This window comes from Alosa pseudoharengus, unplaced genomic scaffold (assembly GCF_046254945.1).
Source record: "Alosa pseudoharengus isolate Yale_2024_CS ecotype anadromous, Long Island Sound unplaced genomic scaffold, YU_APseudo_1.1 YU_APseudo_1.1_scf_6, whole genome shotgun sequence".
Classification (NCBI taxonomy): Eukaryota; Metazoa; Chordata; class Actinopteri; order Clupeiformes; family Clupeidae; genus Alosa; species Alosa pseudoharengus.
In genome coordinates, this window is record NW_027468848.1 from 11,097,173 (window position 1) to 11,169,261 (window position 72,089).

Genomic DNA, 72,089 nt, shown 5'->3' on the forward strand with positions numbered 1-72,089 from the left:
CATTCAGCATTGGTTCATCACCAGGAGCAATACAGGTTTGTCTATAATTTCACACTACAGAACCTGTTGTTCAGTTAGTCATGTTTTGGCCAGACCCCTGTGTGGAGGTCACACAATGACCCTCTGTGTGGGGGATCAGAAGTGGATATCAGGCAGGTGCCTTTCCTTGCAGGTACATAATGAAAAGTGATTATTACTATACATGTATACATTACCAATATTGGGATCGTCTTCATGCACATAAGTACACATACGTAATTGGCATTTTACTGTAATGTACTGTGTCAGTTATGAAACTTGCTATCCATGAGTCAGGACATGTTCCAGTGACATCAAATAACCTACATTTTTTTAACCATTTATTCAAATTTCTTTCATATGGAATAATGAAAGGTGGGGCTGGAGACGTAGTAGACCACAGGGTCCAGTGTGCTGATGAGGTAGGTGAGGGTCCAGTTGCTGTTGAGGTAGGTGAGGGTCCAGTTGATGTTGAGGTAGGTGAGGGTCCAGTGTGCTGTTGAGGTAGGTGAGGGTTCAGTGTGCTGTTGAGGTAGGTGAGGGTCCAGTGTGATGTTGAGGTAGGTGAGGGTCCAGCGTGCTGTTGAGGTAGGTGAGGGTCAGTGTTGTTGAGGCAGGTGAGGGTCAGCGTGTTGTTGAAGACTGCGCTTACCACCTCCACGGCTTTGCTCATCCTGTGTGACCACACCCTAACCCAGATCAGTACTTGGGCCACATAGCTGGGAGGGAAGCAGGTGACCAATACCACCACCACCACCATAGCCAGGGAGGTGAGGGTCCTCTCTAGTGCCACTGTGGTGATCTAGAACAGGGGTTCCCAAACTACCTTTCAGCCCGTGACCCCCAAAATAACAGTGCCAGTGACTTGTGAACCCAACTATCCCCTGAGGTGATAGAAGTATACAAATGTTGGACGCTAATGTTGTTAATCTGTCGTAATCACAGGAGGTCAGGAGGGGCAAAGAAATGAAATGTGCTACTATTATTATTTTATGTTTTGTGACAATTATGGCTAAAATACAGTATTCTATACTGTATGCTGTATACTGTATGCTATTTCTAATAGTTTAAATATATATATACATTTCTGAAAATTATTTAACAACCCCTGCTTGCTGTCTCACAAAGTCCACTTTGGGAACCCCTTAGCCAAGTAGCCAGCACAGAATGATAGCACTACCACCACACTGAGGAGGAAGGAAGTCAGCCAGGGCCAGGTGGAAGAGGAGAACATGGATCTGCTCTCTCAGGGCCTCATGTGCCAGCAGAAGACCCAGAGGGCCAGGCAGTTAGATTTAAATTTAACACCACACGATATCTCCACTAGATGGCACTATTACTCTTCATATAGTCATTTAACTAATGGTGTGTAGTGTCCAGACATTTTGAATGAGGATATTCTGAATTGGTTGCCTCCTTCAACAGCATTTACGATTGCGAAATTGAATTGAATACACTGACAGTTTTGACATTTCTCAGTGAACTTTATGATGCATGTAGATTGTTTTTTTCCTCATGAACAGTAAACGAGGTTGTTTTACTCTTAGTTGGAACAATGAACCCAGTTGTAACCTGGCATAATAGCAATAGTCCAGATTAATTGGTCATATTAGCCATGCAGAATTACCTGCCAATCTTTGTCAATTACAAATGTGATCTGCGTTGCATTGACACACCCCTAAATGCGGAATTTCCCAACTGTAGCGCTAGTCTACACTGAGTTCAGAGGAAACAAAACTGAAAGTAGATGGTGGCTTCAGAGGTTCCTGAAGTGTTTGTCGTGCTCAGGAAGAATGGCAGAGGCTACTTCGATTAACCAGGACATTTTTATGTGTCCGATTTGTTTTTTGATCTACTGAAGGATCCAGTGACTCTTAACTGTGGACACAATTACTGCACGGGCTGCATTAAGGGCTGCTGGGATCAGGAAGATCAGAAGGGAGTTTACAGCTGCCCACAATGCAGACAGACGTTCACTCCAAGACCTGTTTTAAACAAAAATAACTTTGTTACTGAGCTTGTGGAACAGTTCAGGAAGACCAGAATTCAAGATGCTGCTGCTGCTTCCGAGTGTTTTGCTGGCCCTGGAGATGTGGAGTGTGACAGCTGCACCGGGAGAAAACTAAAAGCGGTCAAGTCCTGTCTGATGTGTTTGTTGTCGTACTGTGAGACTCATCTCCAGCGCCATTATGAACTCTCAGGGAAAAGACACAACGTGGTTGATGTCACAGGTCAGCTACAAGACAATATCTGCACTCAACACCAGAGGCTCCTGGAGGTATTTTGTCGCACAGATCAGAGTTGCATCTGTTTGCGATGTCTGGTAGATGAACACAAAGGCCATGACACTGTCTCAGCTGCAGCTGAGAGATCGGAGAAACAGGTAAACACCGAGGGGAGTTCAGGTGCGGATATTTTTTAGTGCGACTGCTTAACCACCATGGAGAATGTATCCCTTACAAAATACCATATAGTAGCCTAATAAATCATTCCTGCAATGCCAAATTCACAAGAGTCAGAGGGACCCAGCACTGATAATTATGTTTATGTTATATTATAATCAAATGTGTGAATGATTGTAAATGTGTGCAGTATATAGGCTACCATTGTACATGGGTATATGTCATATCGGTACTAGCCTATATAATACCACTTTAGGCTAATTGACTGGCTTTATTTCTACCCTCAGTCTAGGAGTCTGGGAGAGCATTTGATGTGTCAACCTGCTGTTGGTTGATGTTTTTTTATGATTCATGTCTTTTTTTGTTGGCAAGGTGCTGGGTTGCATATTTTGGGGCATTGTAAAGAATGCTGCACTACTTTTCACCACAATCCAAGTTTTCCAGCCCACAAGTGGTTATTATTATAAGGAGCTCCAGGGGTTCATATTGTGCTTTTTGAGAGGAAAACCTTTCTAATCATTAGGCTAACAACAATGTTTTACATCAGACATACAATGAAAAATATTATTATTCCTACAGATGTTTATTCGTACAACTAGTCATATTGCCTGAAATTATATTACTTATTAAATGTTTTTCAGAAGCAGAGCTACACAGAATAATGTGCTGAACTCCCAGATATTACTGATCCCATCTGCAAACTTTGTGCCAATTAAAGATTAACACAGTCAGGGTCATGACTGAATACGTGGTATCTCTCCTCATAAAGACACTGCTTGCTCAGTGGTTTCCACAGATCCTGCAAAGAAACAGGCTTCTTAATGACTACATTTATGAATAAAAATTTCATGTGAGGATTAAATTACTGACTATACAGTGTAAGCACTATGTAGTAATGTGTAGTCTGGTATTGTAACTGTGTAATTTAGAAGGAGATGGAGGAGACCAAGAGGAAACTCCAGCAGAGACTCCAGGAGAGAGAGAAGGAGCTGCTGGAGCTGAGGAAGGCTGTGGAGACTCTCAAGGTGAGTACTGAGAAAACTATAGACCCTTTCAACTGCATAAACAAACAGGTGCTCTCCTTAGGCATTCCCTGTGGCACAGTTAACATTGAGCTGATGGTAACATGGGGACAAACAAGAATGTTGTACTGACCAGAGGAGAGGACAGCAGCTGGCTGCCATGGCAGAGCTAATGGTAGCCAGTTGGTGCGTAGCTGTGCAGTGTGTAAACCTTCCTCCCAACACCTTAAGAGACACGCTAGCAAGAGATGCTAGAGCCTATGGGTTTTAGCTCACTTGTTAGTGTGTTCGAATCCCATTCTGAGATGCTGCGAGTTGTGGGTTCAAGTCAGTAAGAGCAGGGGCATCATGCAAGCCCAAATTTAAGGGAGCACAATCAGTGACGTTGGAAGTATTTTCTGAGAGGGGGTGTGGATCATATATTTGAAATTCTGACTGCTAACCTGGTTGACAGCAGACCCTTCTCAATGTAATGGAGAGTGGGTCTGGGAATGGTTCATTCACCAACGGACGCCGATCAAAATGCGTCTGAACGCAATTGGATAGATCAAAAACCAATCAGAGCAACAAAAGAGTTGGCCTATGCAGAGCGACAGGAAGACATCACAACAGTTGACTCTCTATTGTTGTAGGTTAGGGGAGAAACGGGAAGAAGGCACTTTTAAATGTAATTTACAAAGTCAACACCACACAGTTTACACTCAGTCAGGGCTCTCACCCAGTCAGCCAAAGAGGAGTCTGCAATACTGAGTCACTTTCCAGTTCCTCTGGTCCACACTGTGGGTTACAGGCTGTGTGGAAGAGCTGAGTGAGGGCTGCTTTAGATGGACCCTCCTCTTTGTGTGTCTCCAAACAGAGCTCTGCACAGACAGCAGTGGAGGACAGTGAGAGGATCTTCACAGAGATGATCCGCTCCATTGAGAGAAGGCGCTCTGAGGTGACAGAGCTGATCAGAGCTCAGGAGAAGGCTGAGGTGAGTTGGTCTGAAGGACTCCTGAAGCAACTGGAGCAGGAGATTGCTGAGCTGAAGAGGAGAGATGCTGAGCTGGAGCAGCTTTCACACACAGACGATCACATCCATTTTCTCAAGGTAACTGTAGTGTAAATAGATTATTAGCAGACAAAGTATTTAATATCCAATATCATACAATCCTTGTTGGAACATACTAATTAAATTGACATTCAACATAATTAAAGTGTCTATTTTCAGTTGAATATCCTTGCATTCAGTGCCAAAGCTCTGCAATATTCTATTCAGTGTCATAGGTCTGCAATATATAACCTCAGATGTGCATTAGATCAGACGTCTTCAACATTTCTCAGACCAAGAACACCTTGCTTGATAGAAACATAAGGGAGGGACCCTCTTGTATTACATCAAATTATGTTTCTTACTATATCCGACCAACTATATTATATAGGACAACTTATTTTACATGAGACAGCAATGGTGTATACGATGCTAATCCATTAAAATAACAATTTTGCCAAGAGATCATATATCTATAGATCAGATTTAATTGTTTCTATCCAGTCATCTCTCTCTCTCTCTCATTTGAAGAATTTTCGGTCAGTCAGCCCTCAACCTCAGTCTGAAGACTCATTCAGCACCTCTGTCAGCCAAAGCTGGTCTTTTGAGGCTGTGAAGAAATCTGTCTCCACACTGTTGGGGCAGCTGGAGGATTTCTTCAAGCAGGAAGTCATAAAGATCTCTGTAGCAGGTCAGTTATATTCATTAGAAAAGGAGAAAAGGTAACATAATATGATGAAGTTTATGCCAAGTGCAGCCTTTTCTCACGGCCTCTTAGAAGTTATAAGTTGTTACAGGTCTATGAGTTGTTCGGTCCAGCACTCTAAGAAACTAATGCATATTTGTACCCAGATAGTTTTGGTAGTTCAATGTGTAATATACCAACTTAATGACCCATTTGCTCTGCATTTAGTTGGATTGAGGAATTGATTCAAATGGTTCCATTGCATTCAAATCATAGACTGTATATATACTATATATTCAGTATATGATTCAAATGAATTAATAAGCTGACACTCTTATCCAGAGAGACTCACAGTGAACTAACCACAGGAAATACTGAAGCAACTTGGGGTTAGGTGCCCTGCTCAGAGGCACAATGGTGGCAGCCCCTGGGATCAAACTCACAACCTGGTCAGGGGTCTCAAACTCCCGGCCCGCGTCCGGCCCGCGACCTACAGTATGTCAAAATAATAATGTAATCCGGCCCTTGAGGGTATTTTTAATTGCGACAAACAACGATACTGATTAAAATAGATGATCCAAGTACGGTGACAAATCTCATTTGAACTCTCCTCCACTATTTGCTAGACATCCAAAGCTTGATTCAAACCCAAAATCGCTGCACAAAGTTTTCAGGAAATACTTGTATTACACGCAATAAACACGAAGACGTGCATTTGTAATGACGCGGAAGCGATGCAGGCCATAGTTTTGCACAAATTGCAGCAAAAATAAGCCTACACAAAACGTTCACGTGTGATAAAGTCTTGGGTAGGCTGGGTATTCACCTATTCTGATTCTGAAGGAGAATATCCTTTTGGAGATTATGTTCGATCGTCTATTGACAGTGATAGTCACGGTGCGTCTGTGAATGGAGGTGCGTCTTTGCGTGTAAATGACGGTGTCCACTAAGCATACCATGCTTATTTCGACCCTCTGCCCAACATAGCTTGGAGGTTGCAGTGGTAATCGTGATGATAGTGTCCGTAATGGACGTGTTACAGACAGCAGGGGTAGTAGAAATAGGGCTCTGAAGAACTACAAAGTCACCCGCGATAGGAACTGATTTGACCAGGATACTTAATTGTAGGCCTTGTGGTTATAGGCTAGTAATAGTTTACTATTGTTGGTAAAACTTGGGTGTTTTCCTGTTAATTTGTTATGTGGGTAATATGACAAAAAAGAAAGTAAACCTGCTCAAATATGTTCATCCAGTATTTACTGAAAGGTGCATCATTTGAGGTGCTTGCCATCCAGTGGCAAATTAGACGGGTAAATGTACCCCCTTCATAAACTTTTGTTTATACTCAAAAATGTTTACATTTACAGTAGGACTTTATCTCTGACCACTTTTAAATTTTTATATACAAATCCAATGGTGTTGCTTTCTAACCCTGATGCCTAGTTTGCCAGGTTTAAAATAGTTATGAGAGGAAAATATTTTTATTTGGTGTGAAACACACACATAGGCCTACCTGTTTTTATGCTTTTTTGTTTGTTTTTATAATTTGTATTAATATTTATTTTATCATTATTTTATTTATAAGCTAAGGTTGCTAGCACAGGTGTCTAAAAATAGATAAAAAGACTTGCACTTTCTGTTTGTAGGTTTGTGTTTGAAAATACAGTATTTGAGAAAAACATTGCATTTTAGGAAATAGCCGTTCTTTTTTGTATTATTCTTTAACACTGACGTGGCCCTCCAATCAGATGACATTGGCGGAAGTGGCCCCCAGCTCATTTGAGTTTGAGACCCCTGCTTTAGGTGTTCCATTTGGAAGCCCAGATTCCAAACCACTAGACCAGCAGCCCCCACATCTGAAGGTGTTATGAACCTGCTCTTCCCATCCTAATGAAGATCAGTGATGCTTGAATGAGTGCATCTCCATCTCCACTTTGGTTCAAGTTTGGTTAGTTATAATGCATTTCTTCTTCCTCAGTGTCTGATGTCCAGGCTGTTTTTACTGAGCCAGTAACCAGAGAGGAGTTCTTAAAGTGTAAGTTGGTCTGGTCTACAAACACTGAGACAAACATGTACACACACAGTCATTCATTCATTCAAGTATTTGTGCATCACACACAGACACACCCCCCCCCCCCCCTCCACACACACACACTCACACACACATAAACTCACATACATAACACAACACACACTTTTAATCTTTTTGAAAGCAGACACTCTCACATGTACACTTGAGAACATATCCATTATACAAAAGAATGTACACACTTGAACATATCTATACACACACACACACACACACACACACACACACACACACAGTAGTCTAAGTGTGTCCTGTTTTCTCTTCTCCTCCATCAGACTCCTGTCACTTCACGCTGGATCCAAACACAGCACACAGACGCCTCCATCTGTCTGAGGGTAACAGGAGGGTGGAGTGGAGTGATGAGCTCCAGTCATATCCTGATCATCCAGAGAGATTTGATGGGAGCGTTCAGGTGCTGTGTAGAGAGGGTGTGTCTGGACGCTGCTACTGGGAGGTGGAGTGGAGTGGAAAGGATGAGGTTGCTATAGCCATCTCATATAAAAGCATCAGCAGGAAAGGAACGCTTATTGATTGTGGGTTTGGTAATCAAGTTCAGTCCTGGAGTCTGTACACCTTCAACTCCTCTTTCAGGCACAATTCTAAAAATACTAACCTCCCTCTAGTGGCCAGCTCCAGAATAGGAGTGTATGTGGATCACAGGGCAGGAACTCTGGCCTTCTACAGCATCTCTAACAACACAATGACCCTTCTGCACAGAGTCCAGACCACATTCACTCACACACTCTACCCTGGCTTTTATACAAATCCTAAATCATCAGTGAAGCTGTTTTGATGTATACAGCAGGACAGAAATGTAAAGACCCCAGACACATAGATAGATGCTGTTATCACATCCACACACACACCCGTGAACACACCCCATCTCATCAGCACACATATAAGCCACCACTCACATGTAAGGATCTGGCAGCTGCCTCTCAGCTGCCTGAGATTCTCTGTTCTTCTGGAGCAGTGAGGGGTTAGGTGCCTTGCTCAAGGGCACTTCAGCCTTGCCTATACTGAGAGAAAGTAGAATAGAGCATTATGTCCAATATTCCAATATATGGTTTAATGTTCTGCATTATGTCCAATATTCCAATATGTGGTTTAATGTTCTGCATTTCTCATAAGTGGGTCACTTTGATACTAAAAGTATGATTATGTCATGACTGTATGATATCTGTACTGTCCCTATGTATATCTGTGTGTGACTGTATTTAGAGATAAGCGGGAATATTATGACTTTGCAGTGTTTCACTTTTCTGCATGGCTGCATCAGTAGCTATCTGCTCCGGATTGCCAGGTTGCCACTAATCAGAGTCTGATTCAGTGTAGTCCACGTGAGATGGGATGACCAACGCCATCTCCCGTCAGCCTGGAAGGATACTTAAACCCTAACTATTTCCTTGTCTAGTTAGAGCAGCTGATGGATCTTTAGGTGAAGTCATGCTGTCTCTCCCTTGATGCGCATCATTGTAAATAAACTCTGTTCTTGATTTTTCATACTATTGGTCTGACTGGGTCTCTATTAAATCTATGGTATCAAAATTACCATCACTACTGATCAGGGTTCGAACCGGCAACCCTCCAGTTACAGGTCCGAAGTGCTAACCAGTAGGCCACAGCTGCCCCAAGAAAAGGTGGGTTTTTAAACTAGACTTAAAACTGGAGATTTGGCAAGATTTGACATGGGGAGGGAGGCTATTCCAAAGTTATGGGGCATAACTGAGGAAGCCCTATCACCTTTGGTTTTAAGACGTGTGTGTGGGACTGTGAGAAGTTGCTGAGAGGATGACCTGAGTGACCTTGGGGCAGAGTAGGGAGTTAAAAGCTCAGTGATGTAAGAAGGGGCTAATCCATTAAGAGCTTTAAAAACAAAAAGTAAGATTTTAAAATCAATTCTGTATTTGACAGGAAGCCAATGCAGGTGAGCCAGGACAGGTGTGATGTGCTCCCAGTTTAGATTAGATTAGATTCAACTTTATTGTCACTTAGCCACGAGTACCACCGGAATGAACCATCAGGTTAAAAGTCTAGCTGCAGCATTTTGGACCAGTTGAAGCTTTGAAATGTTTGGCTGGGTCAGACCAGTGTATAGGGCGTTACAGTAATCAAGGCGGGATGTGATAAAAGCATGAATAATGGTTTCCAGTTCATTGTGAGATAAAAAAAGGTTTACGCTTAGCTATAGTTCTTAGATGATAAAAGCTGCCCTTCACCACACTGCTCACTTGTTTATTTCAGAAAATTCAGAGAACTATCAATTTCAGGTCACCAAGGACATCAAGATTTTTAACTACAGTGTGCAGATTTGCAGACAGCAAAAAAATCAGTTTTACTGTCATTGAGTTGGAGAAAATTGCTTGCCATCCAAGATTTGATATCAGTTTAACAAGTGAGTGATTGAGCAAGGACTACCTGGTGTTAATGGCATGTAAAGCTGAGTGTCATCTGCATAGCAGTGGTAGTAAATATTGTATTTTTGAAAAATTGAGCGGAGAGGAACCATGTACAAAGAAAATAAAAGGGGGCCTAAAATTGAACCCTGGGGAACACGACAATTGATGGGAGCAGAGGTTGAACAGCAGTTTTCTTAAAACAACTGAGAACGTTCTATCTACTAGGTAAGTATATGTATTTTATACAGTCTGGTAATGTACTGTACCTTACCGTCTCTATATAATGTCGTCAAACAGAACAATCCATCTGATTCTGAACCCAAATCATCTGTCTTCTGTGAGAGAGCAAACTCACCCTGAGTGGCTGCATGTCCCTGAGTTGCCTACCTCACATCCATAAGAAGTTTCATTTTGGGATGCATCAGACGTATTCATACAACAAAATATAAATAATCAAATGCGTCTCACCTGGGCAAGTAGTTTGAGTAACTGAATCTCAATGTGTCTTGGTCCTTTGCGGCCGTGGTGGAGAAGTGGCAACATCCACCGATTGACAATCGGCCAACCCAGGTCTGATTCCCCAACCCGCCATTGCAAGTGTGTTTCGTTTTGGATAAAAGAGTCTACTAAATATCAGTGAACTCTAACGTTGGTCTTTGTTTACACTTGTATTAGCACTGTCCACTTATGATGAGATGGCCAAACACACATTTTAAAAATGAAAACAAAGTAAAAGGGGTCCTAGTGAGGAGAGGTGAGGTGCAGGAGCAGCACTTCCACCAGTGGCCTACAGTGGGCAGCAGCCGCACTGGCGCTCTGTCTCCACAAGGTGGCACTAGAGATCCATGGATTGCTGGGGTCAGTACATTCTCCTTATCTCTTTCTCTCTGTCTCTCTCTCTCTCTCTCTCTCTTTCTCTCTTACACACACAAACACATACTAGACTTGTAGTCAAGACCGCCTAAACCGAGACCAAGACACTACCAAGACCAGAGGGTATCAAGACCGAGACCAAGACGAGACCAAGGCCAAGACAGACTGAGTCAAGACCAAGACAAAGTCGAGACGAGACCGAGACGAGACCGAGACCAAAAAAAAAACAAAAAAAAACTAGTGAGCTAGTGTTACACCATAACTTGCATCAACTGAATAGGAGCAGCGTACTGGGGTAAGAGGTTCAGTCCCAGTTTAAATTCAATTTAAGAAAGTATTATTTCAACTACAGACAGAACAATGCAGAGACAGAGCATGTCATGAATGTGACTGTGAGCTCACTCACTGTAAATGTTTTCGTAGACTGGTTTCGGTGAGAGAGACTTTGCAAAACTTGCATTTTGCAGAATGCTTCTTTCTTGCCCCTGGACTGCAAATTTCTTTATGTTCCGTGAGTGCAAATTTAATGATGCCGGAATTCGCTGACATTATTATTACTAGGTCTGACTGTGACTGACAGCTACGATGTAAACCTAACGTTTCATGCTGGCTACACTTGCGTCTTTTGATTGAATGAGCGCCAGTTTCTTAATCACAACAAAATACATGTATGTCATTGATTGGTTGCATTTGAAAGGTTACATTTGAAGGGCATGAAAGGCAAAATAATTTAATGTTGCATTATCGAATGTTATGTTTTGTATCATGGACATTATTTGTTGCAAATCTCCCGACCACTATGTAACCCAGGTTAAAATACCGATAAACAGATTCTTGAATAAATAACAGTAAAAATACTTTTGAATAAATATTCTGATATTAGAGATAAAAGTTCATGATTTAGTGTAATAAATAGGATTAAAAATATTTCGTTTCAATATTGATTCTTACAGGAAGTTTTGTCACTTAAACTAGTCAGCCAATCAGAATGGCTGGTTGCAACTTCCTGTTGGAGAGAACGCTAGTCAGAGAAGGAAGCAAGCGGAACGAAAAGCTAGTAAACCGAACCAGTGAGCAAAACAACAGCAAGACGCGTAAAAACCTTTATTTTCTTTGATTTGAAAGTGTGTTATGTTATATTCTGTCTGCAAGGGTAGACTGTGATTTATTTAGACATTTTATAGTACAGTAAAACCGTGTGTTTGGATTGTTTGGAGCCACGCACCGCTGGCGAGCCGCCCACATTAGGAAGAACCGTCGGATCATCATCACGTTGCATCCACAAGATTCATCTACAATCCAGAGGAGAACAACAACACTTTCATCGGATCTGCGGTAGGACTTTGTAAATCCTTCGGTGTTATCGCTGCAAAAGGATTCTTTGGACTTTGATTTGCGGTAAGCGTGGACTCATTGAAAACGAAACTTAACTAATCTCCTGCCACGTTTCTCACGTGGATCTCGCTGGACTGCTCGACTGGTCACTAGCAAGGTTGAATTGATTGAGTGTTTTACACCGTCCATAATTGAATTGCATTGCTTACTGAAAGAACTGATTAGCGATTAGCTTGATACTTGATACTTGATACTACACGTGCATAGCCTTAATGTTATGCTGAGCAGTGAATGTTTTGTTGATATTTGATGGTATTATTCCTTTTGCATGTCAGTGCTAAACTGTTTTGATTTTGTTCTGAACACGCTAAACCTAGCAGCTCACTGTTTTAGATATAAACAATAGGATATTAATACCTGATTCTAAAATAGGCCTGTAGATTAAAAGCATTTGTTGCCATTGATAACCAGCAGTGATATTACTGAAGCACTTAATGCTATTGATAATTAGATTTTACTGAATTGTAATTCCATTGAATCAAAGTACGTACTCAACTTGAATTTAGATAAAATAAGACTTGTTTGAAGTTTAGCTTAATCTAAACTAAATGCTACAAATGCATAATTACATCTTATAACCAAAATAAGAATTTATGTTAATTGCATTAAAATAGAATTTAAAAGAAACTGAGTTAACTCTAAATAGAAACCAAATAGCAATTTAAAAGTAACTTTAAATCTAATTTGATCTTTGAATTAAATAAGTTAAGATTGAACTGTTTGACCCTTATTATCTTATTAAGAAGAGGTAATTACTAGAATACTTGAAAGTGTATTGAAAGTATTTGAAGCACTTCATTCTAATTCTTTATATTGTCTGTCTAAATGTCTCATGTGGTACCAATTTATGTTTTAAACTCTTTTTCTACTTAAATATAAACAAGCCGGCATTTCAAACTTACTTGATGGTCTGTGGTGTGTCTGATTATTATTTTGCTGTTATTACTGTTTTAACTACTACTACTCCCTACGAGCCTAGACACTGGTCCTAACATAACATTACTTATCTACTACTCGAGGTAAGTGTTACAACTATGTCGTGTAGTGTTGTCACGATACCAAAATTATGACTTCGATACGATACCTGCCATAAATATCACGATGCTCGATACTGAAATGATCCTACAAGAAAATCCTAAGATCTCTGGAAAAGAAAAGACTCATACCTCCTCCTAGTGTATTGAGTCATTGTTGAATTTGGTGCACTTTTGTAATGTGCAGGTCAATTCTGGGTTCTAAACTTCTGAACTTCCTACATAATTATTATTTTTTTAGTCAGTAAAATAGTTGGCCTACTTTGTGTGATTAAGTCCTTTTTTGTTTGTTATAGTTCATTTACATTGTGTTGTGTTTTGGCAATAAAGAAGCTTTAAATAGCCAAACTAGACTAGATCAAGGTCAGTGTTGAAATGACTGCATGCAAATCACCGAATGCTATGCAGAGGGGCCTAATCTTTAGGCCATCTGATGTACAGTATAGGCTACCCTAGGCCTTCCCGTGTTCATGGGATTTCTTTGCCAGTTGCAAAGGCAAACATGTAAGGATAGATTTCTTTGGGCCCAGTGTACAAATACGACGTTCCAACCACTCAGGTTTTCGTTAGATAGGCCTACACCATTACCTGTTGCAAATTGTGTGCACTATTACAATACGTCTATTTCTTTGATAACATGATTTGCTACCACGTATAAGCCGCTATTATTATTAGGCCTCAACACGCTTTGGTGGTATACGATGTGGGCTTTAATTAGCGCATTGCATCTGGGCAATCATTATTGAACAAATTGCAGTCGACATGCCATAACAAATATTACCAGTAGGCCCTACTGACCAAACATGAAATAGATTGTTTACAAGTTATGGCAATGTTATTCTGGCGTGAACATTGCGCTTTCATCACGTTAGCCCCCAAATGATTACAACTCGTTATGTCTCGTCAAAATGTATTCATGAAGGAAGGTTCGCTTTATCCCAGAGAACCATACTCGTTTCACTTAGGCTAGACTAAAACAGAAGAACTTGGCACTAACCATGTAGTTGTGTTTTCTATAGCATATTCGTTAACCTGACGTTCTTTAAACTCTTTAAAAATGTTAGGATATGTCTGCGAGGTGTTTAGCCAAGTTCCATGTGTAGCCTACTGCTTTTAAATGACTTTGAAACATATTTTACAAACGGGCCTCTGTTTACCTGATGGCTTGCCTGCACTATTCGCGATGTATCCGAAATACTGTAGTTCCAGATTTCATATCACCTTTTGTTTTATCCACAAGGCCGAGGACTGTCGGCAAAAAACTATGTTGACGTTGTTGGCTGCGCACTCACTCACTCAGAGCTGCCTACTTGACACGCCCACTTGCCTAGATGCGTGCAAGGAGCAGTGAGAGCAGCAGTTCACACAGACACAGAACGTTATTATTTTAATAAAGTATTGATTCTAAAAACGTCGGAAATCGTTTCTTTTTTTGCGTGAAGGCATCGTGATAATTTTTAGTATCGATACACCATGCAACACTAGACCTGAGACCCGCAAGACCAAGACAATGAGACCAAGACAAGACCGAGGGATCCGAGACCAAGACAAGACCAAGACCAAAGACGGTCGAGACTGTGACAAGACCGAGACCACGTAAAAATGGTCTCGAGACATTCAACTCTAACACATACACACACACAAACACACACACACACAATCTGAATCAGAGCGTATGGGGATTGTCATATTTCAGCCACTCCCATTCCCTCATCATCTAATGGAACAGGAGAAAGACACACACACACACACACACACACACAAACACAGAGCAGCAGACAGAAGGAGAAAATGATTAAATGTGATGTCCATTGTGCCTCTTTCAGAAGAATGTTTGAATTGTTTCTACATGTGGACCTACCTGCAGGTCCTGCTCTGTTTCACATACACACACACACACACACACACAAAGAGAGAGAGACTGAGAGACTAATTTTCCTGTGATTGACTAGCTAACATGTTTTTTAAGGGAAGCAGCCTTCGCTCACTTTGGTCCTTCCCTGTGGAACAGCCTGCTACTTGCGCTAAGGATTAGGCTTGGGTATCGAATATCGAGTATTGGTTGGAACCGGGACTATCTTTGCGATTTTCCCGGAATCGTTCAAAAGTTTAAATTTCGATTCCTAGTTTCGATTCCCAGTCCGCCGACCTGAAGAAGAAACGGCTGAACACCAACGAAGAAGCGCATAGTTTAATAGAATTAGAAAATAGAAAATTCATGGAGAAGGTCAGACTATTTCATTCAGAAAGCAGGGTTCCCGCGGATCCTTAAATAGTCTTAAATACAACTGAATTTTCGAAAGAGAGGTAATAAATGTGCGTATGGGACCGCCAGCGAGTGCAAGAGAGCAAGTGATGTCTCAATCCAGTTTCGTGTATTTAAAAAACGCAATTGTATAAGTGACTAGGCTATTAGGCTACGGGAGGAAGTGTAGTGGTTGCAGAGTGAAGATGTTTTTCACGGGTGTGGTTAGAGTGAAAACAGTAATAATACAGTAGGCCTATGTACAAAATAATATGCCTGACGTTTTCGTGGTGTAGCTGAGGCCAGAGAGATATACAGGTAGCCTACGTGGAATGAGGAAGCCTACGGTAGAATGAGCAAGAGAAAGAAAGAGCAATAGGTTGGCCATACGTTTGAATTTAGGCCGGACATATGGATTTTAAAAGCCCTGTCCGGCGTCCGGCGCAGCCTCAAGCCGGATGCTCATTTGTTCTCCTTTTTGGAGTTGCGCTTGGCATCTAAAATCGTTGCTCGGACGCAGCATCGTTTCACAAACTATGGACGCGAAGACTGTTGGTCAAATTATGTGCAGTGTTTCGCAATTAGGAGGAAATACTTAAGTTGATCTGTTTGCATCTTTCCAGCGTGTACGTGTTGCTTGCCTAGCCTAGGGAAGAAAATATCTGTCTAAGTTATAATAGCCTACATGTAATATCTGCCAGCAGCTTGCTTGCCAGCGTTTCCCAGTAGGCTAGGCCTACTTCGCAAAAGTTGTGAACTACCGCATATTTTTTGAATGTCGGCGACTGGCTACATAAAAACGTGTGTTCATAATACGTGCGTGCTTGAGATGAAACCAGCGGTTTTCAGCAGGATCATGCGAGGAGGACCTGTCTCTTAATTCATTTAAAACAAGTCAATGGTTTTACAATGTTTCAGTCAAGCTTTGGTTGGTTTAGATACAACTGGTATGCAAAGTAATGTAAAGTAGTGGATTAACTTTAATTTGCTGTGCTGCATATTGGACAATAGATGCACATAGTAAATTATATAAAGTAGGCTTATTCAAATATGTAAATAGCTTAGTCTAACTAAAAAAAATATTGAAGGGAATCCAGTCCAGTGCACATGTCTTTGGCAAGTAGCCTAGGCTACTACAGACACAGGTGAAGAACAGTCAGCCTCAGCAGTAAGCACAACCAGATATGTACAGCCAGCTTCAAAAGCAAGCAGCCCAGACCCTAAAATTGGGCATTTATAGCTTTGAAGGTAATTCACACACAATTATTTTTCTTTCGCCAGAATATATTTGGTAACTTCTGTAGACATCCAAAATGGGGTGGGGGTTAAAATTAGTAGGGAAAAAAACTATTGCATAAACAGTCATATATATCTTTTTGCCGTGTTATAGTCTTAAGTTTCATTTAGATGTCTTGAAAAGGTCTTAAAAGTCTTTAAATTTGCACTTGGAAAATGTGCAGATACCCTGAGAAAGACCGTTGGTTAGCTAGCTCATTTAAAATATCCTAAACGTTTTTTGACCCAGCCTCTTAAAAAAATCGGAATCGAGAATCGCTAGGAACCGGAATCGAAATAAGAAATCGGAATTGGAATCGGAATCGTTCAAATTCAAACGATACCCAACCCTACTAAGGATGGTCCAATCAGTTGAACTTTTTAAGAAACATCTTAAGATATACCTTTTTAGCCTTGCCTTCTCTTAAATCCCTGACCGTTTTGGAATTTTAGGTGTTGATGTGTCTGTTATGCATGTGTGTATACATCTCTTCATATTTTATGACTTTGGCACTTTGATTTTTATTTTTAGCGCTTTAGAAATCAAACTGAATTGAATTTTTAATTACTGTAAATACCGGTACAACCAAGTGAACAAAATGATTTTGGATCTTAATTGGCAGATTGCACATAATGTGTGGATCTGTATGACACCACCAACTCACTATAAGTGGCAAAGTCAAAGGTTGACTTTAAGACAGGCTCTTATGCAAATCTGAGAGTGTTAACTGACACACATGCAGGAAATAAATAGTTGAGGAAGTGCTGGTGGGACACCTGACGAAGACCTGAGTGGTCGAAACGTTGTGTATCATCATCCACCATTAAATTGGGAGCTTTAGACACAGTGTGCGGATATCTCTTCTTGTGTTCGACGTAGTATTCCCAATATCCAGCACCTGTAAAATTTATATAGATGTGCGTACACCTCTACACTTCAGTGCTGGTGGGATGCCATGGTAACAATCACCTCAGGCCTGTCGAAATTACAGGTTAGATGACTCCAAAGTCAACAACAAAGTCAAGCACTCCTGAGCACATTCATACTGTAGAAAAATCCCAACTAAGTTGGCAATGTCATGAGAATATATAAAGATTATGGAGCAGAATGGCTATATCACCCTGAGACAGTTTCTTTTGCCACTGTAAGTTCATTAAGAGAACAGAGTATGTAGCATGAGCATATATGATGAGCAGGAGGACTAAATCACAAAGTTTATTTCATACATGAATGGAGCAGAATGTAATTTATTTGAAAGAGAAAAGCCTGGAGCATTGAAGGACCAATCAGAGTGTTTTCCCAGTGGATGTTGTGGGCCATAACAAACCCAGAGAGATCCTGTGTAAGTTCCACACTGATGTCCAGCATGAGACCCCCAAATACTGTACATGCCATTTCGGACACTGATGTCCATGTCCGTGTTCATGTGAGGATTGCTCTTATTTTTTCATTATATGTGCCCTCTTATTTACTTATTTACTTACTTTTTTGTTTACTTGAATGTTATGTTTGTCTGTGGACTTAAAATTGGTAAAATATGTCTTGTCTCCACCGTGGGATAGTGAGAAACGTAATTTCGATCTCTTTGTATGTCTGGAACATGTGAAGAAATTGACAATAAAGCTGACTTTGACTTTGACTTTGATTGTGTTGGCTCAGTGGACTATGTGAACTGACTCTTAGAGTCTGAAGAGGAAATGGAAACCTTAAATACAAAAACAATCTGTGATGAACCAGGACAGACCAGTTTGATAGCACGCTTCAAGCTCATGAAAACACCCAGCCATCTCAGGCATTCTAAAAGACTGTTTGGATCTATTTTATAACAGCATACTGTACATAATGATCACAGTGTGTTCCAGAATACATAATGATCACAGTGTGTTCCAGTCACTTTAGTTCATGCCCTAAATGCCAATCTGATCCCACCCCCTTTCCCAGTCTCTGGAGCAAACACACACACACACACACACACACACACACACACACACACACACACACACACACACACACACACACACACACACACACACACACACACACACACACACACACACACACACACACACACACACACACACACACACACACACACACACACACACACACACACACACACACACACACACACACACACACACACACAAAGAGAAAGAGACTGAGAGACTTATTCTTTTATCTTGTGAGTGACTAGCAAACATTTTTTTTAATTAAATACTGGTACAACCAAATGGATAAATTGATATCTGATCTTAATTGACATATTGCACATACTGTGACGATCTGTATGACACAACCAACTCACCATGACAGGCTGTTATGTAAATCTGAGAGTGTTAACTGACACACATACAGTAGGTGCAATAAATGAATAGTTGAGGCAGTGCTGGTGGGATGCCATGGTAACAATCACCTCGGGCCTGTCAAAATTACAGGTTAGATGACAACTCCTAAAGTCAAGCACTCCTGAGCACATTCATACTGTAGAAAAATCCCAACTGCAATGTCATGAGAATATATAAAGATTATGGAGCAGGATGGCTATATCACCCTGAGACAGTTTTTTTGCCACTGTAAGTTCATGAAGAGAAAGGACTATGTAGCATGAGAATATATGATGAGCAGGAGAACTAAATCACAAAGTTTATTTCATACACATACATAGAACAGAATTTAATTTAATTGAAACAGAAAAGCCTGGAGCATTTACGGACCAATCAGAGTGTTTTCCCAGTGGATGTTGTGGGCCATAACAAACCCAGAGAGATCCTGTGTAAGTTCCACACTGATGTCCAGCATGGGACCCCCACTACACAGCACTGGTCCAGCATGGGACCCCCACTACACAGCATTTGAGACGCTGATGTCCATGTGGTGTTCATGTGAGGATTGTGTTTGCTCAGTGGACTATGTGAACTGACTCTTAGAGTCTGAAGAGGAAATGGAAACCTTAAATACAAAATCAATCTGTGAACAGATGAACCTGGAAAGACCAGTTTGATAACACGCTTCAAGCTCATGAAAAACACCCAGCCATCTCAGGCATTCTAAAAGACTGTTTGGATCTATTTTATAGCAGAATACATAATGATCAGCGTGTGTTAAAGCCACTTTAGTGCATGCCCTAAATGCCAATTTGATCCCAACCCCTTTCCCAGTCTCTGGACCGCACACACACACATATGCACACACACACACACACACACACACACACACACACACACACATATGCACACACACACACATACACACACACAAACAAAGAAAGAGAGATAATTAAAACATTCTTGTGAGTGACTAACATGTTACTTTTTTAGAATTAAATACCGGTATGAACAAGTGGGCAAACTGATATCTGATCCAAAAAAAATGAAATGTCCGACAAAATTAAATCTCTCCGGTCAAATTGTCCGATTAAAATTGGCTAATAATCCCGTCCCCCTAACGGAATCTGAATTTAAGAATAAGCCTTAAAATGTAAGCCTATATTAAAGCAATACGTCCTCTGGCTATGTTTTTAAATGTACAGTACAGGCTCTACCATTTAAAAGCTATTAAACAACACGCATAGCCTATGCTGCATTTCAAATAGGAAGCGCACACTTAAAATGTCCATGTTAACGAACAAATGAGTGAGGCGGTTCAAACATGGCCAGGCCCAGGCAGACTAGCCTTAAAAGTTTTTTCAGAGGCCAGAAGCGATGGATGATGATACATTGGTAACGTCTGAAGCCTCAGATGTCCGGTCAACTCCACCACCACCAGATAAAAAGCAGTGTCGGGCGTAGCCTATCTGTCGGAATCATGACGTTGGAAGTGGAGTTGCAAGGTTGCGGCCGCTCCAAGACACTGCCATTCTCCGTGTACACTGGACATGCAACTGTGTTCTGTACCCAAAGCATACAGTAGGCCTATGCTTTCTCTGTCTATGATCTGCAGGGTTAGGGCCTCCTCGACGAGGAGATTGCTGGTCCGCGGATAATTTCCGGCACAATTAAACGGTATCATTGAACCGCGGACCGAAAGAAATAAAGAGGCATAGCCTTAGGGGGTAGTGGTGTGAGCGCTCATTCTTGTGTGTGCGCATCTGTGCAAGTTAAACAGTGGAACCACTGGAGATAACGTGGGTAGCAGCAACAAACAACGTAGCCTTTTTAAAACAATGAACAAAGCAGACTCTTGCTGTCCATGAAAACATAGATACTGGCTAGATCTTGTTAGGCATGTTTACGTAAGTAAGGCTAATGAACATGTTGCATTCTATTCAGCCTGATTATGTCATTCTTTAAGCTATAGCCTGTCTCCAGTTTTCCTAAACTTGACTAGGTAATTAAGAAGCGATAATAGGATATTTGACCGGCATATCATCAAAATGTCCGGAAAACGAAACCTCTGCCGGTCACTTTGACCGGCACCATTTTTTCCTAGCGGAAACTCTGATCTGATCTTAGGCAAAGGAGGGTTCTCCGCTGTGTTGCCCCCTGCAGGTAACCCCCAGAACCTAGTCAACGTCAGCCGTTTCTCAGACGCAACCTCAGGCCTAAGCAGTTAAAACCTACAATACCTCCCTTGAGGTTATTGAAGATAGCAGGGACCTACTGTCGAGTGAAGTCGCACGTCTTCCCTCTGCGGCGCAGATAACCTAAAGCTCCTATTTTTAAATATCCCCCTTGGAAGTTGATCAGGCTTCCGTGGTGGATTTATTGAGATGTTTGTGAAATAAGGAGCGACTATGCCTAGGTCTCGAACAGTTGGCTAACGTGCGAAGATGTTTGACCCTAGAATTTATCTAGAGACACAGGTTATAGGCTACTTCTTGCTCAGGTTTTTAAAGAGTGGAGACCTTCTTACCGTCCTTCAGTATAAAGTCACACTGACCCAAGTCTTAGAAAAGACAGATGAATAACCACAGAAGAGACAAGTTATCTTACCCTCCTGCTGGAATTCGTAGAAAGACCAAGAAAAGACAAAAAATACTGCTTGAAGAATTAGATGCCAAGGTTAAAAGAGTTCTTTACTTTTCAGCACTTTGGAGATGATAACAAAATGCGGCGTAATATCCACTTGCAGGTTACAATGTTGTAGAGAATATAAAAAGAGTAAATCCACAAAAGAGAGTACAATAAAAATAGTAATCCACAGATGGAGAAGAGAATACAATAGTAAATCCACAAATGGAGGAAAAGGTATAAAAAAGATTAAGTCCTCAAAAAAAGGGAAAAAATCCGCTGATAGTCGTTCGGCAGTCTCTTTACTGTCGGAGTATGGTGCGATCCCGGCAACAGGTGGTGCGGAGTTCCGATCCGCGGCTTCAGCCTGGCACAAAGTTCCAACACTCGGTTTCTCAACGAAGTACGGACAACGATTCCTAACAATCAAGCGTGACATCATAAAGCAAAAACCCAACGAGTTGAAGGAAGGAAAAAAAGAAGAAGCAGCCTCGATCATTTAGTTCGACCCCTATTTATACTAGGTAGACTTGACCTCCCCCACACATTCCTGAGACAAATCAATCCTATTTTCCCACGACAGTTTAGAACCTTCTAGAAGTTCCCACGAGGGCTGGGAATATTCTCACGTTAGCTGGGAATATAGCTGGGAAAATTCTCACGTTAGCTGGGAATATAGCTGGGAATATTCTCACAATAGCTAATACATTCTAGAAGTCACTGATCTTACCCAACAATTTAAAATGAAACGCATTAACCTACTTCTCCGTGTTACATTTCGGAGATGATACATTACATTCAGGTTTACAGATAGTTTCCAGAGGTTACACAAACAGTTTACATTCAATGGCATTTTTAACCATGTGACATTACATTTAGCAACATACACTTTTACAGTCATCAAGAGAGATCTGTTACATTCTTACAGGTTACAAACACTTATGGCATTAACTCTTCACACAATGCAATCTGAATACATTCATTTAAACAGTTTAAGGCACTTTACCCATTTCACAGTTTTGAGACATGCAATTCTTTACATGCATAACTCCCTAGACTTTACAAAGTCAGGCTACTAAAATACTTGTAATGATACATTTCATTCATCGCACTTTATTATTTATTATGAGGTCATTGTTTGCAGCAACCTGGTCTCACGGGAATCCGTGAAATAGCCACGGACGCTTAACTCAAAATCCGTGGTGGGCCCACGGAATCACTGAAATTTCCGTGAAACTCACACGGATTTCGATTCAATGCAAGTTAATGACACTCATATCCCGTGGCTATTTCACGGATCCCCGTTTAAACAACTGAGTGCAGATTTCTATGGCAAGCGATTTTAACATTTTCCCGCTAGACTGGATATGTATTGCAGATATCTGTAATTCAGTTTTGCCTAGTCAAAACGAACATTTTAGATATCCGCAACTGAATTCTTCCTATCCATAATCGTCATTTCAGATATCCACAAAGACATTCTTCCTAGGACAAATGACGCCACATTTGCCATTCATTTCTATGGGGTTTATCATTACGGATATCTACAATTCAGTTGCAGATATCCACTATGTGAATTACGGATATCTGCAATTGAATTGTAGATATTTGTAATTCCAGTTAGAGATATCTACAATTTGATTCTGACTAGTCATAACTCCAGTTGAAGATATCTTTAATTCACTTCAATTCAAGATATCTACATGTTCCTTTTCAGATATCTTGAATTAAGTTTTGACTAGGCGAAATGACATTGTAGATATCTGTAAATGGAATTTTGACTAGTCAAAATGACGTTGTAGATATCTCAAACTGGAGTTAGGGATAGTCATAATTTGATTGTAGATATCTATTATCAAGTTATAGATATCTTGAATGAGTTTTGATTAGAGATATCTGAAATTGGAGATATCTATAACTTTCATTCTGCCTAGTCAAAATGTAATTATAGATATCTTGAATTAGAGTTTTGACTAGGCGAAATGACGTTAGAGATATCTGTATTGCTATGCAAATTAGGCCCGCATCCCACTTTAGGCGGGAGAAGAGCGTGTTGTTGTTCAAATCATCAAATCACATAGCACCTGTTAACTGTTAACTTTGTAATTAGCACCATGTCAGAGCAGCCATGGGCGAAGGAGTTTTTAATCGTCTTTTTAATGCTGCAGCCTATGCAAGACAGGAGCTGGCAGCAAGAATTGATGATTCAATGTTGCTTTGATTTTTTCGATTACAGCCAACACCATTATGAATGGAATTTCCTGTAGCTGGTGCTGGTGAATTTAGCAGGCTAGCCTAGGCCTACTAATTAATGTAGGCTACGACATTACAGCCTGCTTATTCTTCTTCCATTCATAGAAATAAGGAAATAAGCCCACTTTTTCTTCGATTATGTTGGGGAGGGGAAATTAGCTGACAATGTCTAAGTAGATGGGCTAGCCTAGAAATCTAGACGGGCTCTGCTACGGAACTAAAGAGCAACGTCTTGCACAATAATTTGCACTAGTCATAATGACGTTTGAGATATCTTCACCTTTCATTCTGCCTAGTCAAAACTGAATTAAAGATATCTGCAATTGCCATTTAAGATGTGTGACGAGTTGAATGTTGTTTTCAATGACGTGAGGACAGATATCTGTAATTCAGTTTTGCCTAGTCAAAACTAAATTACAGATATCTCTATCTGACGTTTCGACTAGTCACAATTACGTTACAGATATCTTGAATGACAATTCCAACTATCCAAAATGTAATTGCGACTAGTCAGAAAGACGTTGTTGATATCTACAATGTTAATTCCAGATAGTCAAACTTAGCGGGTAAATGATAAAATCGCTTGCCATAGATTTCGCTCAACGGACGTTGTTATCTTATTGGGAAACACACTTTTGATACATTCAGTTCGATTTTTATTGCCTTTTTTAGTGTCTGTGTAATGTTAGCCTGTCAGGCGTTGCATTCCATCCCTGTTTCAACAACTGAGTGCAGATTTCGCTCAACGGAAGTTACATTTCCGTGAAACACACACGGATTTCGTTCCAATGCAAGTTAATAGGGGAGTTCGACTTGCGGCAGATCTGTGCAGATCTGACTTGATGTGATGCATGCTGGGTTGAACACAATGCATACTGGGATGGACGCAATGCATACTGGTTAGAAATTCTGTCCGACTTCTGTCAGCCGGAGAGGGACTTACCACCGTGACACCATGTCACATGGCCTTAAAATATCGCGGGAGTCTTAGCCTGCAGACAGCATAGATATATACACTAGATGTCGCCTTGACTACTGCTGTTCATTGGAACGAATGCGTCAATCGAGACGCCATCTTGCTTCAGTAATCCACTCCTCTATAATGCATTAGCGTCAATCTGGGCAAAGATCTAGCGAAAATAAAATCACCATAAATCGTCAAAATCTCAAGCAATTATCTAGTTTTTTGGGTCGTTCCAACTGACAGGCATGTATTTATGGTTGAGTCTAGAGAAAACTAAGCTTAAGACGATAATAAAGATACATTTTACCCGTCTAGCCCCATAGACTCCCATTCATTCTGCACTAGCTAGCGGCGGCCCCTAGAGGAACAATGAGTAAACTGCAACCAGGTTCGATACAATGAAAGTAAACAGGCTCTTCGTAGACAGGCTCTGGTTGAGGCCACATACCCCTCGTCTCGTTTACTCATGTAAGTTGTAATCTCACCAGAAGTTGCTGTATATCTGTAGAACATTTACCTCTGCTACTACATAGGCTACGCCAGTCGTTACTTTTATATGCATGGGTCAGTGCCATGGGCAAACGAGATGTAGCTGAATTCATAAATGACAAAGCCATGAGAAAGGTGATTTTCTTACGTTTCAACAACAAAGAAGCCGATCTGCCATCATTGTGAGAAGTTCCCAAATTTGTCGCTAATCGCTAAAAAGGTTTTCTATCGCTGGGGATGGCCAAAAGTCGCTAAATAGGTAACGCTGACAATACAGGAGAACTAGTTTAGCGCTTCAGATCCCTGTACCATGATGGCGGCGGTGTTGACGCATGCTGAGAAGCAGAAGGCGACATCTAGTGTATATATCTATGTGCAGACAGATCTTGCAGTTGCCTTCCACGAGCTGCACGAGCTGAAACACGCCCTCATGACGTCAGTTCAAAGACGTGATAGGGCCATTTGGGAGGAATGTCCTCATGACGATTATGACTAGAGGCTCATGCTGCTTCCTTATGTTGGAATATGCGAAAATAAACAGAAATCGAACGGATACCTTCTTATACGTGATTTCTGCAACAATGGTAGGCTAGCCTACTGAAAACGTTTGGATATTCTGTTATTTTCTGCTGTTGGCTAAATAGATAGACACACATATAGGGGAAACACTTGATATTGAATGTATGTGCTACAATGCAGGCCTGTTAACTGTATGACAACAGTGGTTTATTTAAACTACATCATAAGAATTTATTTCGTCAGTCATCATGCTCATTTTAATGAGTAAGAATGAAAGTTCTGCTGTGTTTATTGCAAACAACATTCCGCGATATCTCCCGCGATGTCTCCCGCGAGTCACGTCAGGCAGACTGTAGCCTTTCTGTCCGGGATGAGCTGCCCTCTGTTGTAGCTCCTCCCGGCTAGGCTCTGAAGATCACGTTTACGTAGTAAGCCAGACCAAGTCAGACTCAGCCGAAGTCAAACAAGCCTAATGAGAATATATTCCGTGGCTATTTCACGGATCCCCGTTTAACAACTGAGTGCAGATTTCGCTCAACGGATGTTGTTATCTTATTGGGAAACACACTTTTGATACATTCAGTTTGATTTTTATGTAATGTTAGCCTGTCAGGCGTTGCATTCCATCCCTGTTTCAACAACTGAGTGCAGATTTCGCTCAACGGAAGTTGACATTTCCGTGAAACACACACGGATTTCGTTCCAATGCAAGTTAATCAGTAGGAGTTAAGTCTTATAGAGACGAATGACCCATTAGACCAGCCTCAGACGAGTCCAGGAAGTGACGTCAATTCCAGAAATAAGTACATAATTTACTTTACTCTTTATGGAGAATACAGTGGGGAAAAACGTGTTTTCTTTTACAGTTCATGGAAAAAATAGTCACATTAGGTAGAATCTTTTTATTATTATTCGTAATTCACATGTATTTATTAAATAATCGATCGTGACTGACTGTCCACGTGATCTGCCAGTCAGCTGGGAGGAGCTTGTGACTCACGCATAGGGACTCACGGCAGATATTGCGCGAAATGTTGGTTTATTTAAATGTTGGTATCGTTATAGATGTCCTTCCTATTCATTAACATGAACATGATGACTGACTAAATAAATGACTACGATGTTTAATAAACCATTGTAGGCATACAAGTTATCATTATATCACATCAATTAGTTTTCTGTAGGCTAGTCTAGTGTGACATGCTTTACACTAGGCTACAGCATAAAAAAATAGGCTCAACAATAGGCTATCAACACGTTTGCAGTATCACTGTTGCAGAAATCACATACAAGAAAGCATCCTCTTGATTGTTTGTACATTTTTGCATATTCCAACATAAGGAAGCAGCATGAGGAAACTTGTCGTTTTTCTGCCTTATTTTCTAACTACTTTTACGAGTCTGCAGTATCACCGAGTAGCTGTTACAAGAGGGTCTGGCGTCCCTTTGTTATGACGCAACTTCCTGCGACGGTCATTCGTCGGAAAATTACTTAACTCCCTCTCAAGTTAATGACAATATATTCCGTGGCCCACACACGGATCCCCGTTTCAACAACTGAGTACAGATTTCGGTCAACTGACTTTTATAACTTTGGGATACATGGATATTGAATAATTACAGTCGTTTCAGGACTGCATATTTGCCGTTGGCTTAAATTATGCCCTCATTTAAGTGGGATATTTAATAAAAACGTTCTCACTTCTCATTTCAGCGAGGCATAGTAACCGTTGCTAGGTAAACAAAGCCCATGTCAGAAGCGTATCCCGAGAGAATGTCAACTTAAAAAGAATAGCTTACTGATAGCACTAGTTCTTTCGTCTCAATACTGATTATGAAGTTGTTATAAATGTAATACACTACTGCAGAAATGTTTATATTGCTTAAGGTGGAAATAAAGTTCTTTGGCAAAGAGATGCATTCTGGGAAGTGATGTGTTTAAATGTAATGGCTACATATACCCAAGTTTCTTTCATTCGGAGATTTATGCTCATTATTTTACAAATTTGAGCAAGGATATAAAATATTAAGACTGTACTTTTTCATTGCTATTGATATTTTGGCGCAATTTTGTGCATCGCGTCACTGTGTGCGACGATCCCAGGGCGACGCTCGAAAAAGCAGTAGGAGTTAAGTCTTATAGAGACGAATGACCCATTAGACCAGCCTCAGACGAGTCCAGGAAGTGACGTCAATTCCAGAAATAAGTACATCATTTACTTTACTCTTTATGGAGAATACAGTGGGGAAAAACGTGTTTTCTTTTACAGTTCATGGAAAAAATAGTCACATTAGGTAGAATCTTTTTATTATTATTCGTAATTCACATGTATTTATTAAATAATCGATCGCGACTGACTGTCCACGTGATCTGCCAGTCAGCTGGGAGGAGCTCGTGACTCACGCATAGGGACTCACGGCAGATATTGCGCGAAATGTTGGTTTATTTAAATGTTGGTATCGTTTAGATGTCCTTCCTATTCATTAACATGAACATGATGACTGACTAAATAAATGACTACGATGTTTAATAAACCATTGTAGGCATACAAGTTATCATTATATCACATCAATTAGTTTTCTGTAGGCTAGTCTAGTGTGACATGCTTTACACTAGGCTACAGCATAAAAATAGGCTCAACAATAGGCTATCAACACGTTTGCAGTATCACTGTTGCAGAAATCACATACAAGAAAGCATTCTCTTGATTGTTTGTACATTTTTGCATATTCCAACATAAGGAAGCAGCATGAGGAAACTTGTCATTTTTCTGCCTTATTTTCTAACTACTTTTATGAGTCTGCAGTATCACCGAGTAGCTGTTACAAGAGGGTCTGGCGTCCCTTTGTTATGACGCAACTTCCTGCGACGGTCATTCGTCGGAAAATGACTTAACTCCCTCTCCGAAAAAGGAAACAGCCCCAGTGTAATAGGCTGGTTGCTGTCATGTGACACACACCACCACAAGAAAGCGGAAACGCATCGTAGAGCGAGAGCTGGCTGGCTATGTGGGGTAAGGTAAGTTAAACTACGTTAATTTAGTAAATAATAATAATAATGGTGTTGTTTTTTGTTGTTTCGAACAAAATATAGGTATACTTATCATGACCAAAAACCCTTCATGCTGTAAAACAACTAGAATCACGCGAAATTAGTGCAATTTATTAGTGAATGTCTTATAATGGTAAAAGACGTGGACAAATGCGTGATAATTAGCCAAATAAATAATTGTTATGGTTATTTGGTTAAATTATCGAAATGAGTGCGATGGTGATTGAGATGGTGTTTGACATTAAATTATAAGCAGGTCAGTTTCACGTAATAAGCTATTTGTTTCTTTGGGTCTGGGTAATTCATGTGACAAAAAATTCTGTTATGCTACTACCGTTTTTCTGAAAAACAAAGCAACATTTCTATCTCCAAAATAATGCATTTCTGAGTGTACTACGTAGTGCATGCAGCTTTTAATGTCCAAAGTAGCCTATACTGATTTTCCTGCATAAGAACTACAAATACTCCTTCAAAACTACAGTGTTGACACTTGAAGTTGTGGAGTTATATTTTAGTAGCCTATTCTATAATAGAATAAATACCCACATCAGTTTTACCCTTGTCTCACCTGTATACAAGGGTACAAGGTGTATGAATTGCAGTAGTGATCAAATGAAAAAGGAAAGAAAGGTGTCCTGATGTGTTGTTTAGGGATGGTGCTGCAATGTTTTCTCGACATATCTTTGTCTTTTTTTTCTCCCCTCTACTTATGTTTTCACAGATCCTTGCTCCTGATATCCTGATGTATGGGTTGCATTTCATTAAATTACTCCAACAGAACACTCACAGAAAGGAGAGTGGTGTCAAACTACAAGACAGCCAGTATGTAAGCAAGGCCTTGTTTGTCCTTGTTTGGCTACTCATTTGTCAACTTCCTGAAGAGGCTGAAGCATGCTGGCCTTGACACCTCAGTCCTTGCTTCCATTAACAGCTGTGTTATGGAGTGCATCCTCACATCATGGTCTACTGCAGCGGTGGATACAGAGGACAATTGGCAGGTATTTTACATCACTTTTACATTACTTTTACTGTGATTTTGCTAGATATGGTTGTCGCTGTGCTAAATATAGGCCCATATTGTAGATTTAGATTGTTTCTACAGATTGTAGAAAGTAGATTGAACTGATACATTTAGGCCTACACTGTTAAGGGACAGCTGAATTGACCACCTAAACCATATATTTTCTGAAAGCCTATAGCCTCTAGATGTCAATTAATATACATTAAGACATGTCCCACCTTCCTACTGACTTTGGTGCATCATAAGGCGTACATAGGCCCATATTGTAGATCGAGAAACGCATTGTACAGCTGATATATTTAGGCCTACACTGTTAAGGGACAGCTGAATTGACCACCTAAACCATATATTTTCTGAAAGCCTATAGCCTCTAGATGTCAATTAATTAAGACATGTCCTACCTTCCTACTGACTTTGACATATCAAAACTCCACCTCTGAAATGGGAGTGGTCAACTTTTTTTATGTTTTTCCTTCACAGTTTTTTTTGTGGGTGTCTCAGATATCCCACCTTTGGAGCAGTTGTCAGGGGCCTCAAGGCGGTGCCGTGCGTTTTGGTCCCATCCCTCTAGCACCTAGCTTTACCGCGCCAGCAGAGGGAAACCTTGTATGTTTCGAACCGTTTATCTCCTTCCGGGAATAATCCACCGACTCCAAACTGAGCCTGGCTTGTTTGTGATGTCCCGTTGTTCAACATATTCTGATTTCATACTGATCGGATCAACATAAGTGTGCTTTTTGGCTAAAAATTGAAAAATGGCTAAATGTTAAAGCAACACCAAAGAGTTTTTTGTACCTTAACCCTCCTGTTATCCTTGGGGTCAATTTGACCCCAAGCAATGTTTAACATCATAAAATATATGGTTCACTTTTTTTTTTTTGCTTCATGTTTCATGACTTTTCCTAAATTGAAGGGTACAACAGAGTTAGCATGACATTTGTTCAATAATATGTTTTCAATGTCCTGTACAAATATTTTGTACATTGATGTTCCTTGGGGTCAGTTTGACCCCAGCTGTATGAAACATAAGGTACATGAATATTTGACACATTTTGGATATTATTATTTGAATAGTATGGGAACATATTGTTATTATCATTATTACATACACAAGTACTTATTACATATAAGTAATTTTGGCAGGACTCTAAAAGTCAAAAGGGGAAGCAACAGCAAGCCTTTGGGCTGCTGACACTGGATGGGCAATATTGCCAGCCAGGGTTCCAAGGTTCATAAAGGGGTGTGGGGGGGTGGAATTGTTTTGTAGGGCTTTTGATGGTGGTTATCACACTCTTGTTAAGTACCTATCACAAAAAAAACTGGGTAACAATATGAATTATAATCATTTTCTGAGGGTTTATTTAGCTGGGGTCAAATTGACCCCAAGGATAAAGAGTGTCGGTAAGATTTGAGGATAACACAAGGGTTAAAATAGTGTTTCCAAAATCGTTTCAGTGGTTCATCAACTCGTAACAGGGTGAACGGCACTTTCTGCATCCGCTTCGAGGCCCTCTATCGGCTATAACCGCACTATGTAAGTTTGCCGGATCGGGTAGCGGATATGTAGTTCGATGGAATGAGACATGAGAAACTACAAATTTGACTTGCATCTGATGTCGCAATACATCGTACTTTCATAAAATCATGCAACATATTCTACCTTGTCTGTGGACATTGTTATTTGCAAAGCTGGTGCTGGATAAACAAATAGTGCGTGCGACAGAGGAAAAGTTCTTTGGTGTTGCTTTAAATTGCCAAAAAAGTAGGCACAATGCTTTGCGTTACAGCTAGAGCGATGAAACTTTGCACGCTCTATGTGGGTCATGTGCAGAAGGTCTGACTTGAATTTCAGCCTCGTAGCTCCATGCTACCACCCAAAACTCCACCTCTGAAGTGGGAGTGGTCAACTTTTTTAAAGTTTTTCCTTCACTGTTTTTTTTGTGGGTGTCTCAGATATCCCACCTTTGGAACAGTTGTCAGGGGCCTCAAGGCGGTGCCGTGCGTCTTGGTCCCATCCCTCTAGCACCTAGCGTTACCGCGGCAGAAGAGGGAAACCTTGTATGTTTCGAACCGTTTATCTCCTTCCGGGAATAATCCACCGACTCCAAACTGAGCCTGGCTTGTTTGTAATGTCCCGTTGTTCAACATATTCTGATTTCATACTGATCAGACCAACATAAGTTAGTTTTTTGGCTAAAAATGTAAAAATGGCTAAACGTTAGCAATTCCACTGCTTTGTTATTTTGCCACCATATGTACCCTAGCAACACCCAAGCAACCACCTTAATTACCCTAGCAACACCCTAGCAACCATCTTAATTACCCTAGCAACCACTTGTATAATGTCAAGCTAGCAACCACCATAGCAACCAACATGCTTACCCTAACAACCACCATAGCAACCATGTTATTTTGCATAGCAACCACCATATCTACCTTAGCAACACCATAGCAACCATTCAATTTACCCTAGCAACAACCACAATATGACCATAGTAACCACGTGACATGTCCTAATGTATGTTAAATCACACCTACAACTGACCAGCTTTCAGAAAATATATGGTTTGCATGGCTGAAACTGCTTTGCCTTTGAGTTGGAGCTCAAAACTTATCATATGTGTACCTCGTTCGCCAATATACAAAATAGTGCCATGTATAGAGTTATGAACACTGATCGTATGATATGCAAAAGTCTGCAGGAAAGTAGGTCAGGCTTTCAGAATACAGTGGGACATGTCTCATTTCATGCTAATATTGGGTGCAGTGAAGAAAGAAAGGGAGGGAGGCTGCTTTTAAAAGAGAGGGAAAGTATAATATTTTTAATATTGTTTTCAGATGAAGAATTGGTGCGGTGGTGAGGCTGGAGCACCCCTGGCTTTTGCCGTATGGGTTGACTTCAGCAGTGAGTCACCCACCGTTAATTTCACAGGTATATGTAATATGTTTTTATTCAACAACATTTCAATGATGAGATCTATCGAAGATGACATTCAATGGAAGAACAATTATTTTAGTATGGTCACAATCTGGCCCTGAGTTTTGATAAAAATGCTATTGACATGGCAACACAAACCGAATTGATAATGGATTTTAAGGGGTTTTTTTCCGGTTACGGTTCATTTAGGGCCAAAGTATCTTGAGGCCTTTTGGACCAATGACAGGAAGGCTGAGCTGCTAAACATGTACACTAATAGGGGTGTGTCAAGTGGTATGTATAAATGAAAGTGGTGTTAAGGTTTGTTTCTGTGTCAATCCTTTCTTGAAGTTCAGAAAAGGAACCTTAACATTTGTTTTTAATGACACTGAGCGTACTGTTTTACAGATGCTTTGGGGGGTGAGAGGCCATACGTTGACCCTGATATCAGTGGCACACATTGCCGGATGGCAATTGGCCGTCTGATAAAAGAACATGGTATGACTGGCATTGTATGTTTTCAATTTCCTTATTTAAAGATCAAAATGATGCAGACTACTGAATCTGATTACACTTTAACACCCTTCTATCAGAGTCAGGGTTTGTCTCGGTCTGAATATCTGCCACAACACAGGCCGCCTTGGTGGCCTGAGGAATTGCCCTTTGCCTCAGTCAGTGACGGTATGTTAATATTGACCAACTATTACTGTTTCAACTGCATGCACACAGCTGTTGCAACATGATTTGACTTTTCATAAGAGTATATGATAAAACCAGTAATGATGCATTGTTTGCCATTTTTTATGGAAAAGGTGAAGGGCGTAAAGCTTTCACTGCTGAAAAGCTGAGGCAGGTGGTACGCTCATACAATGCGTATTACAATCTCCAGGTATATATACAAATGCATGAACCTGTCTAAAACCTTTTGCATACCAGTGTGTTTTACAGACTAAAACAGATTTGTACACACATATCTAACAATAATGTGCTTTTCCTTTAATCTGTTGAGCTGCAGCAGTCTGTTGAGGCACCACCATCACCCCCATCACCAGCACCAGCAGCAACACCAACAGCAGCACAAACACCACCAGCACCACAAACACCACCAGCAGCAGCGGCAGATCATAAAGAAGGATCACAATGAATACTACATGTCATTTCCTTTAATGTGTCAACATCTTTTGGAAAAGTAAAGCATCTATCATCATAAAGCAATCTCACTTTTCTTTGTTGATAAGCTACGTGTTTTTCATCGTAATTGATTCAATATCCAAGTGTGACAGTTTTGGTGTACCATGAACAGAACAGGACAATTGGAAACAGTTAGCCACCTATGTTACAGAGTCTAAAAACAAGCAGATTAGCACTAGCAGATTTAGAAATAGCTTCTTTCCCAATGCAATAACAATAAAGGAATTCATTCATTTAGTCATTTCAGTTTGTATTACTACTTTCATTATTATTGTTGTAATCTCACATGTACTATGGCTATCATAATTAAAATTAGATAGATACATAGATAATGTGTCAGTGAAAATACATATATGAGCCAACTGTTCCAGCAAGGAGGAAGATGGGGTATGGATATCGGGCATGCATATCCACTCCTAGGCCTATTCTCCTACACTCCCCCTGTAGTAGCCAGCATTACATTGAAATCTCTCACTTTGGCCTATAGGACACTGACTGGATCTGCTCCTTGTTATTTTAATTCAATGATCAAGATGTACTTCCCCAACCGCCCACTGCTGTCTTCTGATTACCATTTGTTCTGTCGACCACTCGTGAACGCTAAATTCAAGACTCTTCCTCAGTGGTTCCATGTGGGTGCAATAAGTTGCACAGTGCTCTTTGTTCCTGTGATAGTTTACAGTGTTTTAAAAGGGGTCTAAAGGCACATTTGTTCAACATGCACTTAGTCCATTAAACAGTAAGCAACTTGTTATTATATCATTGATTGAATGGGCATTTGTTTATTAGCCTATTGCTTGTCCTTATTACAGTCTGATCAACATCTTAATTTATTCCCTGTTCAATTTAAGTGTTATATCGTTTTATATATTTATATGTTGCTTTGAACAGCAAAGATTAGGATAATGAGCCTCCTTATTCTTCAGCCAAGCAGGTAGGCCTACGGGGCGTTGCCTAGCAACAAGGGTCAGAAGTAGCCTACTGTACACGTTTTTCGATATTTTGTGGAATTATACTTCTTTTCATTGAATGCCAATGAGTCATGTACTAACTTGCTTTAACTATTTCTCTACATATTATACCCAGCAAAAGTCGTCTGTGCCAGTGTTTTGCATCCTAACAATAATTTGTTTATGTTTTAATACAAAGCCGTTTTAATGAACTACAAATTCGGCGCCATTGTTATAAAGCAGCGTTGAAATGAACGCTACACGTCATGGGGCATGTAGTCTAATTACAGAAATAGCTATAATTTCAAAATTACAAAAATATTTTTATACATAACATGAGAAACATGCTTGAATTATTAAGATGTATCACCTGCTTGACTATAAAGTCAAAAGCTTGCAACATTTGTAATATTTTAAAATAAATGTAATTTTCCCATTTTTGCACATGAGGTACACAAATGACAGAAACATTATTTATAACACATATCTTAAGTAATAAGCATACCAAATTTAAGACAAATCTGACCAGTGGTTCCACAATTCAGGAAACTCAAAATATTACATTTGTACACCTTTGAGGGGCGCTACTGAGGTAACCGGGGTACCTGGGGCATTAAAAATTCTTGGAGATGCTTAAGGTGGTTGCTTGGGTGTTGCTAGGGTACATATGGTGGTTGCTAAGTTTCATCCCTCTAGCTGTAACGCAAAGCATTGTGTCTGCAAAAAATACTTTTTTGACTATTTAACATTTAGCCATTTTTCAATTTTTAGCCAGAAAACACACATATGTTGGTCAGGTCCGTAAATATATAGCGTTGCTAGGGTACATATGGCATTTACTATGCTAAATACCGTGGTTGCTATGGTGGTTACTATGGTCATATTGTGGTGGTTGCTAGGTTGTTGCTAGGGTAATTTGAATGGTTGCTATGGTGTTGCTAGGGTAGATATGGTGGTTGCTATGCAAAATAACACGGTTGCTATGGTGGTTGTCAGAGTAAGCATGTTGGTTGCTATGGTGGTTGCTAGCTTGACATTATACAAGTGGTTGCTAGGGTAATTAAGATGGTTGCTAGGGTAATTAAGATGGTTGCTAGGGTAATTAAGGTGGTTGCTTGGGTGTTGCTAGGGTACATATGGTGGTTGCTATGCAAAACAACAAAGCAGTAGAATTGCTAATGTTTAGCCATTTTTACATTTTTAGCCAAAAAACTCACTTATTTTGGTCCGATCAGTATGAAATCAGAATATGTTGAACAACGGGACATCACAAACAAGCCAGGCTCAGTTTGGAGTCGGTGGATCATTCCCGGAAGGAGATAAACGGTTCGAAACGTACAAGGTTTCCCTCTTCTGGCGTGGTAACGCTAGGTGCTAGAGGGATGGGACCAAGACACACGGCACCGACTTGAGGCCCCTGACAACTGTTCCAAAGGTGGGATCTCTGAGACACCTAAAAAACACACATATGTTGGTCAGGTCAGTAAATATATAGCGTTGCTAGGGTACATATGGCGTTTACTATGCTAAATACCGTGGTTGCTATGGTAGTTACTATGGTCATATTGTGGTGGTTGCTAGGTTGTTGATGGGGTAATTTGAATGGTTGCTATGGTGTTGCTAGGGTAGATATGGTGGTTGCTATGCAAAATAACACGGTTGCTATGGTGGTTGCTAGCTTGACATTATACAAGTGGTTGCTAGGGTAATTAAGATGGTTGCTAGGGTAATTAAGATGGTTGCTAGGGCGTTAAAAAGTAGCCAAATAGGGATTTCATCTAACCTCTAACACACACATCAAATAGCTATATCTCTTGAACACATGTGGCACATGTTTGGATGGCAAGGAAGATGCCCATGAAATTTGATGCAATTGCCATGTCCAGAAAGCAAAATATCCTTGTCAGATTTTGATTCCCTATAAACACCTCAGACAGACAAGTCTTATAACTCACACCAGCATTTTTTCTTAAAAAGACCAAAATATCCAACACGTGTAAGAGAACTAAAAGAGAACAAAGGGGATAACAAAGATAAAATGATAGCCCTCCAAAACTGTAAAAACATTCTTATTCTCTCTTAAAATGGGAGTTTTAGTCAAATAGGGATATTTCGTAACCTGCTAAAAACAATTGCCCATAAATCCTGAGTTCTTTCTTTGTTATGTATCCTATAATTATACTTTTTTATGTTCATTGCCATGAATTCTACCATTATTAGTTGTAAAACCAGTATATGTACATACTGGTTTACCAGACATACCTCCTATTTTATGCCATGCCATCTCATATAACGTTGTATGAGCCTCCACAGCGCCTAATCCCAATTGCCCTAAAACTGTGGTCAGATGATGAACTGTAACCACTAAAAAGCCGCCAGGACAAAAATTCCAGCGGCAAAATTGGGCACACCTGATCAAACACTTCTCCTCTTAAAACTGACAATGCAATGTCATTACAGTATATTAGTAGCCTAGTCTATTGTAAGAAAATAAGTAGGCCTAAGTCAAATAAGTAGCCTAGTCTACAAAGAGGATAATAAAACAGATCGAAGTCGGTTTCATAACAAAAAGCGGCCTGACATAGAAATGTAGACTGTCAGTCCATAGCATTAATAACATTTACGATTAAGGTTAGAAGTTTATTATATGCCATTAGTCATGCTAATTTGTCATATTTCCCATGCTTACACTGGACTAAGAGTAGGCTAAATAAATGCGACTTACCGGGATGACGGATCAAACGCAATGAAAATTGTTGCACTCAATGACGGCATTCCCGCGCGAATTGTAGCCTACTGTACATAAGACATGTATAATCGATCACATCATTGATTGTATAGGCTCACACTAACGACTTGAAAAGTCAGTCAGTGTAAGGCTACTCATTTATTCTATTCTAGCTAAATTAATCTGATGGACTAAACTTTAATGCAAACGAAAGTTTATAGGCCTATCACACGCTATTCACCTGTTTGATTCATTTTCTACAGGTGTTAATGGAGTAGAATTGGCAGTATTTCAGTTATATTTGTTTTACAATTTGTTTTAAAAGGTGGCAAAGCAGTTTTCTGTGTGACCCCCTTTTGTCAAATTCCATTGATCAAAACAGCGCTCTGAGAGCAACCAACCTTCGTAGGTCTTCGTTTTTGCCGGAAAAGCCCGGAAAAAATCCCCATTGCGCGTAAGATTACACGCTACCTTTCTGCTGGCACAAATCAATTGGGACTAATGGTGCATTCAGAGCACCTTGGAATGACAAGGACCGCCCCCATGGCTACTTTGTTTTTCCGACAGCAAGTGTTCATGTGCTTTGCCATCGGAATGTGTGACAAACACGGATGCCACAACAAAGGTTAAAACATACACTCACTAATCCTAAACAAACAACTGTATTAGCTTAAAATATAGTGTAAGATGCTCGTGAAAGAAAGATATGCAGCTTTTCAAGTGATAAAAAGGGCAAATTCCCAAGTTCACATTAAAACTGTTGGACATGAAAGGCCACATGGACTACAAACGAACTACAACGTGACGATAAAAGTGATGACGAGCCCCTAACTGGGCAACTCTGTTAGCAAAATCTAGCCCCAGTTTCCGACCTCTGACTCACACATTAAGTGACGTGAATGACGCGGAATGATGATGTTTTCACTCGGAGAAAGGTTTTTACGATGCCGAACGCTTTCTGCCCTCAGTGTGGGAGTCTGGGAGAGTATTTGATGTGTCAACCTGCTGTTGGTTGATTTATGTTTTTTTATGATTCATGTCTTTTTTTTGTTGGCAAGGTGCCGGGTTGCATATTTTGGGGCATTGTAAAGAATGCTGCACTACTTTTCACAACGATCAAAGTTTTCCAGCCCACAAGTGGTTCTTATTATAAGGAGCTCCAGGGGTTCATATTGTGCTTTTTGAGAGGAAAACCTTTCTAATCATTAGGCTAATAACAATATTTTACATCAGACATACAATTAAAAATATTATTATTCCTACAGATGTTTATTCCTACAACTAGTCATATGTATTGCATGAAATTATATTACTTATTACATGTGTCTTTCAGAAGCAGAGCTACACAGAATAGTGTGCTGAACTCCCAGATATTACTGATCCCATCTGCAAACTTTGTGCCAATTAAAGATTAACACACGGGGTCATTAAATACGTGGTATCTCTCCCAAGTCCCAATAAAGACACTGTTTGCTCAGTGGTTTCCACAGATCCTGTAAAGAAACAGGCTTCTTAGTGACTACATGTATGAATCAAAATTTCATGTGAGGATTGAATTACTATTGACTATACAAGCACTATGTAGTAACGTGTAGTCTGGTATTGTAACTGTGTCATTTAGAAGGAGATGGAGGAGACCAAGACGAAACTCCAGCAGAGACTCCAGGAGAGAGAGAAGGAGCTGCTGGAGCTGAGGAAGGCTGTGGAGACTCTCAAGGTGAGTACCGAGAAAACTATAGACCCTTTCAACTGCATAAACAAACAGGTGCGCTCCTTAGGCATTCCCTGTGGCACAGTTATCAACATTAAGCTGATGGTAACTTGGGGACAAACAAGAATGTAGTACTGACCAGAGGAGAGGACAGCAGCTGGCTGCCATGTCAGAGCTCATCTAACGGTAGCCAGTTGGTACATAGCTGTGCAGTGTGTAAACCTCCATCCCAACACTTTAAGAGACACGCTAGCAAGAGATGCGAGAGCCTGTGGGTATTAGCTCACTTGTTAGCGTGCTCGACTCCCTTCTGAGGTGCTGCAAGTTGCAGGTTCAAGTCAGTACGAGTGCAGGGCTGAGCCGCGTGGTCAACACAATGTAGGTTACACTCAGTCAGGGCTCTCAATCTCAAAGAGGAGTCTGCAAAACTGTGTCACTTTCCAGTTCCTCTGTGCCCCACTGTGGGTAACAGCAGAGAATGTCTAATAAGGGGAGAACTGCCACTCTCTGAAAATTTCCGGTTTCTGAACTGGTTGCAGTTCCATCTGTGGTTCCACATGAGGGCGCTCGTCCACGAGTGCAGAATGAATGGAGGTCTATGGAGCTGTACCCCTCAAAATCCACTTTTCTCGGGATATAATTTTTTAAAGTAATTTGAATATTGTATTCGAAAGGGGAGGCAAAGAAAATACACTTGGTTGATTATTATATTTTTTAAAGTCACTTAATTGTTTTAAAAAGCCTTTCAAACGTGTTGATGACGTCATTCATTAGCACAATGCTAGCGTGTTATGGGCAACAACGACCCAACCTGTAAGAAATCGAAATGACATAAGTACTTGTTCATTCAACTTTTGACCTATAACCCATGTTGAAGTTATACAAACTACAATCAAATCGGAGATTTGTCAACGACAATCAGGTGAAGGAGACACATTTAGCCGTCTAGCTCCATTGAATCCCATTCATTTTGCACGCATGGCGATCGCCCCCAGTGGAACTCTGGTGGAACTGCAACCAAAATTCGGTACAATGGGACTTAATACGGAGTGGCCAGGCTGTCCGTAGACGGGCTCTGGTAACAGGCTGTGTGGAAGAGCTGAGTGAGGGCTGCATTAGATGGACCCTCCTCTTTGTGTGTTTCCTAACAGAACTCTGCACAGACAACAGTGGAGGACAGTGAGAGGATCTTTACTGAGATGATCCGCTCCATTGAGAGAAGGCGCTCTGAGGTGACAGAGCTGATCAGAGCTCAGGAGAAGGCTGAGGTGAGTCGGGCTGAAGGACTCTTGAAGCGACTGGAGCAGGAAATTGCTGAACTGAAGAGGAGAGATGCTGAACTGGAGCAGCTTTCACACACAGACGATCACATCCATTTCCTCAAGGTAACTGTAGTGTAAATAGAATATTACCAAACAAAGTATTTAATATCCAATATCATACAATCCTCATTGGAACATACTAATTAAAGTGTCTGTTTTCAGTTGAATGTTCTTGCATTCAGTGCCAAAGCTCTGCAATATTGCATTCAGTGTCATAGGTCTGCAATAACCTTGGATATGCATTAGATCAGACGTCTTCAACACCTTGCTTGATAGAAGCACTAGGGAGGGACCCTCTTGTATTGCATTGAATTGCTTACTAAATCTGACCAACTATATTATGTAGGACAACTTATTTTACATGAGACATTAATGGTGTATACAATGCTAATCCATTAAAATAACAATTTTGGACAGAGATCAGATATATATAGATCAGATATAATTATGTTTATATACAGTCATCTCTCTCTCTAATTTGAAGAATTTTCAGTCAGTCAGCCCTCAACCTCAGTCTAAAGACTTATCCAGCACCTCTGTCAGCCAAAGCTGGTCTTTTGAGGCTGTGAAGGGATCTGTCTGCACACTGAAGGGGCATCTGGAGGATTTCTTCAAGCAGGAAGTCATGAAGATCTCTGCAACAGGTCGGTTATTATTCATTAGAAGAGGAGAAAAGGTTGCATAAAATAATGAAGTGTATGTATACAGTATATGTATGTTATGTATAATTTGGTTATAATGCATTTTGTATGTATTTTTTATTTGGTTATAATGCATTTACAAACATGAGACAAATATGTAAACACACAGTCATTAATTCTAGTATTTATAGAATCCCAAACACAGGCATGTGCACAGGCACACACGCACAGACTGTCAGGGATTGGCGGATAGGACCCAAGTGCAAGACTCCTCCAGGCAGAACTTTGAAAAACACACTTTATTGACTGACAAACTTACTAACTGACAGAACTTACAGGGTAAACAGAGAGACAATCCGACAAGGAACAGAGAAACAGGAGGGTAGAAATACACATACCAATTAACAGAAAGACAGAGGACTGGACGAAACCAACGAGACAATAACAGGGAACAGGTGAGGAGGCAGAAATGGAGGGAAAACTAACAAGATAGGAAACACAGACCAAATAAGGAGATGGGGCGGAGACAAAGACAGGTGACAGGCAGGTAACACAAAGCACATGGGGAACAGGCAAAAACAAACACAGGACAATAGACAAAATGGTCACCAGTAGGGTGTACTACGAACCTCGATTAGTGGGTTAGCGCGGTATGTTGCGCTCAAAGCCAGGCTATTCTGTGATACGAAAGTGGATCTGTTTTAGTGTCACTATATCACCATGGTATCTTATGCTGTCAACCAAACCTGGTCGGGAGGAGGTTATGTGCTAAGTAATCCACCACACACTGACCAATCAATTGTCTTAAAAACTAAGTTATCTTACGTGTAGGATTCTGTCATATATCTTACAGGTGGAGCTCCGCCTCTACTAACATTTTGGATCTCGAATGCGCTTTAATAGTGCTGTGCGTGCAAATATCCCACTATGGACGTGCATACCATACAACAACTGATGACAATTGATTTATTTGATGTTATAGGTTAGACACAAAAAAATACTGCGGTGTAGATTAAGCTGTCGCTTATGAATGCGGAAGTAATTGTTTTTAAATAGAGGCGGTCTTGTGCTTCGTAGTATACCCCACAGGGTGACACAAACTCAACAGTCCAGGCCAGATCACGACACACACAGACAGATAGACAGACAGACAGATAGACAGACAGACTTTTGAAGTTTTGAATAGACACTGGTAATTGCTATCTATCTAATCTCTAAATGAATCAAATCCACACCATACACGCACATCATATAAAGAACACACCTACAGTACACACACACACACACACACACACACACACACAAACCTGAAACATTAACACACATACTTTCTTTTAATCCTTTGAATAGTCACATGTACACTTACGCACAGCCATTCTTGCAAAAATGTACAGAATCACACACACACACAATGAATAGTCATTTAGCTGACACTCTCATCCAGAGAGACTCACAGTGAACTAACTACAGGAACTACTGAAGCAACTTGGGGTTAGGTGCCCTGCTCAGAGGCACAATGGTGGCAGCCCCTGGGATCAAACTCACAACCTTTAGGTGTTCCATTTGGAAGCCCAGATCCCAAACCACTAGACCAGCAGCCCCCACATCTGAAGGTCTTCTGAACCTGCTCTCCCCATCCTGATGAAGATCAGTGCTGCTTGAATGAGTGCATCTCCATCTTCACTTTGGTTCAAGTTTGGTTAGTTGTAATGCATTTCTTCTTTCTCAGTGTCTGATGTCCAGGCTGTTTTGACTGAGCCAGTTACCAGAGAGGAGTTCTTAAAGTGTAAGTTGGCTTTCTTCTTCTTTTCTTTTCTTTTTTTCTCTGATTGTCTACACTCTGTAAAGCGCCATGATACATGTGTAATGTTTTGGCGCTCTATAAGCACAATAAATTGAAAATTGAATTGGTCTGGTCTACAAACACTGAGACAAACATGCACACACACAGTCATTCATTCGAGTATTTGTGAAATCACAAACGCACACACATGCATGCACGCACGCAAACACGCACACACATGCATGCAAACACACACACATGCACGCAAACACACACACACACACTCACACACACACAAACACACACGGACATGCATAGTTTTGAATAGAGACACTAGAAATCTCAAAAATACATCAAATACGCACCATACACACATCATATAAACAATACATACACATACACACACACACACTGCAATACACAAATACAACACTAAGTGTGTCCTCTTCTCTCTTCTCCTCCATCAGACTCCTGTCACTTCACACTGGATCCAAACACAGCACACAGAAACCTCCATCTGTCTGAGGGAAACAGGAGGGTGGAGTACAGAGCTGAGCTCCAGTCATATCCTGATCATTCAGAGAGATTTGATAAGTGGGAACAGGTGCTGTGTAGAGAGGGTGTGTCTGGACGCTGCTACTGGGAGGTGGAGTGGAGTAGGGATGTTGCTATTGCAGTCTCATATAAAAGCATCAGCAGGAAAAGATGGGATAATGAATGTGGGTTTGGATTTAATGATCAGTCCTGGATGCTGCTCTCCTACCACCCCAACTCCTCTTTCTGGCACAATAAGAAACAGGCTAAACTCCCTCTAGTGTTCAGCTCCAGAATAGGAGTGTATGTGGATCACAGGTCAGGAACTCTGGCCTTCTACAGCATCTCTGACACAATGACCCTCCTGCACAAAGTCCATACCACATTCACTCACACACTCTACCCTGGGTTTAGATGTTACGGTACTGGATCATCAGTGAAGCTGTTGTGATCCCAGACCATATAGACCCAATCCCCCACACTCTACCCTGGGTTTTATATATTATGTACTGGATCATCAGTGAAGCTGTTGTGACTCACACCATATACAGCAGGACAGAAATGAAAAGACCCCAGATACATATAGATAGATGCTGTTATCACATCCACACAAACACCCATAAACACATTACATTTCATCAGCACGCATATAAGCCACCACTCACATGTAAGGATCTGGCAGCTGCCTCTCAGATTCTCTTTTCTTGGGGAAAACAAAACACCAAATCACTCTCTCATCTCTGGACCCCAGCAGATATTACAGCGTCTGGACCTCTGCTGGAACACGCATCAGCACACCACACATACACTATTGGGTGGGAAATGTGTTGATGAGCCCAGTGTTTCACCCCCTCTGATCCTCTCCCACAATCCATTTCCTCTCCCTCCTGCTCCCCCTAACCCTCCTTCCCCTCCACCAGGTGTTCAGGCCTTTAGTCCCTCTGTGATTGGACACGTGTCTGATGGAGAATTTTTTTTTTAACAACAATTGCCTCTACATATACCTAGTCTTGTGATATGTATTGGGTTTTATGATGTTTTTTGTGTTAAATTCACATTTTAATTACAAGTTGTTGAAGTACAGAATTTGCTTATCATAGGACATGTGGAAATCACAACAAGAAAGATCATATGATGATTGTGAAAACAATACATTTTGTAGTGTAAGTCTATGAGAAAGAAACATCAGGGAATATAGCCTTAATGTACAAGTGTATACTGTAGTTTATACAGTCTATGGTAATGTCTCACCGTCTCCATAGAATGTTGTCAAACAAAACACTCTAGAGCAATCTGAACCCAGATCAGAATGTTGAACACATTTGTCTTCTGTGGGAGAGCAAAGACTCACCCTGAGTGGCTGCATGTGTGCAATGAAGCTGATGTGTGTGTCTAAACGTATGTGATGTTGGTGGCAGGGGTAGACGTGTAGGTGATAATGAAAATAAATAATTATGCAGATTTATGTTGGTGATGATGTATCGTGTCATTTGTCTTGTCCGGCAGGTTTCAAATTAACATTCATAACTATTTTGGGAAAGTAACATTCTAGCAAATATGTTTATATGTGTGTTTTTAAATATATATTTTCTAAAGGACATTCATATCTATTAGGCTAGGACTTTTTCTCAATATTTTAACCTAAACTGCATTGCTTAATTGCCCATTCCCATATCTATTAGGCTAGGACTTTTTCTCAATATTTTAACCTAAACTGCATTGCTTAATTGCCCATTCCCAGTAGACATCCAGGGAGGCATATCTCCAGTGGGTAAAAGAAGGTGTACAGGGCATCCTAAATGCACCCAAGCGAGCGACTGTTGTGTAGCATTGAATGCTCTCTGTCCACCCTGAACCCGTTAAATAAGCCCTTCTACTGCATCATATTTCTCATTTAAAACAGCAGAGCAGCGCGAGCAACAGAAATAACATAGAGACGGTTGCATCACGCTGCACTGCAGCACGTTGTGTACAGTTGTGTACTTTCTAATTGAATACAGTGTTAAACTCATTTTGTCGCTAACGTTTGCTTGCTTTGCATGAAGTTGGATATGGTTTAGCCTGGGTGCATCATGGTCAGGTGATCAAGCATGGCAGAAAAAAAAAACAGACTAATTGTTCATTTAAATGACACTCCACATGAAACACACATGAAAACATGAAACACACACAGACACACACACACACAAACACTAGTTAACATGTTCCTTCTTAAATTAAGTACAACCAAGTGGACAGATTGATATCTGATCTCATTTGGCAGATTACACATGACCAACACACACACACATACAATTTAGTCATTAGTAGTCTGGTATTAGTTTATATTAGATTAGTAGTTATACTTTGTATGGGCTCCGCCCTCTAACAGCTCCGCTAGTGCCAATCCCTTAGTTCCGCTAGTTCCCATCTGCTAGTGCTAATCCCTTAGTTCTGCTAGTTCCCATCCGCTAGTGCCAATCCCTTAGTTCCGCTAGTGCCAATCCCTTAGTTCCGCTAGGGCCAATCCGCTAGTGCCAATCCCTTAGTTCCGCTAGTTCCAATCCGCTAGTGCCAATCCCTTAGTTCCACTAGGGCCAATCCCTTAGTTCCGCTAGTTCCCATCCACTAGTGCCAGTCCCTTGCTGCGCTGCAGCCTTCATGTAGAATTTGCATACCCCGCCCCCTCTGGAGGGGGCTACCCTATATAACACATCACAGACACATCTATCTATAAAGCAAGAAGCGTCTGTGTGTCTGTGGCACGCATATCTCGCTGACCGTTTGTCAGACTGACCTGTCAGATTTTTTATGTGGCTCGCGCGTGGCACAAAGGTGTGCACTCTCGATTTTGAAGATTTTTGAATGCATATTTCAAAATATGCTTATTTACGTAGGACGTTTAGCGCTGCACTGCACTGTTTCCAAGGGGACCAGTTTCAGAGGAGCTCCACCCCATGGATCGTGTACTGACAGTTGCTAGGTCTGTCCTCATCCTGTATAATGCAGCCCAGCCCACAATCAGCTCCCTTAAAAACTTCAGCTTTGATGAAGAAAGTCTCATACGAAGAAGAAGAATGGAAGTCGCCAGGAATACTCCAGCCACCGCCCCGGTGGTCCCGCTGAGGAAATGTACAACTTGCCCTGGTTGGATTTTGGACCTGCATGTCCAGTGCTCCATCTGCCCTGGAGCGAAACACGCTGGAGACACGCTGGCTCTCTCCCTTCTAGACAGACGGGAGGTGGCTGCGCACTTTGATGCTGAAGTCCCTCTGGAGCAGGCGCTCAGTGAGGTACTGGAGGAAGCCTCTGAGGCTGACGTGCTGGAGCTCCAGTGACACTCTCCTCTCTCTACGCTGCCAGACTGGGATCCGCCAGAGCTGAAGGAGGATTACTCAGCGGTTTTGATGTTTGCAGCCATCCTCTCTGGTCTACAGCTGAAGGAAGATTACCCAGTGGTTTTGGAGTTGGTGGCCATCCTCTCTGGTCTACAGCTGAAGGAAGATTACCCAGCGGTTTTGGAGTTGGTGGCCATCCTCTCTGGTCTACAGCTGAAGGAAGATTACCCAGCGGATTTGGAGTTAGCGGCCATTCTCTCTGGTCTACAGCTGCCCCAAGCTACTTCCCAGCCGGCCAGTGACCCACACAAGCCAATGGAGTTTGGAGCTTATGCGAAAGCTCGCCCCTCGACACCATCTGTGGTGGCCCCAGTGTTTCCTGTCTTCCAGGAGTTTGTGCAGAGTTCCTGGACGGCCCCAGCCAAAGCCTCCCTCCCAGCAGTTTGTTTCCTCCCTGCAGAGCCGTTGCAGGCTGGTTGGAAGGATTTTTGAACGGAGCACGGAGCACCTTGAGGAAAAGAGTAGACTGTTCAGCTGCAGCTGGACACGGCCTCGCGACCTCTTCTACCCAGACTTGAGCAGGAGGCTAAGCTGGTGGATAAAATGTTTGTGGGCAGCGCCCAGGCGGCGTCTACCTTGAACATTGTGGGCCTAACTGGCAATGCGTTGGCTGAACTCTCACTCTTCCATGCCCGTCAAGATGGGGGAGTGGCTTGGCAGGTCTAAGACAAATCACATGCTGCCTACATAGCACCATCTTACTGCAAATACACACACACACCCACACACACACACACACACACACACACACACACCCACACACACACACACACACACAACTCCATTACACAATGCGCTGCATACACAGCATCGCCTTACTGCAAACACAAACACAGAGAGAGAAAGAGAGAGAGACAACTCCATCACACGCTACTTATTTCACTTAACCATATTTCTCATACATCTCAGACTTGCACAGTGAAGATATACAGTAGAGATCAATCAAAAAGCAGAGCACTTAAGAAGACATGAGAGGACTTGAACCCTGAGAGGAATGCTGGGTAATTTGCTGGTAAAGGTCTGTAATGGGCAACATACAATATAAAGGCATTTGTTTGGTCTTACCAGACAGCAAGAGAATTATTGAAGCACAGATTAGGATTGTCCACTTGATGATGCAGATATGTGTATACTGCTAAGCAAACAGGGGCATCTAGATCAGATACCATTGCCATTGCACTTCCTAAAAATAATGATATTATTCACTCTCACACCTGTTTTCTGTTGGCAACTGCAGAACCAAGGTCTTCCCATTGTTGTCTGTTATGTTTATTAATTTAGCCAATATTTACAGCTACATGAATTAACAGCAAGTGAGATAGTAGCAATTAATCCAGCTAAGAATGAGGTTGTCTGATGTTAAGGGACAACGGCAGACTGAAACTGCACACGCATACACACACACACACACATCTGGAGCCCATGCTGAAACACATCTCCACACCTCACACCAGCCTCTTGTGTTGAGTCCAGTGTTGAGTCCCCTCTGACCTTCCGCTCTCTTCTCTTGTTCCCCCGACACCATCTTCTGTTCCCTTCATCACACTCACAGCACCTGACTTCCCTTATTATCAGATACAGTACATGCCTGATGGAAGCTCTAATGTGACAGCATTTCACAGAGAGTGTAAATATTAAAGAGATTACAATATTTATCCAAATCCTGAGAATGAACAAAAGATGTAAAATAAATCGCTTTGTCTAACATCAATGGTATTGCAATGCAGCAGGACTATGTTAAACTGTTGATTATTGTGTATAAGTGCTCTGGAGTGTGTTAAAGTGTGATCAAATATGAAATCTCTTAAGGTTGTCTGTCTAATGATATTTTGAAAACTGATGAAGAGAAAGAAGTGCAAAAAACATTAAGCATTGGTTCATCACCAGGAGCAATATACAGGTTTGTCTATAATTTCACACTGTAGAACCTGTTGTTCAGTTAGTCATGTTTTGGCCAGAGCCCTGTGTGGAGGTCACAAAATGACCCTCTGTGTGGGGGATCAGAAGTGGATATCAGGCAGGTGCCTTTCCTTGCAGGTACATAATGAAAAGTGATTATTACTATAAATGTATACATTACCAATATTGGGATTGTCTTCATGTTTCACATACTGTATGTACAAAGTACAAATACGTAATTGGCATTTTACTGTAATTTATTGTGTCAGTGATGAAACTTGAAGCTATCCATGAGCTATCATTAATTCAAATTTCTATCATATGGAATATTTTATAAGCAATAATGTCTAAATAAATATTGTGTACCTCCTTTTTTGTCCACTGTCCCGAGTCTCACCAGCCGTCTGCACACCTGGAAGGTGGGGCTGGAGACGTAGTAGACCAGAGGGTCCAGTGTGCTGTTGAGGTAGGTGAGGGTCAGCATGGTGTTGAGGTAGGTGAGGGTCCAGTGTGCTGTTGAGGTAGGTGAGGGTCAGCATGGTGTTGAGGTAGGTGAGGGTCCAGTGTGCTGTTGAGGTAGGTGAGGGTCCAGCGTGTTGTTGAGGTAGGTGAGGGTCAGTGTGCTGTTGAGGTAGGTGAGGGTCAGTGTGTTGTTGAAGACCGCGCTTACCACCTCCACGGCTTTGCTCATCCTGTGTGACCACACCCTAACCCAGATCAGTACTTGGGCCACGCTGCTGGGCAGGAAGCAGATGACCAATACCACCACCACCACCATAGCCAGGAAGGTGAGGGTCCTCTGTAGTGCTGCTGTGGTGATCTAGAACAGGGGTTCCCAAACTACTTTTCAGCCCGTGACCCCCAAAATAACAGTGCCAGTGACTTGTGAACCCAACTATCCCCTGAGGTGATAGAAGTATACAAATTTTGGACGCTAATGTTGTTAATCTGACGTAATCACAGGGGGTCAGGAGGGGCAAAGAAAATCGAAAGGCTTTTATTTGAAATGTGCTACTACTATTATTTTATATTCTGTGACAATTATGGCTAAAATATGCTATTTCTAATAGTTTTTATATATATATATGAAAATTATTTAACGAACCCCTGCTTGCTGTCTCACGAACCCCACTTTGGGAACCACTTAGCCAAGTAGCCAGCACAGAATGATAGCACTACCACCACACTGAGGAGGAAGGAAGTCAGCCAGGGCCAGGTGGAAGAGGAGAGCATGGATCTGCTCTCTCAGGGCCTCATGTACCAACAGAAGACACAGAGGGCCAGGCAGTTAGATTTAAATTTTTTAATTTAACACCACACGATATCTCCACTAGATGGCAGTATTACTCTTCATAATCGTTGAATTGAATGCTGGTGTGTAAAATCTATACTTGAATGAGGACATTTTTAATTGGTTGCTTAATTTTACAGCATTTACGTTTACGTTTCAATACTTTTTAAAGTTCCTCAGTCAATTTCATGATACATGAAGACTGTGGTGCTTAATCATGAACAGTAAATGAGGTTGTTTTACTCTTAGGTTGGAGCAATGAACCCATACTGTCAATAGTCCACATTAATTGGTCATATCAGCCATGCAGAATTACCTGGCAATCTTTTTATCAATAACAAATGTGTTTTGGCCGTGGCGACGAATGTGATTTGCTCTGCACTGACACACCCTTAAATGCAGCAAGTCTTTCCCAAGCTGTAGGCTAGTCTACACCGAATTCAGAGGAAACGAAGCTGAAGTACCTCTGAAGTATTAAGTGTTTTCAGAGGTTCCTAAAGTGTCTGTCGTGCTCATGAAGAATGGCAGAGGCGATTTCAATTAACCAGTACATTTGTATGTGTCCGATTTGTTTGGATCTTCTGACGGATCCAGTTACTCTTAACTGTGGACACAATTACTGCACGGGCTGCATTAAGGGCTGCTGGGATCAGGAAGATCAGAAGGGAGTTTACAGCTGCCCACAATGCAGACAGACATTCACTCCGAGACCTGTTTTAAACAAAAACAACTTTGTTGCTGAGCTTGTGGAACAGTTCAGGAAGACTTTAATTCAAGGTAGGCCTACTGCTTCTCCTCAGTGTTTTGCTGGACCTGGAGATGTGGAGTGTGACAGCTGCACCGGGAGAAAACTAAAAGCCGTCAAGTCCTGCCTGGCGTGTTTGTTGTCGTACTGCGAGACTCATCTCCAGCGCCATGATGAACTCTTCTCAGGGAAAAGACACAACGTGGTTGATGTCACAGGTCAGCTACAAGACAAGATCTGCACTCAACACCAGAGGCTTCTGGAGGTATTTTGTCGCACGGATCAGAGTTGCGTCTGTGTGCTATGTCTGGTAGATGAACATAAAGGCCACGACACGGTCTCCGCTGCAGCTGAGAGAACGGAGAAACAGGTAAGCACCGGGGAGGGAGTTCAGTTCAGGTGCGGATATTTTTAGTGTGACTGCTTAACCACCATGGAGAATGTATCCCTTAGAAAACGTACCATAATGATAAATCATTCATGCAATGGCAATTCATGCAATGCCAATTCAGTCAGAGTCAGAGGGACCCAGCACTGATATTTACAGTATGTTTATGTCATATCCTAAAGGATCAAATGTGTGTATGATTGTAAATGTGTGCAGTAGCCTATAATTGTACATGGGTCCCTAGTATAGTGGTATACCAATTTAGGCTAATTGACTGGCTTTATTTAAAACGAGGGTTTTCTGCCCTCAGTGTGGGAGTCTAGGAGAGCATTTGATGTGTCAACCTCCTGTTGGTTGATTTATGTTTTTATTTGAACGATTTATGACTTTTTTTGTTGGCAAGGTGTCGGGTTTTCAGCCCATTTTTTACAAGTGGTTAACATTATAAGGAGCCCCAGGGGTTCATATTGTGCTTTTTGAGAGGAAAACCTTTCTAAGGTTTTCATTAGGTTAATAAAAATATTTTGGATCAGACATACAATGAAAAATATTATTATTTCTACAGATGTTTATTCGTACAACTAGTCATATGTATTGCCTGAAATTATATTACTTATTAAATGTTTCTTTCAGAAGCAGAGCTACATAGAATAGTGTGCTGAGCTCCCAGTCATTACTGATCCCAATCTGCTCCTTTGTGCCAAGATTAACACAGTCGGGCGTCATTACTGTCAGATTGCTGAGTAGGTTGGGGCCCAAATGCACGACAAGAGGCTTGAGAATACATCCAAACACTAGTTTACTCTTGAAAACCCAGGAAACATGGGCAACATGACAAAACCATAATGACGAAGCAAAGACAAAGACAACCACAAGACCTTAAAGGGGAACTTGGCAACTATTTCAACGTAATGTAACGTTTAATGCACACGACACCAACGTTGTTCAATGGCAGCTTTATTGGCTCACGAACGAGGGCAGGGACTCAGACACAGATCACAATACACACAGAGCAGGTCAAGAAAACACACACACTACACCAACAGGGGAGGTCCAGCCCCCCACACGAAAAGGAACACACATGAGGGATAACTAAAAAGGGAAACAGGTTACGATAAAAACACCAACTTTACACTTCTAATTTAGGAGAATAACGACATAAACCCCCCGATTGTTCACCCTCGTGTCCCAGCATGCCTTTCGCTGGAGAACGATAACACAGTCTTTATGCGCCGACGCTACATAGCTCCCTCAACAAGCCGTTGCCGTCCTCGGCAACGACCACAAGGTAGCCACATGCTAGCGTCGGCGCGCGTCGCCCGCCACTCAGTCCAGCGCGACAGTACCGCCAAATCACGTGGGGTGCACGCGCCGCAGGAGCTCACTCAGCGAGGCCCACGCTGCTAGCAATCCAGTTCGGGCGTGCTAGCAGCCACGTGGCCGACCCCGCTCGTCACCAGCTCCCTCTCAGCAGCCGCCCTCAGGCTGCCCTTTCCGCGGCGTGTCACCACGGCACTCCTCCTCTCCAGACGGGGCCCTAGGTGGCCTTACAACCGTTGACGCTGTACCAAGCACCGGGGTTCGGGGGGGCCAGATGAAGCTGCGCCAACGCCACTCCGCTCCGTCGAGTCGCCGACCAGGACAGACAGGCACCGACTCCACAGCAACCGGACCGCGCTGAGCTCTCCCGCTGCAGCTACCGTCTTCGGCGTCCCTCCTCGTGTTGCCATCTCGCAGAGCCGTACTGCTCTGTTCCCGGCCCGTTCCACTCCTTTGCGGCCTCGGCGAAGGCACGACCCCCGAGATGGTCGTGCTATCGAACTCCACACAACGAACTTTTTTTTTTTTTTTTTTTTTTAAAAGGCGCCGGCCAACAGGCCAACTAGAACAAGCGCCTAGCACTGCACGGTGCCCCTCACACGCACCCAAAAGTTAAAGCACACACAAAACAGTTACACACTAGAGGGCCCCCACCCTCTTCCCTACCCAAAAGTCCCCGCACCCCTCGTGGCTCCAAAATGGCGCGAAGCAGGCGCGGCCGCCCAGGCTCCCCATCCTCCTCGCCGCTTCATTCTCCCCCGCGACAAACGGGCTTCTCTCCGGGACCCACAGTCGGCCCGTCGAGGAGGGCCGGAAGTGAGCTGCCAGCTCACGCTGTCTCTCCCCCGGCGGGGGCAGCCTTTCCGGCCCCACCTCGACCAGCAATGCAGGTGGCCCGTCTTCCGCGCCGCTCTCACTCTCGTTCCCGCTCTCGCCGCCGCTCTGCTCCTCCCTCGCCCCTGGCGCGCTCTCCGCCGCCAGCAGGCCCGGGTCTCTCCCGAGGAACCCGCTCCCGTCCTCCTCAGGCAGCTCGAGTAGACGGCCCTCTTCTTCTGAGCAGAGATCTCCCGGCGCTTCGTCTGCCGCGCGGAGCCAGGCTTTGATGATGGCGCCCCTCCTCCTCTCCCTCCGTCGCCGAGCCTTTGTGCGAGCCTTCTGAGCCCTGAAAAGGGCTGGCGGGAGCCCCGGGGTCAGGTCGCCTGCCCTCACGTAGACTCCCGGGGCAGGGGCAGCTCCGCCACTCAGTCCAGCATTGGAGGCGTCCATGTTCGAAAGTCGCTTCTGACACCAATGTAACGTTTAATGCACACGACACCAACGTTGTTCAATGGCAGCTTTATTGGCTCACGAACGAGGGCAGGGACTCAGACACAGATCACAATACACACAGAGCAGGTCAAGAAAACACACACACTACACCAACAGGGGAGGTCCAGCCCCCCACACGAAAAGGAACACACATGAGGGATAACTAAAAAGGGAAACAGGTTACGATAAAAACACCAACTTTACACTTCTAACTTAGGAGAATAACGACATAAACCCCCCGATTGTTCACCCTCGTGTCCCAGCATGCCTTTCGCTGGAGAACGATAACACAGTCTTTATGCGCCGACGCTACAGTAATAAACCCGTTTAGAAATCATTTGGATGGTTAAATGACCTGTTCCGGTGAAAATGGTGACTTTTCCCGCTGCCCCTAGCGTCCCCAGGCGGAAAACCAACCTTGCAACATTGAGACTACCGTCCCGAAAAGATAAGTGAGAAACAAAAAACTAGTTTTAAATCGTGTTTCTTACCTTGTAACATCCACATTGTCTGCCAAACTTATGCTAACCGTTTTGCTAGCTTGTAAACAAATTCATGTGCTTTATCGTTACCTTTTTCCACAGTTTAAAATAGCATAATGCACAATTTCTCCAGCAGAGGGGGAAATCCTGCCAAGTTTCCCTTTAAATACACAAGAAGGTAATTAAAGGACACAGACGATAGGGCAAAAACAAGTAATACATTACATTACCTTACATTACATTACATTACATTACATTTCATTTGGCTGACACATTTTTAACCAAAGCGACTAACAACATGGTAACAGTTTAAAAACAGACAATTTAATAACAGACAATTTTAAAACGGTAGAGTACAGTAAGAAGTGCATCAGTGAGTGCTGTTCTTAAACAGTTGAGTGTCAGTTCAAGACGGCTGGTAAGTGCTAGCATCAATCATATATATATATTTGTTAGCCGAGGGAATTCGTTTTGTTAGCCGAGGGAATTCGTTATCTTTGTCAGATGATCTAGGCAGACGTCTCTATCACCCGTCATAGCAAATAAGCAATGCACTTACGTGGACATTAATGTATTCCATCGGTGATGCTGAACATCTGAGCAAGAATACTGTATGTCCGAAAATAAATCGGACATAGGCCTACAGTATGCTGAACATCTGAGCAAGAATAGCCTAAAATAAATCGGACATATAGGCCTAATAAATTAAAATCACAATTTTAACAAACTTGTTGAATTGAATGTCATATACTGTACCCTGCACATAAAGGCTACACATTTCCACAGCACCAGAATCCGACCGAATGCCTCCCTCAACCCCTTCCATAATCGGCCTTCCACTATTATTTGCAATGGCCAACTCCTCTACTACTGTAAAACACTCTGGTGCCTTACAGTAGTGTTCAAAGAAACCTTTTCCTTGTTAGCTGTAAAACAGAGGCCAAGTGAATACTATAGGCCTACATGTTTTCATAATTAAGAAATATTAATGCAAGCTATAACTATATAAACCTACTATTCTGAATAATGTTTTTGTGTTTCATTTTCACCTGCTGCCATGTGCGTTTGGCAATGGTGTTGCATCTGAAATGTTCACAGGATTAGGCATACACTAAATCATTCAATGGGGGCTAAACATTCAGTTATCCTTATTACTGTAATCTATATGGCCACTTCTGAATTGTGTTGCATCTGTAGGCCTTTCTATAAACTCAAAATAGGCAATTTAATTATTTCAACTCATTTCAGACATTCCGCAAGCTATTAATCCTCCGTAACACATATTTGAAGAACATGTGGAAATAAAACTTTACTTTTAGGCATTTAGGCTACCCGATCTGCAATACGTTGCCAACAGCCTTGTCTTGCAATAATTGTGCATTCCTCGTCCGTAAAATAAGGTGATCGCGTCATCATTGAAAGTGGTGACTTGCGCTGCAACCCGCCCCTTTTATGTGAACGCGCACAAACTCCAATTAGGTTAACCCCAGTTCAACAAATCAACTTCTTAATCAGCGTCGTAGTACCGATTAACACCACTTATGATAACCAGGTTTTGTCAACCCCGGTTTAACAAAGTAACCCTGGGTTACATCTGGGTAGGTTAAGCTCCCTTCGTAGTACAGGCCCTAAGAGTCCCAAAAACCAAAACACAAACTCCAAACCGTGACAATTACTGAATATGTGGTATATCTCCTAAGTCCCAATAAAGACACTGTTTGCTCAGTGGTTTCCACAGATCCTGCAAAGAAACAGGCTTCTTAATGACTACATTTATGAAATCAAAATTTCATGTGAGGATTAAATTGACTATGTAGTATGTAGTTATGTGTAGTCTGGTATTATAACTGTCATTTAGAAAGAGATGGAGGAGACCAAGAGGAAACTCCATCAGAGACTCCAGGAGAGAGAGAAGGAGCTGCCGGAGCTGAGGAAGGCTGTGGAGACTCTCAAGGTGAGTACTGAGAAAACTATAGACCCTCTCAACTGCATAAACATACAGGTGTGCTCCTTAGGCATTCCCGGTGGCACAATTATCAACATTGAGCTAATGGTAACTTGGGGACAAACAATAATGTAGTACTGACCAGAGGAGAGGACAGCAGCTGGCTGCCATATCAGAGCTCATCTAACGGTAGCCAGTTGGTACGTAGCTGTGCAGTGTGTAAACCTCCCTCCCAACACCTTAAAGGAACACGCCACCCAATGTCAGTAGTAATATATGTTCTTACCTTAACTTTCACGAGTTGAGTCATACCTCTCCCGTGTCGGTACGTGCACTCAAACGCTCTGGTGCGCGGCTGGACTGTGTTAGCATGTTGCTATGCTAGCGGGCTTTGCCGTAACTAGCCATAGAAGTAATCAAAAACATCCACGTTTTCCCGACTTAAATACAGTTGCACGAGTAGTTGATAGAAATGTCTACGGCCACGCAACATGAAACGTGGCGATTTTCCAAGCGAATAAACAGGAGAACTACAATGTGTGGCGCAATAGCACTTGGGAGTACTTCGACCTAGCGTAGTAGTATTGTTAACACCTAATTGTAGATCCTATCCACCACAGAGTTTAGAATCCATGCTGGATCGACCCTCAGCCTCTCCCTCCCCTCTGAGCGAGAGAGAGGCACACACACTAGAGATGCGCTGATGGGCTATTATTTCAAGCATAACTGCATAGCAAAACTTATCATCCATCAGCCATCCATCAGCACCAAAGTTTTTTGACCAATTTTCAAAACCGCACCCGCCCACCATCCACTGGTTGTTTTAATGTAGGCTATATGGGTGATGCAGCGCTGCTGACGTGAGGCTAGAAAGCCCTTGCCTGTTCTAGAAAGACTGATCCAATGCAGCAAATATATTAAAAGGCTAAAGTCGTACATTGGCTATGTTGTAGCCTATCCCCAGAATATCAGCAGCAAACTCAGTCTCTGTCTCGCAAAACAGTCTCCAAATAAAACGCACATCGGCCTGTTGCCTATTCTGCCAGCTTGTGACAATATATCGTCCAAAATGCTTGATTGCATTGCATTCTCCACATTTTTAGCTAAATTTTCATGTACCACATCAGCATTTTTGTTCAGTGAATCTTTTGTAAATTGCTTTACAATTACCGTCGGGCCTATAGGCCTATTGCCTGGCTTGCCTCAGCTTCGGTCACGTCCTTTTACAATTTTATCATTGTAATTTCAACATGCTCCTGGCCTACTAATTAATGCCTATTGTACTTTATTTTTTGCAAAAAGAAAGAAATCCTTGATAAAATAACAAGTCATTCACATTATAGGCTACTTTACGCACTGTTATGTCGGGGTGACTGACAAGCCTGTTCTGAAGACTCCCATTCATTTTGACTGCACGGGAAGAGAGCGCGTCTTTTTCAGTCAGACAGCGCAATTCATTTTATAGCAGGCCGATCGGACAAACTATATGACGCCTCGATATTAAAGAAACTCCGACTCCATTCATTCTGAAAGTCCACCGCACAACAGTGCAACGTGCATGTTCACATTTTTAGTAACAACCGCCAAACTTGCTTGCTTGCCTTACACATCTAAGTTTTCCGACTATTTTTCTTACCTTCTTTTTCCGCTGTGGATGTTTGTAGAAGTTTGTAGAAGTTTTAGCTCTTACGTTCTGAACATCTCGCACTGCCATCGCCCGATGTCATTTCTGAGTCATATAACTCTCTGTCTCTCTTTTAAATGCCTATTCCCTGAATGGTAGGCTACAATTACTATGTGTTTTATATATAGGCTAATATCGAAACAAAATAACCCAGGCAGTCTCATCTAGGATATAACACAGGTTGAAGTCAACGTCAAGTTGGTTCTATTTAGGGAGGTGAATGTGTGTAAACATCTGTAGATGACTCAGAAATGACATCGGAAGACAAGGAGTGAATAGTGGCAAGAGGCAAGCCGAAGGCTGCTGACAAGAGCCCGACGCTATTGTAAAGCAATTTACAAAAGATTCACTGAACAAAAATGCTGATATGGTACATGAAAATTTAGCTAAAAATGTGGAGAATGCAATGCAATCAAGCATTGTGGACGATATATTGTCACAAGCTGGCAGAATAGGCAACTGGCCGATGTGCGTTTTATTTGGAGACTGTTTTGCGAGACAGAGACTGAGTTTGCTGCTGATATTCTAGGGATAGGCTACAACATAGCCAATGAACGACTTTAGCCTTTTAATATATTTGCTGCATTGGATCAGTCTTTCTAGAACAGGCAAGGGCTTTCTAGCCTCACGTCAGCAGCGCTGCATCACCCATATAGCCTACATTAAAACAACCAGCGGATGGTGGGCGGGTGCGGTTTTGAAAATTGGTCAAAAAACTTTGGTGCTGATGGATGATAAGTTTTGCTATGCAGTTATGGTTGAAATAATAGCCCATCAGCGCATCTCTAGTGTGTGTGCCTCTCTCTCGCTCAGAGGGGAGGGAGAGGCTGAGGGTCGATCCAGCATGGATTCTAAACTCTGTGGTGGATAGGATCTACAATTAGGTGTTAACAATACTACTACGCTAGGTCGAAGTACTCCCAAGTGCTATTGCGCCACACATTGTACAGTGGGCAGTGCTTCGACTTGGCCAGCTTCACTCGCGGTCTGCGCGTGGGATCACGCGGTGTCAGGCGACTTTAATTTGTATTTTCCCAGTGAGACGCTGCAACAACCCAAACAACCGGTAGATGGCTCAAGTGAGCAGGGTGTCTCGTAAAAAGAAATGGAGCCTGGAAAACCCTACACAGACTTCACTACAGACTTTAGCAGACTGGTTTAGAAATAATTTAATAGCCAGAAATATGCCTGCCCTGCCCTAATAAAGAAATATTTGGTTAACTGCGAGTGAATCCCGTTTGCAGCCGTAGAAGAAACGCAGGACAAATTAAACATTCTGGTTTTCTCCGAGTGCAACGATGATAGACAGACATCGTTTGGACAAAATATAGAGCATATTAACCTCAGTTGCTCAGCCAAATGCCTTCCTGTTACGTCCTGTTATCACAGAGTTACAGGCATAAACGCTTTTTGATGGTCACAAGTTTACTTCATTAGCGGTTTATTTTTTTTTAATTATTATTAAAGAGTGTTTTTCATTTAAAGGTTTGACTTCGTGCTTATTCAGTAGAGCATTTAGTGCTCTCCCCAATCCCAGACGTTCACATTGCATGTTTGTTTGTAATGGATGCAACCGCGAGATAGGCTATGCGTTTGACGGCAATGAGTTGTTAACAGACATGAACCAAGACATATAGCCCAGCAGCAATCTAGGGACTGTTCGTTATTTATTGAAGGGGCCACCGGAGGAATTTTGAGTGCTTCAGTCAAAAGTTGCATGACCCTCTCTTGCCTGCTAGAAATTGTTCAATGACCCTCCGACAGAATTGTTAAAAAAGACATGACCCTCCCCTGCCAATTGTCGCTGTCTTCCGCCCGCGCCACAGCCACACACTGTGATAACGTTCTTAAATCAATCTTTCCCCCGCTGTCTTGCCGTTTTAATGTTTTCCCGTGGATTATCCCATATTTTAATACTCTCATAACAGCCCTGCCATCGGGCCTGTCTCTGTGTTGCCCTGTTGCTACCCCTTGCCCTTCCAACGAAACAGATGTCTTCAAATCATCGTTTTCCTTGCTTGAAGGTGAACTTAGAGTGATGTTAACCTATTTAAGTGATTGTCGTGAGAGCACAATTCATTGGCGCTTACATGTTCGGCCTTATGTCTACGTGCGCACCTGAGGCTACAAGAGAAAGAATTTCCCCTGTTTGTATGTTCACTCCAACTTACCAACTCTGCACTGTAGACCCTAACTGGCTATTTATATTTTCTGTGAAATAAGCAAAAGTATTTGTTCAACTTTATGAAGCATAATTACGCATAGGCTACTTGGAACATAATACATTTGACAAAGGACAGATGTATGTTGCTAGTGACAAAATATTAACTTTCAGTGTTTTACGATGTCTTTGTCATGGGGAAGTGTTTTTCCCCATGCATTTATTCTAGGCTACTGTCAGTGACTGCCATGAGAGAAGCGAGTTCTGTGTTTCGTTCATGTCAGTGACTGACGCGAGAGAAGCGGGGTCTGTGTTGTGTTGCGTTGCGTTAATTTATTTTCATTGGGCATGCCGTGCCGTGCCGTCCACAGCTCTTCAGTTCTGACAAAGCCAAAATTACTCCTTTTGAAACAATGAGTGCAGGAAGCGCGTTTGTATGGTTATATTGCTTGACGGGGGGGATCCCAAGAAGCTTTCAGCCATAAGGATACTTTGAGAACATTTCAATTCACCCGACACTAATATTCAAAATGTTGAAAACTATTTCGGCATAGCCTATAAAGCAGTTTAATTAAATGGAATGTTAGTTGTAAACAAACGAGCTACTTGGTGAGGCTTGGCCTCACAGATGCGCTCGTGCCTTAGATGGCAGGAAAAATCTTCACGATAGGCCTATTAACTAACCACCCGATTCACGTTGGCTGGGGGGAAGGGGGGCCATCAGACATTTGTATCCAGTTAAACGTCCCACATACTCGACGCACCCGACCTGTAGCGCGACAATGTGACGTCACAGAAGCGCCGTAACCATTTATACTCGCGCTGGTGGTCGCGACACTAGTTGCAATATTCTCCTGAACAGAGGTGTCGCTGTTGTGAAAAGATTAACGTTACCTACTTACACAGCAGAAGAAGCTGTAGTAAGAAACACCAGTAGCTAGCCTCTGTGATGGTACTATTCACAACTACCATCATCATTATCATGTAGATTCCAAGGTGTGTGCACAGGTACATAGATTATAGATAGATAGATGGATATATAGATAGGTTCTTTAGTCATCCCGAGGTTAATTTTAATAATTTAAACAGTTTAGTTAGCTGGCTAGCTAGCTAGCAACTGGCTGAGTTTGTGTAATTTCCTGAAGTGGAAAGAGATTTTGTTCAGGCCTTAATAGATATCCTTTTGTTTGAAAATAAATCGTTTCTATTCTTTCCTCTTAATTCCATGTGTTGCAACTCTCACTGGTAACTTTGTTAACTTATCCAGCAAACTATTAAAAATTCACGACTGTAACAAAACACTGCAACTCGCTTGCCCTCGAACTAGTCCATCTTCCTGTTTCCGCCTTGTCGCGCTCGTCTGAAAAAAAATGAGTGGTGCGCTACCGTGTGCTACACGGCCAAAACCCTGGCGCGCCAGAGAGATCTACGTCATTTTGACGTCACATTGTCGCGCTACCGGTCGGGTGCGTCAGGTATGTAGAAGCCATTAATCCGGCCCTGCCCCCAAAAAAGCACACCTTCCCAGCTCTGAAAGCTTAAAAGTCAAGAGGACTCCTTACTCACAGACCCTTTCATGGAATTTTCATTATCAGCATCATAGTTGGCCCCACAAGACTTTCTTTTTAACATTCCATATGTTATCTTAATGCAGAGGAAGTAGATTGGGGCCGAAATAGAATGTTCAAGCATTGTTTTTGTTTACCTTGTTGAAAGGGTCCATACCTGCGGCATTTTGCCGTGTTTTGAAATCCTATGCAGCTACAGGAGCTTCCAATCGTGAGGAAGCAATTTTGCATTGTAGGCATAACTAACATGCAATAACGCCACCAACAACAACCAAAATTAGGCTAATCATTGTCAACATGTAAATTAAATGTAACATTATTGTGAATCAAATTATAATTTTAATTTATTTTGCAAACGTAGGCATAGTAACAGAATAATTGAATAATGTTACAAAGATACTACATCAATCCGTATGTTTCATTAGGCTATAGGCTATTTGTTTTGCCTTGATTCATTTAGGCTAGGCCTTTTTATTCAGGGGCCGTATTCACAAAGAATTTTAAGGCTAAAAGTAGCTCCTAACCAAAGATAATGAATGCGTAGTAAGATGGGTCGTCCTAGTTCATATGAGGGCAAACTGGAGTTCTGAATAAGGCTTTCCAAAATTTCCAGGGACAGGAAATGGCCTCTCAGGAAGTATCTTCGTAATCAACCATCTTTGTCCTAACTAGCGAATTTAGGAGCAACTCCTAAAAATAATCGGCGTGCCACTCCTAACTTTAGGACTCCTAATTTTTTTTTTTACAAAAAGTAATTCACGAAGCATTTTAGACCTAAAAGTAGCACCTAAGTCTGGGACAGCTTAAGTCGAGAGGACTCCTAACTCACTAAGACCTATTCATAAACAGCTTTTTTGTGGCATTTTACGTTGCGATGTTTTGAAATGCTTAGCCTATGCGCAACAGGAGCTTCCAATCGCGAGGGAACAATTTTGCATTCATAAAAGGGATGCAATAACGCCACCAACAACAACCAAAACTACTCATTGTTAACATGTAAATGAAATGTAACGTTTCATTGTGAATCAAATTAAAATGTTCTCCTCTTTGCAAACGTAGCCTAGGCATATGGTGACAGATTAATTTAATAATGTTGCAAAGGTAGGCTACTGCATCAATCCATAGGCCTATGTTTCATTAGGCTACTATGCTATTTGTTTTGCCTTACTCTTTATTCATTTAGACTAGGCCTTTTTATTCAGTTATTAATCATCTTCCGTCCTTCGCACTACTTGTGTAGCACACGCATTCTCCGACCTGTCACCTGTCACTCATCATCGGAAGAGAGGTGTTTGGAATTCCCGCGTTACAATCGTCAGCCAATCAAGGTGGTCACTTCAGTCAAGCTCGTGCATGAGTAATGACGTCATCCATAGCAACGAAGACTCACTCCTAGTTTAGGAGTTGTCTGAAAGGCTTTGTGAATAACTTTTAAGAGAAAACTCCAAGCTAAAATCTTTAAGTGCGATTTAGGAGTAGCCTACTTCTAGTAGTAAGATAAAAGCCTTTGTTCATCATTTTCCGTTCTTGTGTAGCGCACGCATTCTGAGACCTGTCACCTGTCACTCATCATCGTAAGGGAGGTGTTTGGAATCATGCCCGCGTTACAATCATCAGCCAATCAAGGTGGTCACGCTTGCCCATTTACCCAAATGAATGGTCGAATATTACTGATGATCATTGTTATTTAAGAACATGCAGTGTGCGTAGGGTAGCCTACCAAAAACATCTTGTTCGTAAAAAAGCATCATAACGCACATTCTGGCGGGTCTGTTATTTACTGTAGGCTGCGCAAACCACAGGCCTTAAGCCTATTTTGGGCAAGCCTGCATTCATTCATTCATTCATTCATTCATTCAACCTTTATTTATTCTCGGAGGGTCATTGAGGGAAGCCCTCATTTTCAATGAAGCCGAGATTACAGAAGCGAAGCAAAGCGCTCCACAAACAAGACAACATTCGAGGCCTTCTGTTGAAGAATTTTATATAAAGCCTGCGCTAACAGTAATCCTCCTGCCCCTGATAGGCCTACCACAGCTGTGGATAGTATGGAATGTTCAAGTAATAACACAATCCAATGTGTGTCTCAATTGTCCCCCGCTGACCACCTCACACATTTCTCTAGATTTTGCAACGAACTTACATGACACAATGCCATAAAATATGCCAGTTTTAGGAGAGAAGAATGTTTGTAATGATACCAGGTAGGCCTACGTTTAACGGTAACAAGTGTAATGAGCTATTCATTGTCGAAGGTGCATGGTGAAGTGTAATTCTTACTTTGGAAAACAAACATTTGGCGATATCATCGCCGATCATCAGAATATTGCAACAGATTCTGTGGGCTCTGGACTGCAGGTAACTTGTTAAGCCAGTGGTTCAAACTTTTATTTCATTCCCCACTTTGATCAAGGGGCATGACTGATGATAGTGGAGATAACGTGTTATCCCGAGGCTTTTGCAAGTCAGCATCTTCGACGGTAGTCTATTAAAAAAAAATTAAAAATAAAAAAGTTTTCGATGTCCCAAACGGAGAGCCATACTTTATTGTTTTTAACGATCTCTATGCTGCTCACAAAAATGTAGGCATGGGGACATGATGAAGTAGGCTATCCAACTGTCGTGTGTTAAATTATTGTGATTACGAGCCAGTGGTTTTCGTGACTCTAACACTAAATGCAACAGGCTCATATCGTCCTCGCATTCGCAAAATGAGGACCAGTGTTTTGTCAAATTGCAAATAGATATTCGTTTTAACGAATTTTTATGATGGTATGAAGTGCTTTTTGTATAGGCTACTATCTTAATCTTGGAATATGGGGAGGGAAGTGGCGCGTCTGCAGTCAGCCAAATATGAATGTAATTCTGCGGCATAAAGCAGATGTATTTGTTTATTGTACAGAAAAAAAAAATGACATGTCAAGCAGTCAATTGACTACATTGCAGTCAAGAAGTAGGGCAAATTAAGACACTGTTTTAATTTGCGTAGTTGCGTTACCCCCAACACTGACAATAACATAGACAGCAAATTAAGATATTTTTTCGTTTTGTGGAGCGGCACCGGTAGGCTATCAAAAGCAGATTTCGATTTTCGCTACCACCGTGTAGTCAAGCCTTAAGCCATACCCAAGTAGCCTAACCTTAATCGAGGTAATGTTTAATTACGATTTATTTTGTTATTGAATTCGTAGGCTGGGATTCCTCTCGGTAACAATTACCACTGACGGAGCGATGTACAGTGGCAGAGCGACGCACAGTGGCTGAAAGTGGTACCAAAGCTTCACGCAGCTTCGTAATGCGCGAATGAAGTGGTCATTTGAAAGCGATGCCCACTGTAGTTCTCCTGTTTATTCGCTTGGAAAATCGCCACGTTTCATGTTGCGTAGCCGTAGACATTTATATCAACTACTCGTGCAACTGTATTTAAGTCGGGAAAACGTGGATGTTTTTGATTACTTCTACGGCTAGTTACGGCAAAGCCCGCTAGCATAGCAACATGCTAACACAGTCCAGCCGCGCACCAGAGCGTTTGAGTGCATGTACTGACACGGGAGAGGTATGACTCGTGAAAGTTAAGGTAAGAACATATATTACTACTGACATTGGGTGGCGTGTTCCTTTAAGAGACGCGCTAGCAAGAGATACTAGAGCCTATGGGTTTTAGGTCACTTGTTAGCGTGCTCGACTGCCATTCTGAGGTGCTGCAAGTTGCAGGTTCAAGACAAGTACGAGTGCAGGCTGAGCTGCTCGGTCAACACAACGCAGGTTACACTCAGTCAGGGCTCTCAATCTCAAAGACGAGTCTGCAAAACTGAGTCACTTTCCAGTTCCTCTGGTCCACACTGTGGGTAACAGGCTGTGTGGAAGAGCTCTGGAGCTCTGGTGAGGTCTGCTTTAGATCAGAGACTTTCTAATGAGGAGACACAGCACTCAAAAAATCCTCCATAGAAATGCATGGGGTTAGTTTGTAACGCCAATATGGCCGTTGTCTACACATACCCCCCCCCCCCCTTCCTGGGCAAAACGTCGACATGTGAATACATTGAGCCAATCATATGGTGTGTTGTGAAGACATCGTGCCAATCATTTGTTGTGAACTCGCCGCTGGAGCAAGGTTGGTGTCGTGAAGCCTTGCGCACGCGCATTTCTGCTGAATGGGATGCCCATGGGATGAGTGCCCAAAAAGTGTTGCAATATGGCCGCCTAGTGGAGGGACTTGCCTAAAAGGACTTTGTTTAGATATACCCTCCTCTTTGTGTGTCTCCTAACAGAGCTCTGCACAGACAGCAGTGGAGGACAGTGAGAGGATCTTCACTGAGATGATCCGCTCCATTGAGAGAAGGCGCTCTGAGGTGACAGAGCTGATCAGAGCTCAGGAGAAGGCTGAGGTGAGTCAGGCTGAAGGACTCCTGAAGCAACTGGAGCAGGAGATTGCTGAGCTGAGGAGGAGAGATGCTGAGCTGGAGCAGCTTTCACACACAGACGATCACATCCATTTCCTCAAGGTAACTGTAGTGTAAATAGAACATTAGCAGACAAAGTATTTAATTTCCAACATCATACAATCCTCGTTGGAACTTACTAATTAAATTGACATGTTTGTCTGTTTGTCTTGCTTGATAGAAACACAAGGGAGAGACCCTCTTCTATTACATCAACTTATGTTGCTTACTATATCCGACCAACTATATTATATAGGACAACTTACATGAGACAGCAATGGTGTATACGATGCTAATCCATTAAAATAACTATTTTGGACAGAGATCATATATCTATAGATCAGATTTAATTGTTTCTATCCAGTCATCTCTCTCTCTCTCTCTTTCTCATTTGAACAATTTTCAGTCAGTCAACCCTCAATCTCAGTCTGAAGACTCATTCAGCACCTCTGTCAGCCAAAGCTGGTCTTTTGAGGCTGTGAAGAAATCTGTCTCCACACTGAAGGGGCAGCTGGAGGATTTCTTCAAGCAGGAAGTCATGAAGATCTCTGCAGCAGGTCGGTTATATAGATATTCATTAGGAAAGGAGAAAAGGTCACATAATATGATGAAGTTTATGCCAAGTGCAGCCTTTTCTCACGGTCTCTTAGAAGTTATAAGTTGTTACAGGTCTATGAGTTGTTCTTTCCAGCACTCTGAGAAACTAAAAAAAATAAATTGATTGAAGCAAAGCGACTCACAAATGCATATTTGTACCCAGAAAGTTTTGGTAATTCAATGTGTAATATACCAACTTAATGACCCATTTGCTCTGCATTTAGTTGGGTTGAGGAATTGATTCAAATGGTTCCATTGCATTCAAATCATAGACTGTATATATACTATATATTCAGTCTATGATTCAAATGAATCAATAAGCTGACACTCTAATCCAGAGAGACTCACAGTGAACTAACTACAGGAACTACTGAAGCAACTTGGGGTTAGGTGCCCTGCTCAGAGGCACAATGGTGGTAGCCCCTGGGATCAAACTCACAACCTTTAGGTGTTCCATTTGGAAGCCCAGTTCCCGAACCACTAGACCACCTGACCCCACATCTGAAGATCTTCTGAACCTGCTCATTCCATCCTGATGAAGATCAGTGATGCTTGCATGAGTGCATCTCCATCTTCACTTTGGTTCAAGTTTGGTTAGTTATAACACATTTCTTCTTTCTCAGTGTCTGATGTCCAGGCTGTTTTTACTGAGCCAGTAACCAGAGAGGAGTTCTTAAAGTGTAAGTGAGACAAACATGTACACACACAGTCATCCATCCAAGTATTTGTGGAATCACACACAGGTCCTCCCCCACACACATACACACACATAAACTCACAAACATAACACAACACACACTTTTAATCTTTTTGAAAACAGACACTCTCACATGTACTTGACAGGCCCTCACACATGTACACTTGAGAACATATCCATTATACAAAAAAATGTCGACTTGACCATATCCATTCATACAAAAAAGTACAGAATCACACACACACACACACACACACACACGCACAGTAGTCTAACTGTGTCCTCTTCTCTCTTCTCCTCCATCAGACTCCTGTCACTTCACACTGGATCCAAACACAGCACACAGAAACCTCCATCTGTCTGAGGGGAACAGGAGGGTGGAGTCCAGAGATGAGCTCCAGTCATATCCTGATCATCCAGAGAGATTTGAAAAGAGGGGTCATGTGCTGTGTAGAGAGGGTGTGTCTGGACGCTGCTACTGGGAGGTGGAGAGGAGTGGGGGGGGTTATATTGCAGTCTCATATAAAAGCATCAGCAGGAAAGGACGAGGTGCTGAGCGTGGGTTTGGATGTAATGATCAGTCCTGGTGTCTGTTCCCCTACAGCTGCAGCTGCTCTTTCTACCACAATTATAAAGAGACTAAACTCCCTCTAGTGGCCAGCTCCAGAATAGGAGTGTATGTGGATCACAGGGCAGGAACTCTGGCCTTTTACAGCATCTCTGACACAATGACCCTCCTGCACAGAGTCCAGACCACATTCACTCACACACTCTACCCTGGGTTTTGGATAGACACTGGATCATTAGTGAAGCTGTTGTGACCCACACCGTACACAGCAGGACAGAAATGCAAAGACCCCAGATACAGATAGATGCTGTTATCACATCCACACACACACACCCATAAACACATCCCATCTCATCAGCACATACAGTATAAGGCCCCACTCACATGTAAGGATCTGAGATTCTCTGTTCTTGGGGAAAACAAAAGACCAAAACCAGTCCCTCATCTCTGGACCCCAGCCGATATTACAGCGTCTACACCTCTGGACCTCTGCTGGAACACACATCAGCACACCACACATAATCTATTGGGAGGGAAATGTGTTGATGAGTGTTTCACCCCCTCTGATCCTAACTAGGAAATCATTTTGAGTCTGTATTCAACTAAGTATTCACAAAGTAATTAACAGCTATTGCCTCGTGCTACGTAGTGTCACGTTTTTTGATGTTTTTTGTTCAATTTGCATGATGAATAACAAAATAAATAAATGAAGAAAGCACACATGATCACTTTTTTAGAATTTTTTTTTAGATTGTTTAGAAACAATCAATTGTGCAGTCTGTCTAAACCTAAAGTCTATGAGAAAGAAAACATCAGAGGATGCAGCCTTGGTAATGTGCCGTCTCTATAGAATGTTGTCAGACAGAACACTCTAGAACAATCCGTCTGACTCTGAACCCAGATCAGAATATTGAACTCATCTGTTTTCTGTGGGAGAGTAAAGACTCATTCTGAGTGGCTTCACATGTGCAATAAAGCTGATAACAACATTACATTTATATAGTGCTTTTCTCAACACTCAAAGCTCTTCCACAGGGAAGGGGGAACCTCACTAACCACCACCAATGTGTTGCACGGCAGCCATTATGGATCAGAGCACTCACCACACACCAGCTTGAGGTGGAGAGTGAATGAGCCAATGATACTGGGGGATGATTAGGGGGCCAGATTGAATGAGCCAATGATACTGGGGGATGATTAGGGGGCCAGATTGAATGAGCCAGGTTGGGAATTTAGCCAGGACACGGTCTCTTGAGCAAGGCACCTAACCCCTCACTGCTCCCCGAGCGCCGCCGTTGTAGCAGGCAGCTCACTGCGCCGGGGTTAGTGTGTGCTTCACCCAGGGCCGGCCCGAGGCATAAGCGAACTAAGCGGCTGCATAATAAATAACGTTGACATCAATGAATGAATAAATGAAACAATTAATAATTCAAAACAAGAAAATTCTGATTTCATGATCAATATGCCTGCCTACCTCTACTGTGTCTGCCAGGGCCGCGTTTGGGCATTGGGCAAAGGGGCTGCTGCCCCGGCCACTAGGGGGCCCCGGCGCGGGACATTTAAAAAAGAAAACAAGTGTCTTATTGTCACCTGTCTTTGCCCGTATCAATGCCTGCTAATACAGACAACAATGGCTTCGCATGAGACAATTAGGAAATATGAAAGCGGATCTCGAAAAAAGAGAGAGCTTAAGCCAAAGGCCAAAACCATGGCCGTACGCACTGTGCGTATCAGCCAGGCTACTCAACAACGACAGAATTTCCCCTGTGTGCGTGTATTCACACCAAATTGGCCTAGGCTACCATAACTTCTCAACTCTGCACAGTACCCTATTCCATTAACTGCATGCCAGTAGGCTATTTACAATTTTCTGTAAAGTAAAGTTTCGTAACGTTATCAAAATCAACTTAATGCAGAACTATGCACGCGCGCACCTTTTGTTTGAGCAGGAGAGATACACAGGCATGCCTCAGAAGTTGTAGGCTAGCTTGTTGTTTTCTATTACTATCTATGCTGGTTATTAGCACACAATGGTATAAACTAATTCATTAACTCGAGACTCATCATGGATATAACACGTTTTTTTAAACAACGAAAACAGAAAGGATGGAGACAGCAAAGCGAGAGGAGTTATTTCAAATGGGCAAGCCGCAAGCACAAGGTAAGCAAGATTATTGCTTGTCAAAACGTTAGGGTAGCATTACCACTTAAAGCCATACGTGAACGTAGCCTTCGCTAGAACAAACTAGGTAACTTTAGCCTTTATAGGGCTATACAAAGTTGTCCAAATAAATAGGTCGTTGTTAGGCGTTGTTGTTACAAAGATATTGCATGTGGATGTTATTAGCCTACTACAGTATGTAGGCTACTTTTTAACTGACCAATGCAGGAACCTAACCGGGACAAATATTATCAAAGCGTTGAAAGTTGCGTGGTGGGTGTGCGCGTACCATCGCATTCATTCCTGCAGGCGGGGGGGGGCTCGGGGAGGCCTCTGCCCCGGGCCCCAGATGACCTTAACCTGGCCCTGGTGTCTGCCAGCCTTTGAGTCACGCGCATAAACTAGACACCTCGGGTGCATAGACAATTCGTGCAGACACTGCATCAAGTTCAAAAATCGGAAGAGACGGTAATGTTAAGAAAAGTCACAAAAAAGGACGTATCCCTCTGGTGCCGAAAACAGAAAGAAGAAAATGACTGGAGGAGAAAATCGAGCAAGATACAGGTATGTTTGCATGATTATTTACAGTATGTTTTGTGCTTGAGGTAGTTAGCTAGCTGTCACGATCTAATATAAGCCATCACCAGAGCTAAATCCCCGCCATCAACAGAGAAATGTCTCCCATTAATATATATTTATCTAGGTGTATTTCAGATGTCAAGGATATTGGGATTGTTTTGGATGTTCAATCAAGCATGTACCCTAGCCATAGGTGGGCTTATGTTGTAAATTAAAGTTAGCTAGCTGACTGAAGTGGACATTAGCACTACAGTAGCTACATGAAAACGTAGCTGAAGGCAAATTTACCACAGAGGGATTGTTTCTGATTTCACACCTGAAAGTGTTGATAGTTTATTACTGTTCTATAATATGTGACATAGTGGTAAGTCTGATAGCAACAGCAGGCTAAGCCCAGACTCCCTGTCCCAACCCACTGACTAGCGCGACTCTGGGCATCGGTAACGTTCCAGCTTCATAGGCAAAGATGGAACAGTACGTGCGCTCTGCTCTAAGATCTTTGGAGAGAGATGGTAGTGTTTGAGAAAATATACCATGTTGGGTGGGGAGACTTCTGTGATGGAAATAGACTTACATTTGATTAAGATAGTGGCAAGTGATGTAGCGGTGCTACCCTAATATTAGGCTGCAGTAGATCACCATGTTAAGCATTCACCACTGCAATTAAGTATACTTTTGATTATGCCTCATTTGCCAATAGAATATGAATTGTTACATGTGGAATTGCTTGTTGATGAGTGTAAGTAATGATAGCAAAATAAACTCATTCTGCTCGATCAAATATGCACTTATGCAATATTTTTTTTTTTTGTTGAAGTACTTTGGAGCACATCTCTACCACTACCTAACTCTACCTCATCAAGTGTCTGCCTCCATGGCTGATGACACAGAAGGTGAGGTTTTCTTGATGGCAAATGGTTACATAGTATGACATATTAATATGACATGACACATTTAACATAGTTTTTATTTATTTATGTATTTATTTAATCATTGCAGGTTCGTCCACTGCAGAGTTGCAGATACCTGAAAGCCAGGAACGAAGTAGGAATAAGTATCTATTTTTTGGGACATTTTATTTTTGATTATTTATGTTTGTCTATTTTGGTTTTATTTTGTAGTTGAAGATTGCTCATTTAATGCACATTTGTTCTGCAAATCTGTTGAAAAACAAGTCATTAAACGGATGTACTTGTTTACAACAAATACAAATGCTGTTGTATTTTGTTATTTGTCAATTCAACTTCAGTAAACCACCCTTAGTGCTTCACTTTGAATATCTGTGATTTTAGTACCCTCTAAGATTAAAAGGTGACAGGGTTGGTGTAAATAACAACTAATACATTGGTTTACCAAGCACATGGGGCCAGAAGTCTAGAGTGAAGC

General features: G+C 41.9%; 2 protein-coding genes, 2 long non-coding RNA genes and 1 pseudogene across 6 annotated transcripts; all 5 read left to right on the plus strand.

The window, feature by feature from the left end:
* Positions 1-1,590: 1,590 nt before the first annotated feature.
* LOC143105554 (tripartite motif-containing protein 16-like) lies at positions 1,591-44,970 on the plus strand (annotated as a pseudogene).
* On the plus strand, positions 28,578-33,215 carry LOC143105644 (uncharacterized). 2 transcript variants are annotated; one of them, XR_012983512.1, is made up of 5 exons: positions 28,578-28,660; positions 29,415-29,691; positions 32,553-32,646; positions 32,842-32,925; positions 33,040-33,215. It is a non-coding gene; the product is annotated as an uncharacterized LOC143105644 (long non-coding RNA). The 2 variants fall into 2 exon arrangements; XR_012983513.1 differs by having other exon boundaries at positions 28,601-28,655.
* Positions 33,224-34,068, plus strand: LOC143105645 (uncharacterized). Its single transcript, XR_012983514.1, has 3 exons — positions 33,224-33,312; positions 33,444-33,520; positions 33,647-34,068. It is a non-coding gene; the product is annotated as an uncharacterized LOC143105645 (long non-coding RNA).
* LOC143106391 (uncharacterized) lies at positions 38,445-42,796 on the plus strand. The gene is made up of 5 exons (XM_076270661.1): positions 38,445-38,507; positions 39,122-39,217; positions 40,363-40,596; positions 41,018-41,177; positions 42,729-42,796. Exons 1-5 carry the CDS (start codon positions 38,445-38,447, stop codon positions 42,794-42,796), a joined length of 621 nt encoding a protein of 206 aa, XP_076126776.1.
* Positions 44,971-50,517: 5,547 nt separating the features above from the next.
* On the plus strand, positions 50,518-68,595 carry LOC143105556 (tripartite motif-containing protein 16-like). Of its 2 annotated transcripts, XM_076269557.1 has the most exons (6): positions 50,519-51,173; positions 56,160-56,255; positions 65,931-66,164; positions 66,508-66,658; positions 67,322-67,378; positions 67,702-68,583. In XM_076269557.1, the coding sequence occupies exons 1-6, from the start codon at positions 50,580-50,582 to the stop codon at positions 68,214-68,216; spliced, it is 1,647 nt and encodes a 548-aa protein (XP_076125672.1). In that variant the 5' UTR covers positions 50,519-50,579; the 3' UTR covers positions 68,217-68,583. The 2 variants fall into 2 exon arrangements, with proteins under 2 accessions (XP_076125673.1, XP_076125672.1); XM_076269558.1 differs by lacking the exon at positions 67,322-67,378 and having other exon boundaries at positions 50,518-51,173; positions 67,702-68,595.
* The last annotated feature ends 3,494 nt before the right edge of the window (positions 68,596-72,089 follow it).

Coding starts and splice junctions, on each gene's coding strand:
- LOC143106391 (XM_076270661.1), top strand. CDS start 38,445: ATGCCGAACGCTTTCTGCCCTCAGTGTGGGAGTCTGGGAGAGTATTTG. Junction 38,508..39,121: donor ATTTGATGTGTCAACCTGCT/GTTGGTTGATTT, acceptor TGTGTCATTTAG/AAGGAGATGGAGGAGACCAA. Junction 40,597..41,017: donor ATCACATCCATTTCCTCAAG/GTAACTGTAGTG, acceptor TCTAATTTGAAG/AATTTTCAGTCAGTCAGCCC.
- LOC143105556 (XM_076269557.1), top strand. CDS start 50,580: ATGGCAGAGGCGATTTCAATTAACCAGTACATTTGTATGTGTCCGATT. Junction 51,174..56,159: donor CTGAGAGAACGGAGAAACAG/GTAAGCACCGGG, acceptor ACTGTCATTTAG/AAAGAGATGGAGGAGACCAA. Junction 56,256..65,930: donor AGGCTGTGGAGACTCTCAAG/GTGAGTACTGAG, acceptor GTCTCCTAACAG/AGCTCTGCACAGACAGCAGT.